We start from the raw sequence: 72089 nt of genomic DNA, 5'->3' as shown, positions 1-72089 counted from the left end.
ATAACATTTGAAATGTAAGTAAAGAAAATATCCAATACATTTTTAAAAATTAAAAACAAAAGCTAAAAACAAAACAACAACAACAAAAAAAGCCCATTGCTTTCTGTGTTTAATGTAGAACATAAATGGAATCCAGGAGGCTAGAAAATGTGCCTTTGCATGGTAAGGGTCAGGGCTACTGGGTAACGGGGTCAGGGTCAGGGATACTGGGTAATGGAGTAAGGGTCAGGGATACTAGTTTACAGGAAAATGAAAGCAGAAAGGTGGAGTGCTGAGGTTTGAGGGGCTTAAGCAAGGAGTAGTGAAAACATGTCGAGGGAGGATATTGGGGGGAAGTGTTGTTGGGGGAAAGGTGGTAATCCAAAAGGAAGATATATGGAAGACTATGTGAAAACTTACTATTTTACAACCCAATTAAAAAATATAATCAGAGAGACATAAAATACATGTGATATGAGAAAGAACAGGGAAATACCTGTGCCTAAAGGTTTGATATGAGATGAGGTAAAAGGGGTTAGAGAAAAGAGGAAGTCATGAATGGATTAGCCAAATTTAGGCTGCATAAAAATTACCTAATGGACTACCCACTGGTTAGTAAGCTAATTTCATATACTTTCAGATGCATAGAATGGGGAGGGGCCCATGAGTGCAGCCATTGACAGATGGTGACTGCTGTGAGGGGGAGAGTCAGCTTTTGGGGGGAGGGATTTGGAGCAGGCTAGCTGTCCTAGAACTTGCTTTGTAGACAATGCTGGTCTTGAGTTCATGGAGATTCCCCCTGCCTCTGCTTCCTATGTGCTGAAATTAAAGTTGTGTTCCACCAGGCCTGGCCCGAGAGTCAGTTTTCTTAAGGTTGTGGTCCAGGGTAGGTTGACTATGCTTCAGTAAATGGCCCCACATCTATATTCATATTGTTAGCACTAGCTACCCTCAATAATTAATTGAAAAGAGTTCTAAAGTTAGAAGGGACATTGAGGTCATCTAGGAGGGCATCTAGGAGGAGCTGGAGGGAATGGATTGGAGGTGAATTTGGTCCAAGTACAGTGTGTACATATGTAAAACTTTTCAAAGAATGAATATTTTAATGTTTTTTTAATGACCCATATTCCATTGAGGTTATCTACTTTTTCTCTCCTAACCCCTCTTTTTTTTTCTGGTACTTTTATTCTTCCTCTTCTTTCTCCTATCCCTCCTCCTCTTCTTCCTGCTTCTTTAAGACAGAGTCTTCCTCAGTAGCTAAGGCTACTTTGAACATGCTATGTGGCCCAAATTGACCTCAAACTTATGATTCTTTTGTCTTAGTTTCCAAGTGCTAACGTTACAAGTGTGTACTATCATACCTAGATTTCAAATAACTCTTAGGGTCTTCAGTTCCCTAGCTTTATAGACAGACATTACTTTCTAATCTTAACTTGAATATGTAATCAATTTTGTTAGCTTCAAAAGAACATTTGCTTGTTAATGACTTTAATAAAACTTTGTTTTCCATTTGTGGTGGTTTGAATATGCTTTGCCAAGGGAGTGGCACTATTTGGAGGAGTAGCCTTTTTGAAGTAGGTGTGGCCTTGTTGGAGAAAGTGTGTCTCTGTGCCGGTGGGCAATGACACCCTCCTCCTAACCACGTGGGAGCCAGTCTTCAGGCTGCCTTTGGAACAAGAGGTGGAACTTTCAGCTCCTCCAACCCCATGTCTGCCTGAACCCTGCCATGCTCCTGCCTTAATGGTAATGCACTGAACCTCTGAACCTGTAAGCCAACCCTAATTAAATGTTGTGCTTTATAAGAGTTGCCTTGGTCATGATGTCTGTACATAGCAGTAAAATTCTAATCAAGACACCATTCCTTCTTAATTTATTTGAAAATTATGCTTTAAATATTATCCATTAAGATACTTTCCTAGATGCTGAGGGGATAGCTCAGTAGTTGGAATGCATGTTATACAGGCATGAGGGGGAGTTCAGATCACCAGAAAACCTTGTGAACACTAGGTTGATGTTTGGGCTTTTTCTTTGTAATTACAGCTCCACAAGTAGAGACAGGAGATCCCCAGAAACACTGGCTAGCAAGCTACCTCTAGGTTTGCTTGGGAGACTCTGCCTCCACATGTTCTAATATCTATATCTATTTCTATATCTAGATCTAGATATATCTATATATAGATATATATAGCCATATACTTGAAAATAATATATGGATACACACATAAGCAACACACACACAAACACACACACATGAAAAACAAATTAAAAGATACTTATTACTTTGGATCCCATGCTCTTGTCCTTGAATTTTATGAATGGGAGAGGAAAAATGTTCACTTAAGATTTGTGAGTGTGGGGGCTGGAGAGGTGGCTCAGTGGTTAAGAGCACTGACTGCTCTTTCACAACCATCTGATGCCCTAATGAGGTCTGATGCCCTCTTCTGGTGTGTTTAAAGACAGCAATAGTGTACTCATATACATAAAATAAATAAATCTTTTAAAATATATTGTGAGTGAGTGAGTGAGTGTGTGTGTGTGTGTGTGTGTGTGTGTGTGTGTTTGCATGCACTTGTTGGTTGTTCTTTGGAAACACAGTCTGGCTGTGTAGCCTAGATTGGCCTTGAGCCTGAGGTCTTCTTGCCTCTTGACTGGTGAGATTACAGGTATGTTCTGCTACAAGCTGAGGCTGACTTTTTGAACAACTGTTGAGTTCACGCCGAACAGCAGGCAGCAGCAAACTGAGCTGTATTTGCTTTCACTTTAGACTAGTTGCTGCTGTGGTGCTAAGCTAAAAAATATTACGCATGGTGCTTTCATCTTCTGTGCGTTATCGGGAAGTCCAACTGGTTGTCAGAGTCAAACCCACCGTGCAGATCAGAGCTAGGTTGCTTTGGTTTTGATGGAGATGAACACAGCTGAGACTTTTGTCAGATGTATGATTAGGTCAATGCAGTCCCATCATTCCCCAACCGTCCCTGCTCGTCCTCATTCTGAGAGTAATCTACATTTTCTCATGCTCAGCTCAAACTCCAGTGGGACTAGTATTTAGCCAGCCTCACACAAGCTCAAAGACTTTAAATACTTTACGAAAGTACTAAGGAAAAGATAAACTTTATTATCTTTTCTATTTTTATTTTTATGCATTATGAAGGAAAATATACATTTCTGACACTTTCACAAATATAAATGTAGATACAAGTCAAGGATTTTATTTGGCTGACTAATTTAAAAAGGAGACACACCTGCATGCAGGTTACTAGGAATCCTGAGATGAAGAAAAGAAGCCATTGATTCTTCAGGTTTACCTTTTTATAGACAAAAATATTTCTCATTCTTTTTAACACAGCCAAAATTATTTATAATGCTCAAAACACAGAAGCCACCAAATTGCTCACCAAGTGATAAACAGGCTGACAAAATGTGGCACATCCCCAAGATAAGACACCATCCTACCTTGAAGGGGGATGTCTATCTATTCTCACTATACTATGAATGAATTTTGAAAATATTTTTTCTTTCAAAAGGGTGAGATACGGAAGGCCATGTGTTCCATGGTCCTGTTATATAAGATTCCCATAGTAGGTAGACCATAAGCTGAGAAAGTGGATCAGAGGTTGACAAGCAAAAGACTGAAAGTGCAGATTAACAACTGTTGAGGAAACCAAGTTTCACTTGAGTTAAGATCGTCATAGCTTTAGTAGCGATGACTGCATAATTTTGAATCCCTTTCATATCTCCAGTTGTTTATGGCTTGCAAAACTGTAGAGAGCTGGAAAAGCATGAAAGGTTGTGAGCCCATAAACTCACATATCCTGGAAGGTTGTGCCAGACGATGCCTAGTTTTTTATTGAAAAGAGCCAATACTTTTTTTTTTAAGTGCTTTGCATTTTATTTTTGTTTTCTACAAAAGAAATGAAATTTGACTAACATTCTGATCGTATCTCTAGGGTTACATAAAACAGAAAAGGTGACTGTGTTCTCCTCCTGCATCTGCTTGCCAAAAACAATCAAAATAGAACAACAGATGGGCTGCGCAGCAGACACTTTAAAGCCAGGGAAATGAAATGGAAGCAAGAGCTGGATTTAAAGACCCTTTGCTTAGTCACCGTCCTTACGGCTTACACTGTGTATTCCACACTGTGGGAAATGTTGAGAGAAATTACTAAGTGGACTAAACTATTATATGTTCTTTTCTTTTTTTAACCTTTTCACCGTTTCAGAATATCAGCAAAAATGTCATGAACCGGAAGCTATGAAGCCTGGTATAAAGAATCACAAATGAGTTCCATGGAGGTCTGAGCAGATACCATATTCTCCTTTACCCAGCATCCTGTCTGTAGTTCCGCTCGACCTCATCTCCCGATATCCTACTCCTGAGAATGGTCCCAGGGTCTCTTCTTGCTCATAAGTCTCCTGATGTTTTTGATTGGGCTAGCTCATCTCCATGCTCACCCCATCTTTTCTCTTTGTTGTCATGAATATTAATCACACCTTTTTCCAGTTTCTTCAAGTCTTCCTTCAGCTTTGACTATCAATCAGCCTGAGATGGTCATCAAAAGATCAAAGAAAAACTTGTAATCTGGTATCTTTGCTCACGCTTTGTTTTATATTAAGCTCAATAATTAAATATCCTCACTATATACCTTGAAATAGAAATAACCTCACACCCGAGAATGGTGCACATGCCTGCAATCCAAGCACTTGAGATGCTGAGGCAGGAGGATTATGAGTTCTATATCAGAGTAGGCTGCATCGTCAGGCCCTGCCCAGACTGTATCTAAGGGGGAGGAGAAGTAGGAAAAGGAGAAGTTGCCATAACTTTAACTTCAGTGAGTAGCCATGTCCTGTAGTTTAATGAATTTTTTTAGATGACTGTAAGAAAGGAATTCTATGTTTTCTATTCAACACCAACAAGGTTCTTTTCAACACTTTCACATGTAATGTGATGGATAGAAGTCTGATTCAGTTGACAAAGTTGCCTTTCTTTGAGGCCTATGTCCATCATTTGCAAGTGGCAGTCTTCTTCTATGTGGATCTGTGTCCTAATACCTTCTACACATAAGGCTACCAGTCATATTATTTTACCAAACTTATTTTAATATTTCTATGCTGGCGACTTTTATGCCAACTTGACATAAGCTAGAGCAATCTGAAAGGAAGAAATGTCAATTGAGATAATGTCTCTATAAGATCTGGCTGCAAAGCATTTACTTAATTAGTAATTGAAAGGGGGAGGACCCTGTTGTGGGTAGTGGCATCCCTGGGCTGGTGTTCCTGGGTTCTATAAGAAGCAGGCTGCGCCATGATAAACAAATCAATAAGGAACACTCATTCATGGCCTATATCATTCATAAAACTCTACCACTACAACCTAAATTTCTCTCAGAGGTCTCACCTACTGATACAAACCTATTAGAAGTTTGAATTCTAATATTAAATTTGGGGGCACACAAACATTCAGTCCATTCAGAATATGACTTGGTGAACTCTGTTGTACATGCCATGATTATTTTCTTCAAATAAAATGAAGTTCATCTCTGACCTTGAGCAGGCTGTCAGAAGGTAATATGTTTCTAAACATTAAGGTTTGTGGTCTTCTTTAGGATCAAAATAACAAACCGGGGCTGGATAGATGGCTCAGTGGTTAAGAGTAGTCATGAAGACTGGGGTTCAGATACCAGCAACCTCATTACAAGCTGGGAGTAGGTTTAAGCATGCCCTTTCCATCATTGGAAGAGTTAGAACCAAGATCATGAGGCCTTGTGGACTGCTACCACAGCTGAAAAGCACAAGTTCCTGGCTCAGTAAGACATTGCCTCAAAGAAATAAGGAAAAGAGTGGGAGAGAACATATAACGTCCATCTCTGGCTTCTGTGTACATTCACACCCATATTCTCATCAGCACAGATATACCATACTTACACACATGTGCACACACAAGAGCACACACACACACACACACACACACACACACACACACACAGATATAACAACATAAAACAAACAAAGCCAAGAACAAGAGAGTGTTTTCCTGTTAGGAAAGTCAGGAAAGATGCTTGGTTTTCAGTCTAGTTCCTCAGTCATCTCCATGTAAATGTCCGGTAGTTCAGAAGGCAGAGTCTCTGCACTTCAAAGTCCAGGACAAGTACAGAGAGCCTTTGGACCTACTGGCAGGCTTTGTGCTTGGTTTGAGTTTCCATCTGAGAAATTTTTACCCCCTCAGGGTGCTGTGAGGCTCTGGTCTAGTCTTCTAGCCCTCTGCACGGAGCCCTCCAGTCTGGGGAGCAATATTTTACCCCTTCATCTGCTTTCCACTCACTCACAGGATAATTCCTTTAGCTCAAGTTTAAACGCATGAAGAGCTCAGAGAGGAAACGAGTACAGTTTGGGACAAAGTGGGAATGCTGGACTTGGCTTTTGAAAACCTTTCTATTTGTTTATTCTGATTATTACCTTTGAAATCAAGACCCAGTGAATACAGAGAACCATTAGTGGGGCTAAACATTCGAGGGACTATGGCGTGCTCAGCCCTAAATGGGACATTCAGATCATACCCCTGTTCACTAGACTCAGATATCATCACGGAAGAGGAAAGATTGTAAGAGCCAGAAGTAGTTGTTGTCTACATTAAAACTATTTTCTGAACAGATAGGAACTCAGATCTGTGACTGTTTGCACAGGACCAACTTGATCATATCCCAGCATAGATGGAGGAGGGGTTCTTAAACTTTCACTTGTAGCTGAGGAGGTGCTGGTTGAGGAGCTGCTGGCAATTGGCTGATTGGCATAGAGAATCAGTTTTCTTTAGGGTTGTGGCCACCAAGAGGTTACCCATACCCCTGTGAGTGCACATACAGGCAGCACTAAGTGGGTTCAGTGGGCTTTAAAAACAAATGTGAAGTGAGGAGCAGAAAAATGGTGAAAGGGGACAGGAAGGAATTGGATGGAGGGAAAGAGAGTAAATGTGATCAAAGCAAATCTACCATGTATGTGATACTCGAAGTTATCGAACAATTAAAAACATCTTAAAACAAAGATCATAACCTACCCGCTGTTTAATTGAATCAGACAGTTTTAAAAATATTTATTTGTGTTTTTCTCAGCCTCAAATTTTAAGAATTTCTGGAATATTAGATACAAACCAGTCCTGTTCCAGGTGAGTGTATTGTAATTGTTTCCTTCCAGTCTGCCATTCACTGGAAGTCTTGGCAATGGCTTCCGTCGATCAGAAGTGCCCAGTGCCAATGGAATATAGTTGTGTGGGGCATCTGTTTACAAATGTTCTTTTGGTATAGTCCAGAGTTAAACAACCAAGGGTCACATAAATGCTCTCTTCTTTCTGTAGAGTTTCTATACTTTTACACTTTAAACATTTACACTTATTATATATTTTTTGTTAGCTTTTGTGAAAGGAGTAAGGTCTGTAAAGAGGCTGTAAACACCCTTTCTATGAAAATCCAGCCCTTCACCATTAAGTCATCTGAGCTTTTTTGACAGATAACTTGGTAATATGGGTGTTAGTCCATTTATGGACTCTTTATTTTTTCCATTGATTTATGTGTCTGTTTTTCCCCTGGATGCTACATTTTTCTCAGTTGCTGTAGCAGTACATTAAGCATTGAAATCAAATAGGTTACAGACTCAACTCTCCTTGGTATTCTTTTAGCTGTTACAGATCTTTCCTCTATTCACTACAAAACTGGCTTTGTGGTATCACCAAAAGAGTCACTAGAATGTTCACTGAGAAAACATTGCATTTATAGATAACACTGAAAAGGTTTGTCATCTGGCCAGAGCTCTCAACTAGGAACTGGATTGACTGACAACTGCGTAACCAGCCCTCACCAGGACATCCCTCCATGGCCTCTTCCAGAGGTTTCCAGTAAGACCAACCATCAAGGGAGCAATGTCTTCTTAAGAAAAACTTTATAGCTTTCTTTTCTCCCTGGCTCAGTTCTTTATTCTCTCAATGTCTTACAGAAACACCTCCCAAATAAACTGTCTACTCAAATGCTTGGCTCATGGATTGCTTCTGGGGGAATTCAAAGGAAGACAGAGGCTATAGCATTGATGCAGTTTCAAATCTGGGGTGTTCAAAATGGGAAACTGGTTGAGCAGCAACATGATTCCACAAGTGGTTCTAAACATGATCTCCCAGGACAAGTAACAATCAAAACAGGTGCATTCAGAGAACCTTGCACTGTAAAAACCTCCTTAGTCTATGCATTTCACCAAATGTGTGCAATCTGAGACACTTCTGATCTCAAATACGTCCTTGGCAAGGAAAAACTTAGCAGGTGGCATCTGACACCAAACCTCATGACCTGGGCTCTAGATCTCTAGAACCAAGTTGGTAGAGGGAGAGATGTAACTCCCATGGGTTGTTCTCTAACTTACACACACACACACACACACACACACACACACACACACACACACTTTAGAAAAGAGATATACTTAACTCTGTATGCTAACCGACAGGCCACAGTGGGACATTTCTATTACATAAATATCCTACTTTCCAAAGCAGGGTCAGTCCTAATCAATAATCAAGGCACATAGAAAATAAATAACTTAGCCTTGCACATTCAAATTTATTTCTTGAGGTGTAAAAAAACACACATCCCTCAAGTTTTCTATTCTTCAGAAGAAGAAAAAAAAAGATGTGAAAATGAAATGCACTTTAGTTCAACAAGCATTAATGTGCATGAAAATATACCCCAGAATAGCTAAACTGCTAAAAGATGTGCTGCTATTTTTAAGCCAAAAGATTTGGAACGTCTCACACAGATTTAAGCTTCTAGGTTGCCATGCTCACTAGAATCAGGTTAAAAATTAAAAATGCAAAGACATGGTGTGGTTGCACTTATGTTTTTCATAATCTTAAAATAAAAAAGGCAGTATGGGGAGTAAAATTATGGAGGAAAGGATAAATGGTAGCCAGAGAACTGGTTCAACACTTTATCTTCATTTTTAATAGCCTTAAAAATCAAGTCACACATGCTGAGTACAGAAAATGTACCAGGCGTCTGCTGGAATTAAAAATTCCTCTGAGACCTCCTAACTTGAGGGGAGAAAATGACGTCATAAAGGAATGATGTAGACACAGTTCTTTGCCCTGCCCCAAACCTTCTTTTCCTTTGCACTACAACAAAGCCCCAGTCAGCTGCAATAACAAGGTGCTGTAATAAGATATGTTTTCTTTGCTGAAATGGAGTTGCTACTCTGCCCCTTCAGAGTCTGCAGCATTGCAAAGCACCCAGAGTGCCTTTTGTCCTGGGAGGGGGGGGGGGCTGCGGAAGGTGAATGCAACATCTTTACTTCTGCAACATGATTTTTCTTCAAGATGCCAAGTCAGAATTAGATAAACAGCTATCACACTTTTGGAAGGAAAGCCAGAAATGATTTAATTAACCTTATCAGACTGCCCGTAAAAATGTAGTATCAGCCCTATAAAAGGTCAGTTGGTGCTGACTTTGCTTTCCCTCGAGGAGCAGGACTAGGGCTGGGGAATCAACAGAAGTGCTTTGTTTTCTATGTCATGTATTCAAGCTATTGAAATTCTGTCTCTGAGGACACCTAATATCATAAGTGAAAATTGTGTTCAGCTTTTTTCATCTATAAAAACATGATGTGAATTTACTGGATGCAGTCAATACCACATGTCCTTCTTCCCCATCACAGCTAAAATCCACAGAAGAGAAGCAAGAGAAGTGATCACTCCACCATGTTTCCATCTCACGTGGTTTTAACCGTAAGATCTGCTCATAGAACACTTACATGGTGTCTTCTTTGGAAGGTCATCAAAGACTTGACACCCTCTAACCCAATAATAAATACTTTTGCGTTTCACTGAATTATACAACCAGACATGCCTTGCTTAAGCACACCTACCATTTTGAAGCTTTGTATTTTCTTGCCTTAGGCAGGCATGATTCTGGAAGTTTCTTCTTCTTCTCCTCCTCCTCCTCCTCCTCCTCCTCCTCCTCCTTCTTCTTCTTCTTCTTCTTCTTCTACCTCCTCCTTCTCCTCCTTCTCTTTTTCTTCTTCTTTCTTCCCTTTCTCCTCCTTTTTTCACCTCCTCTTCCTCCACTTTCTCCTCCTCTTTCTCCTCCTCTTTTTCCTCATTCTCTCCTCCTCCTCTTTTTCTTCTTCTCCCCCATTCTCTCAGTCTTTTGTGTCATTGCTAAGATTTCCCCCAGACTTCTATTTTTTTAATATCTTTTCTTTCAGAAAGCACCAAATTGATATATTTTCAGCTATCTGATAGCTGAATCTTCAGCAACAATCCTGAATATCTACTTCTACTGGATGATCTCAAGTTGAGAAATGTTTTGGCAGCATAGATTGGGCTCAGTTAGGTATATAAAAGTAACACTGCTTCAAATAAAACTCATAAAAAGAACACAAAAATAGAAGAAGTGGGGTGTATATCTAGGAAGAGTTATGAGGAGGCATTTGGGAGGTAGATATGACCAAAAACACTGTATGTATAAAAGTCTCAAATAATTAATAAAAGAATTGAAGACCCAGAAAGAAACCCACACATCTATGAACACTTGATCTTTGACAAAGAAGCTGAAACAATATGGTAGAAAAAAAGAAAGCATCTTCAACAAATGGTGCTGTTCTAACTAGAGGCCTGCATGTAGAAGAATGAAAATTGATCTATAATTATAAACTTGTACAAATCTCAAGTCCAAATGGATCAGGGACCTCCACATAAAACCAAATATAACGAATCTAATAGAAGAGAAAATAAAAAATAGCCTTGAATGCATTGGCACAGGGGAAAATGTCCTGAACAGATTATCAATGATTCAGGCTCTAAGATTAACAATTGACAAATGGGACTTCACAAAACTGAAAAGATACTGTCAATAAGACAAAACTGCAACCTACAGATTAGGGAAAGATCTTCACCAACCATATGTATGACAGAGGGTTAATATCCAAGTATATATTATACATATCTCCAGAAGTTAGACTCCAGAAAACCAAATAACCCAATTTAAAAATGGACTACAGAGTTAAACAGAGAATTCTCAACTGAGGAATCTCAATTGGCTGAGAAACATTTAAAGAAGTGTTTAACATCCTTAGTCACTAGACAAATGTAAATCAAAATGACCCTAGGATTTCACCTTGCAGCAATCAGAATGGCTAGGATCAAAAACTCAGGTGACAGCAGATGCTGGAGAAGATGTGGAGAAAGAGGAACACTGTACAACCACTCTGGAAATCAGTCTGGCGGTTCCTCAGAAAATTGGACATTATTCTACCTGACAGCTGAGCTATACTACTACTGGGCATATACTCAAAAGATGTTCTACCATATCACAAGGACACATGCACCCAAATGTTCATATCAGCCTTATTTATACTAGCCAGAGGCTAAAAACAACCCAGATGAACCTCAACGGAAGAATGGATGCAGAAAATGTGGTTCATTTACACAATGCAATACTACTCAGCTATTAATAATGAGGACATTATGAATTTTGCAGGCAAATGGCTGGAACTAGAAAATATCATCCTGAGGGAGATAACCCAGACCCAAAAGGACAAGCATGGTATGTAGCCACTGATAAGTGGATATTAGTCAGAAAATAAAGAATACCCATGATACACACAACTGATCATTTGAAGCTTAACAAGAAGGAAATCTCAAGTGTGGATGTTTCAATTCCATTTAGAAGAAGAAAGGAGGGAGGAACCTAAGTGTAAGAGGTGAGAGGGACAGAAAAAGGGGGGGCAGGATTAGGTATGAGGGGAAACAGGATAGAAGTCTGGAGGGCTAGGAGAATGAATATAAATATGCAGCAGTGTAGGGTGGGGGTGGCGGTGACCACTAGAAAGTCCCAGACGCCAGGGATGAGAGTAGCTCCCAAGATCCCGTGGGGATAATCTTCACTAAAATGCCCAACAGTGGGGAGATGGAACCTGAAGAGACTCTCCTTCAGTAGATAGATATGGCCCCCAGTTGAGGGATGGGGCCACCTACCTATCTACAAAATTTGACCCAGAATTGTTCCTGTCTAAAGAAAATGCAGGGACAAAAATGGAGCAGATACTAAAGAAAACACCATCCAGAGAGCACACCAACTTTGTATCCATCCTGTGCATAGCCACAGAATCTCAACACTATTGCTGATGCCATGTTGTGTTTGCAGATAGTAACCTGGCATGGCTGTCCTCTGAGAGGCTCTACCAGCACTTGACTGAGACAGGTGCAGATACTTAGAGCCAACCATTGAACTGAGCTTTCAGACCCCTATGGAAGAGTTAGGGGAAGAACTGAAGGAGCTGAAGGGGATTCCAACCCCATAGGAAGAACAACAATATCAACTAACTGGACCCCTCAGAACTCCCAGAGACTAAGCCACCAACCCAGGAGCATACATGGGCTGGTCTGTGGCCTCTGCTATATATGTAGCAGAGAACTGCCTTGTCTGCCGCAGTGGGAGGAGGTGCACTTGGTCCTGTGGAGACTTGATGCCCCAGAAAAGGTTACTAGAGGGGCGAGATGAGATTGGATGGGTGGGTGGGGGAGCACCCTCTTAGATGCAAAGGGGAGGAGGATTGGGGTGGGGGAAGTTGTGGAGGGTGGACCAGGAAGGCAGACAACTTTTGAAATGTAAATAAAGAGAATAGTTAATAAGAAAAATAATTCACAAAGGAAACATTTTTAAATCTCTGACTTTGCGCACAGGTTGCTCCCTCGGAACACCCTCATACTCCACCCACTCCTTGCATTTTAGTGTCTTAGCTTTCAAAGCTTCAGGTGTATTGAGAATCCAGGAAGTCTGTTTTCAGCCAGCATTCCACATGGAATGGAGTGGGAAAGAGCCCATGAGCCCCCACCTAAAAGCAGTCACTCTTTCCCTTTAAATTTTCTCTCCCTTTATCCTTTTGTGTTGTATCACTTTGCAATGATGATTCTCAAACATTAAGACACAAAGAAATCACCTGGAAGAATTATACCAACCAATCAACAAGCAAACAAGCACAGAGTTCTAGGCCCTCACAGAGCTACTGCTGTTTCTCATACATAAAGTCTTAAGTAGTACTGGTGCTATTGGTCTGGTGAACCAGTTAAAATTACTTTATAGTAACTTGGATTTTATTCTATCCCCATTGTGAACTTCTCACATTCAAATGAAAGTTTTCTTTAGTCTCTGTACACCTTGAAGTTCCCAGCAGAGTATATATTTAGCAACCATTATTAAAATTGAATAGTGTGGGGGACCTAAGCATTGCTTTTGATTTGGCACTGACCCCTTGGATTCCACTAGCTATAGATAATAGAACTAAGTAAGATGCTGAAGGTGGAACCAGTTTTTCTAAGCTTTTGCTGTAATTCTTGGTCTGAGGATGTGAGCTTGTAGCATGTGCTTTGAGCTGAATTCAGGGGAAGCGGTTGAGAGGCTCCCTAAAGGAGCAGAATGACAAAGGTTCAACACTTGAGAAATTAAGTAATAAGGTTGCCATGGTAAGATAATAAGAGATCTCAAATCTATAATTGTATTCAGAGAGAGAGGCATGCTAGCCTTCTCCAGGAGCATTCTTGTTCCCTCTTACTCTTAATGCTTCAGAAGCAAGTCTCTGTGAATTCAAGTCGTGATTCTAATTGCTGTTATTATTATACTTAGAATGTTCTTCAGAACCAAAATAGTTTGTAGGAAAGAAAATTAATTCCAGGTCTTTGAAGCGTAGAAATACAGGCACCAGAGTATTCTGGCAAATTCATGTTTTTTGACTGTATGAATGTAAGGTGTTCCCTTTCTACCTGTCTACTTAGGCATCTCTTCAGAATATTTTTCTCAGATGGGTGAGACAGTGTTTTATATATGGAAGCTGTTTCTAGAATTTTTTTCTCAATTCATAAGAAAATAAAAAGAAAGTCAGCTAGACCAACAAAACTCTTGCTCCTAGTTTTGGTGGTTCATGTCACATTTCTCATAAAGAGAACACTGTAGAAATTAAGAAAAGGTTATGGAGATGATCTCACAGAGAGGTATATGTCAAACATGTTTTTCCTTTTTTATTTTAAGGAGGAAATCCAATTCTACCCAGATGGACCATTTGGAAACTCACAGCTCAGCATTGCCACGTTCCTTCAGCAAGAGTAGTGGCACAGATGGTACCTTTCCATCTCCGTGCTGTGCCAGCATAGGCAGGGCATCCAGCTGTCTGCACCACCCCCACAACAGCTCCAAGACAACATGGAGGAAGAGCATACTGCTTGAGTGAAGTTGGAGATCCTTCGGAAAGCTCATTCCCCAAGGCTCAGACATTACTACTTTGCAAACCTTCTTTCTTGAAGGATGCAAGCAGATTGGGATTGCCTGACCATGACTTTTATCGGCTGCTATTGATTAAGCACTCTCAAGTTGCCCCTGTGATGGATAAGCCTGCTGTTGATGTGATTTAGTCCCAGGCTCTCCTGTCTGAGAACAGGAGTTTACAACACAGCTGAGCTATCCCATGTATTTCTGGAGAGGACAGGCTAACTCGAACAACAACTATCACTGGCTCCCAGGTCGACACCTAGTATTTTAATCCATGATCAAATGTTGATTTTCTGTTTCTCCCCATATTCCTAGGTAGACATTGAACACAATGATTTTTAGCATTATTTGAGAAAAGAGGCATCAGTGTCTCTATAACTTCCAAACAAATAGCAGCAAGAAACAGAATGTTTAAAGGGCTATAGACCCAATCAAAGGTCTATAAATATAAACTTACCTATCTATGAGATTGCATAGCCTTCCACTGAGTGGATATATTATTCATAAAGTTAATGTGAACTAGTAATGGGGTTGTTTCTATTTTATTGAAGAAGAAACGGGCTGAAGGAGATGAATGGTTTTTCCAAGTTAGCAAGTGTTGTACTAGGTTTCAGAGTCTCAGCTGAGGCCTAACCTTGTAATCTTAGAACAGGCAAACAGGCCAGAGATGTGTGTGTGTGTGTGTGTGTGTGTGTGTGTGTGTGTGTGTGTGTGTTCATAAGTATATGAATGTTTGGTTCCTGTTGCATTTTTTGCCTGTAATTTGACGTTGGCCAATCAACTCTCTTTCAATGAGCTGTTTCTCAAATGTTCACAGAATATCCCTAAGATCTTGTGTTAAAACACAGGTTGTTGACACCAGTATTCTCTGTAGATCTGAAATTTAGCATCTTTGATTAAGTTCTCAGATGACAAGATGCTACCAGTCTGTGAAACATGCTTGGAGTATGTGCAGTGCTTTGTAAACTCTAAAGCCCACATAAACTTAGAAGCATGTGAGCTGTCAGCCGGTGTTGAAATTCCACTGAATGCTAACAATAGCAAGATGCATTTTGGAAAGAGAAAGCAACACCATGTGGGATATGGGAAAATAAATGCTGTGCTTAGTGGAGACTAGACTTTTTGGTGTCTAATCACCAGAGAGGAGTTTGGTTGCTGAAATGTTCTCTACCCCTACTAGTATGCATAGAATTAACTTTCTGTTAGAACTCATGGATTTTGTGTTCAAACCAAAGCTTGCTGTCCTTTTTCTTTGATAAGACTCTTTCTTCCAAGTGCTGTATGACCGGAAGTGGAAGTGGTCTTACATCAGGTTCCCAATGTCGAGTCTAAGATCTAAAGGAGGGGCTGGCGCAAGCGGTTTCTGTAGAGAGTTTTCTCAGACACCTTAATGGGGAGGAAGGTTAGGGCAGGGACAGAACAAATGTATGGTCTTAGCCATAGCTCTGCCAGACTCCACGGGGGAGCTACAGATTAAAAATAGAACTAAGAATTCTCCTGGCTCTTCTCCTGAAAACAGTCAGTCATTGAGGGTGGCAGTCTGCCTTGGGGCAGGGCAGGGCATCATCTCCAGAGTGAGGTGACTTTTTTAGCACTGGCTACCATGAGGACATTGTCACCTACAGGACGCCTTTATTGTGTCACCGTTTCCATTTTTCACTTAATTTCTTAGTCTATGGAAATAAACAGCCTTATAGCCTCGTCTTCTCCCCCCGCCTGCCAAGATTGTCTTATGCACAGTTTCCAGGTACTATTTATATGCTTGTTAGGTCCTTCGGGACATTTACCTTTCTTTTAAAACTCCATAGCATTCTCATTTAGTGACCAAGTCTGACCTTGTAGATTCTTGGAGAGCCTTGAGTCTCTCACTCCAAAACTACATATCTATACTTTACCTGAGACTATAGAAGGAAAACTACCATGAAAGATTTATTGGTTTTCCTTTGTTTGGCCATCTCTACCCTACTTTATTTAAACCTCACTCCCATTTAAAACCTTTATGGATGTTTTGCTTGGCAAGTCCATTTATTTTTGTCCTGATCAGGGCATATCTTTTATGCCCTGATATCTACTTACCTCACATCTTCTTAAGCTTGGGGAATGCTGAAATACCCACTACCTGGGGCATTTTACAAGCCCAGGTCTCAGGGCTTTATAGAAAGTAGGGAAGAAGCTGCTGAAGACACTGGACCTAATCACTAAAAACTGTTATTTTTATGGGAAAAGAGGGTCTTTGAAGATATGATTGATTACCAAACACTCTTTAGATATAGAGATTATCTGAGATATTTTATGTGAGTTCTAAATGTGAACACATTGTGTGATGAGAAATATCTTCCCAATTTAGAGGCAGAGGGGATCTGATACACAGATTATATGAACAGGTAAGTAGTCTTAGAGTGATGTGGCCACAAGCCATGGGATTCTAACAGCCTTCAAACATCAGAAGAAGCTTAGAGGGAAACTTCCTTTAAGAGTGTGGTTTTGCTAACACCTGGACTTCAGACTTCCAGGCTCTAGAACAAGAAAAGAACGCCTTCATGTGGCCTCAAGGCACCTAGTTAGTCATGCGTCTCATTGTACAAAACTCACACAGTTGTGCTATGTGGCACAGTTGCTCTGGTCCAAAGACTCCATCAAGATGACGCCTATGTCTGCAGCTTACCATGCTACCTCTTACAGGAAGCCTCTCAGATTTCTTCTCCTTCCACCTCTAGGTTCCAGTTTGAACAGAGAGATGAACTTTGTCTCCCCTAAGTCCTTGGACAAAGTGCTCTGTTATTGCCAAAGATGTGTCTATCATACATACTTTTGTATATGATCATTTCTAGATCAGACTCCTTTAAAAATTTTAAGTCCCTGGGGACCTTCTTCATTTCTCAGTCCCCTGGGTTTGCCACAATGCCAGGTATACATGGCCACTGAGAGAATATTTCCTGTCCTGAAGTAGACACTGATGCTGCAGACTGGTGACTAATGTGGATCACAAAGCTTACGGACAAAGGTCTCTATGGGTGAGTCAGGTGAGTGCTATCTTTCCCCTGCCCATCACTGGTCCCAGGTCCTTGGGGAGGAGTCAGGTGAGTGCTGTCTTTCCCCTACCTATCCTGCTTTCTCTTCAGTTCTGCAGTTTCTAGAGGCCAGAGGCCTGGGGTGATCCCTTTGGCTTCTCATCCACAGAACCAGTGTTTATTTCCATGCTGGCTCTTTTTATAGTCTCCCTTTTCAGCTCTCCTTTTCCTGCCTCCCAAACAGCCATGACTCACACCCTCAAGCCCTGCTCTCCGTCTCTCATTATTTTTAGGCATCACATGATCTTCCTCATTATTGCCTCTGGCCTAGACCATGGAAAGCCTGCAGGCTGTTATTTCCTCAGGGCCAAACTTTAGAGTACAAACCAGACCTTTCAATATACTGGGGTCATGTTAGTGCTCTACCCTTCTACCCGAGGAGGTGGTAGCTGCGCAGAGAATTTGACAGTGAAGGACTGAGTTCCAGCTAAAGGGATAATGTTAAAGCATCCCATAGCAGATCTTCCCCTCCAAATAAGCATGTCAATTCATAAATCCTGGAACAAACAAACAAGTCAATATTATATCATTCCCAAAAACGTGACAGTGTTTTAGGCATAAAGAAGGCAAATAATTGTTCTTCCTTCCTTCCTTCATTCATTCCTTCCTTCCTTCCTCCCTCCCTCCCTCCCTCCCTCCCTCTCTCTCTCTCTCTCTCTCTCAAACTCTAAGTAGAGGGATTTGAAAATGGGTCAAAAGTAATACATTTTGTACTGTTTATGCTATTTAGAAGCAGCTGTAATCTTGTAATTATGAAATCTAAGTTTTATGGAAGAGTTACATAATTTATTCACAAAATGATGGAGTTAATCACTGTTACAGTTTGAATCTTAAATGTCCTCCCAATGCCCATGTGTTTGAAAGACTCAGGATGACTCAAGGATGACTCTCTTGAGAGTCAGGGAAAACTTAAAAGGAAGATACTTGTGGCATGTCCTTGAAACAAATATAGGATCCTAGTATCTTCGTTTCTCTGTCACTACTTCCCAGGCATGAGGTGAGTGGCTTTGTTCTAACTTATAAAAATGCAAATTCATTTTCAAGGAGAAAGCCTAAATTTAGAATGCTACCACAGTGGGTTCCCACTAGAAAATGGCTGTCTAGAGAAATATTTCCCTGGGGTCATCTACAAAGATACCCAGTTGTTGCTGCAACTGTGATCCAAAGAAGCCACCCTTCAAGCTGAAAACTAAAATTGACCATTCTATCCTCATAGTACGGGTTTGTAGATGTGTGAAACACAAGACTCCTGGGGTCATGCAGGCTTGCATCAAGATTCCAGAAAACCACTGAGATCAGGAAATATGGGGTAGGGCTGGATTTTCTGCAAGGTGGCTCTGAGAGGCCATTGCGTGAATCATGAATCAGGGAAGCCAAAGCTTGAAGGTAATGGAGATGCCAGGACTATAGAACATCCTCCAAGAAAAGCTGCAGTCATGGGATGGAGCTAGGCCAGGAGAGAGGTTACCTGTTCCGTGAGTGACAAAGTTAGAGGGATAGAGTTGCCCAAGGCTATGAAGTTATCTGACCCCATCATCTGTTCCAGATACTAGACATGGAGCTGCAGGACTTGACATTTGTCCTCCTTTAGTTGAGTGTCTCTTGTTATGTCTGAGTTCCTCCCTTTAGAATGGGAATGTTTCCTTTGTGCCATTTACCATGGGAAGTATGGGACCTGAAAGTTTGATTTTATAGAAATTTATCATTAATAGGTTATCTTGAGTTTCAGAACGGACTTTGGACTTTTAAGTAGTGTTGGGGCTTTTATGGCTTCATCCTCTTTAGAGATGGAATAAATACCTTTGTTGTTGTGAGGTAAACATGAAACATTGGGAATCAAAGGTGGAATCTGATGATTTAGTGGTAATCTGAGTGTCAAGGTGATAGAGGTGAGTCTGTCATAGCTAATTTTGATAATCACCTAGGAAACAAACCTCTGGATATGCCTGTGAGGGTGTTTGCAGAGAGGTGTAAGTGAAATTAAAACACCTAGACTCGTCCCGAATTTGGGTAGTACCCTTCCACGTGATGTGCCTAACTTCATCATTCGCTTGCAGCCATAGCTAGAGACACTCTTACCAACACACCTTTCCAGCCATGACAGGCTGCACCCTCAAGTTTCCCTTCCTTCCTTCTTTCCTTCATCCCATTGTTTCTGTCAGGTATTTCTGCCGTGGTACTGAGGAGTAACACAAATTCAGGCCCTGGTCTAGTCACCAACAGACGTTGCATCAAGAACTTCTTCAATAGGAGTTTGTGCTTTTTCTTGAAGAAAACTGTTGAAGGACTGAGGAGACATTTCAAGAGCAGGTTTAATGGTTGAAGGATATCCTAGGAGTAGTGAGGCCAGTTGTACTGGATAAGGGAGAAATTGAGGAAGCTTGTCCCGAATCTGTGCTCTTCCAGACATATCCAAGGATAAAGATGCAGGCAGAGGAGAGATATTCAGAGGTGGTGCTGAAAAGGCTTAGAGCTTGATATAATGAGGGGGTGGTATTTGGCTTCAGTCCCAAGGCTGAGAAGTTTATATGGGGGCGGTGATGAACACGTCTTTGTGAGTCTTGATGACTTTCAAGTGCCTGTGGGTGATCTGGAAGGATGTGTAGTGGGTAGGCAGAGATGTAGTTTACCCTCAGAAGAGAAACATGACATGCCTAGTTTTAGTATTCTTCTACCCATATGAAGTATCTGAAATATCCCAAGTCTGAGTTTATATATACTATGTTTGAGAAGTTGCCTGAATTTAGTCATTTAAGGACACACCAATGACCAAACAATAAATAAACAAATAGAACCCGAAGATTAAGAAGGAACAGTCAGAGCGAAGACATCTTCACAAGAGACAGAAACTACTTTGAATTTAGGGGTTTATTATATCAAATATCTCAGAGAAGTGAGAGGAGCTGAGGGTTGAACAGTTTTTATTTGTTCATTTTATACTAAAAAACTATAGAAGTTCCAAGGATTTCGTCAAAGGTCAGGAGGAATGGGAGACAGTGCATAGAAGGAACTTAGAAAATGGAGGATCAGCAAGAAGTGGCAACAGAAGTTTAATAGCAAGACCACAGTTAGAAAAAAGAATTTGACTTTACATCACACTTAATTACATTTTTGTTTGTTTGTTTGTTTATTTTTTCAGTACTAGGAGTCAAACCAAAGCCCCAAGCACGACTCCGTACTGAGCAACACACTCAGCCCAGGTCCCACTTTTAGAGGGGAGTGCCTGAATTTAGTTGCCAGGTCGAGCTCAACAGTAGAGCTACCTCTTGGTCTTTCAGTCAGACTTGAGCTGCGAGTGGGTAGGTCATCCTCAGCCGTTGTTAACTTACTGCAAGCTAGCAGAACCTTGCTGGGTGTTGTGTGCTTGAGCTTCTCTTTCTGTCTTGGGGCTTCTCCAATGCCATAGGCAGGGAAAGGTGCTTGGTAAGCTTTGGAAAGCTTGGTAAGCTTGGGCATATCAGCTTGCAGTGTAGAGGAATTGGTATTCTTTCTTTTTTTCTTTTTGATTGGTTATTTCATTTATTTACAAATTTGAAATGAGTATTCTTGGACAACATTTTGTGCAAAGAAATGTGAGCTGAGGAATAAATTTGCAAATGGCTTATTAGTCACAGGGATCTGAGTTCCATTGTCTAGAATGGTGACTAAGTATGGACCCTTCTCTTGTACTTTATTGTTTTTCTGTCTTTACGTAACTCATTTCCTCCTGGAATTCCCTTCAAGGTAAACTACCCAACTCCATATCTAAGTGTCAGGCTCTGCTTTGATTAATTCCAAATTAAAATGAAAACACCTAGGCAACCTTATGTCTCAAGTGGTTTCAAGCATAACATGCTACTTTCCCCACACATATTCTGCTGCGTCATACTGTGCGTCCTATGACCTGGCTCTTCAGTAGTACTTTATTAGACCAAAGGTGCTACTCAACAGAGCTCAGCTAGTGTGAACATGGTCTGCTCACTACCCTGTGCTGTAGCTTGCTGTGGATATAGGATGAAGCTAGTGAGATTTATTTTCTTCTTAGAAAATGTGGCTAGAAAATGTCTTGAGACTGAGAGCAGAGCCCAAGGAGTTGACATGAAGAGTCGGGTTAGAGAAAGCAGTGGGTTCCCTGTAACAAGCATCCGAGGGAGCAAACATAACATTACAAACCAGGAACGGGGCTACCATATAGCCCATAATAAGCATGGGAAAGAACAGAGCCATTTGTTGTCATAAGCCTCTAATTCCAAGTCCTCCTTGTCTGAGGACTCTATGGTGTTATCCTATCCTATAGTCACCAGAGCCTCAGTAATCAGTGGTCCAAGCGTGGTCAGAGAAAGATTATGGGAAGGAAGCATGTTAGATGCTACTTTTCACTCCTTACCTTCTACTCTTCTCCACCTCACTCTCGGTCAGCAATGCCAGCTTTGGTAAACATTATCCCCACCTTCCTGTCTCCAACTTCTGGTGAGTTCTGTATGTGGGAGCCATCCAAAAGGCCAGAGATCATTAGTTGCATGGAGAAACTAGCATTTATTCTGTCTTCTCTACCCTGATTTTGCTGCATGTCTCTACTCAACGCTGTGACTCCAGTGGTCCCCTCCATGAATATGACTCTTTCCAGTTTCTAGTTCATAGAACTTTACTTGCTGCTCAGGGACTAGGGATAAGAATGGGCTCTCATGGTGGCTACTTAAGGGAACATCTCCACCCCCAACTCTTTAACCTGGCACACAACTTCACTAGTGCTAAACACTCTTCATATTATGACAAGGGGATCGTTGGGAGAGAGGTTTTGAAACTAGAGGAATAGGAAACGGAAACACTTTGTAGCTGATGATTTCAGACTGTGATGTTGTTTCACCCCATAAAGTATTTTCCACTTTGAAATGGAACAGTACGAGGTGCTGTCCTTGCAGAATATTTCAGGAGTTTTTGTTTGTGTGGATGAGCCACCATGGCACGGAAAGAAAAGGAAAAGGTGGCAGAGGGTATTTGTATTTGAGATGCCAAAGCCTGATGATGTTTGGGGGTGTGCTTTGTTATCACTGCTATAATCATTTTTATAACTATGACATTTTAATCAAATTTATGATTGAAGCATAACATACGGAAGGAATGGTGGGAAGATCCCATATTGGAAGGCTCAGCAAGCTGTCATTCACTGATACTAGCAGGGTTCTAGAAATTGCTGTCCAGCTTGCTTTAGTCACTGACCATCCACGTGAAATGGAAACTACCAACTTGACGTCTAATAGCACGGATTTGTTTCCTCTGTTTTTGAAATTCATATACATGGGTCAAACAATATTTGTATTTGTCTCCTGCAGCACGCTAGTGACAATTATGCATGCGGCTTCAGCATGCTCTCACAGTTTACTCGTTCTCACTGCTGTTTGTTTTCCATGTTTAAAGAACTGTAAGTTGTTTCTCCGTTCTGTTGCTGATGAGCATTGGCATTGTGCTTTAGCGATTAGGGACACTGTATTTCCTTGTGCATATAATGCATGTGTGCCTGGGCATATGAATGCTTGGGTGAGGCCAGAGAAGGGTATCAGGTGTTCTGTTCTATTGCTCTTTAGCTTATTCCCTTGAGACAGGGTCTCTCACTGAACTCGAAACTAAATTTTAGCTAGGTGGCTATCCAGCAAGATCCCAGGATCTGCCTTTTTACAACCTCTGATGCTGGTGTTACAGGGATAAAAAGTCTTGCACGGCTTTCATATGGGTATTAGGGATTTGAACTAAGATTTTTGTGTTTGCTCAGCAAATGTTCTTACCCACTGAACCACCTCCCCAGGTTCTGCTATGAACATATTTTCCTATGTTTATCCTCATACCCATCTCTTAGTGAATCAAAGTACGTATTTTAAGTTGGTAGATATCTACAAATGATATTGTTGGAACATAGTGTACACATGTGTTTAGCTTTATAAGATCTTGCTAGTTTACTAAAGTGATTATGCCACTTTATACTGCTTCTGCTGAACACCAGAGTTTCAATATGGCCCTACTCTTTCAGAAAAATATAACCTATGTTACTCTTGAGTTTTCCATTTTTCTCCCAAGTCTCTGGAGAACAAGGATAAGATCTGTGTAGTTCCACTTCCAGGAGGCACATAGATTTTTAATTTCAATAGTCCATCATTTTCCTGAAGTTCTCTGGGATTTTGGAACAAAGGGGACTAGACAGAACTATTGATCTAGACTTCAAGTTTTCTGACTAAGGACAGGAATTTTAAGATGTTTTCATAAGAAGGGCTAGTGTCTTGCTCTGGGGCTGTTGGTGGGGTAATAGGAGGAACAAGAATATTATGTGTACTTGAAGGGGAAAGTATAAAGTTGTAAGACTCGGAAAGAGTGGAGGGTGAGATATATTTGCTAGAAGATGATGCATATGTGATTTGAAAGCTATTTATTTTGGAAAAATGCTATAATAATAGAGACTCCAGATGAGTGTGGTACAGGATTATTGTTGAGGTTACCTTGATGATGAGAGGAGAAGAAGAAAATCAGGACAGAAGAGAATGGACAAAGGAACAGTTTATTTTGGGAAGACAAACTAGAAATAGCCTAGTTAATAACAATAAGCTGAATTGAAAAGCAGTCCTTGTTTTCAATCCTTTTCTATGTTTAAAAGTCCTATTACATATGTCTCTCTTATCTAACTCTATCACACTTAAGAAGAAATTCTCACAGTGCTGAGGATGAACCCAGGACCCTATGCATGCTTATGTAAGCTCTCTACCACTGAGTTTCCCTCACCCTCAGCCTTCTTTCTTGTGCCTTTTCAAGTAGGTCTGTTTTAGCTGTGTTGTATGCTGGACACACCTTCAAAGTATCATTTCCTATTCCTTTTTCTTTTTCAGGCAAAACATATGACTCAAGTCAAGCAGTCCAACTCTTCTAACCTTTCAAATTGTGCCTGCCATCTTTCCTTTGAATTATGAACATAAACTGATCCTAGGAAAGTAATGCTTAATCAAGAATGTGCTTTTCCGATAAGCAAATAAATGCCCTGTTTGTAAACAGCTTCCTATCCCATCTACCTGTGAGAGGCAATGAGTCCATCATCACTTTTGATTTCTTGACTATGCTTGCTTTGACTTTGCCTTTTTGTCCATGTGTATTCACTGTGCCTGGTCACCTGAGTTCTCTTCTAGCACGGTCATTTTAGCTCAGCCTCTGTCTACCTCTTCCTTGTCTTCCGCCTTGCATACATTCTCCAGCTTCTTGGACGTTCAGAATCCAGGCACACACAACCGAATGCTTTTCCTTCCTTTTAAATTATTTTTTTTATTTTTATTTACTTTTTTGTGATCATACATATCTCAATCCACCAACAACACTGGTCCTCCAGATTGTCCTAGAGTAGAGGATATAATCTAGTCTTGGCAGGAGGCAGGGTTATTGTTATGAGTATAGGCCAGCCTGGACTATATAGTGAGCTTTTGTGTAGCCTTGGTAACAGATGGAGAGCCTGTCTTAAAACAAATACTTCCAAAATAATAACAAAATGTTCTTCCCTTCCTCTTCCCTGCCTTTTGCCTTTTGTATTTTCCGTTTTATCAGTCGAGCTCTTTCAAATACAATCTCAGTTAAGACCCTGTCAGTGGAACAAGCAATTGAGGACCTATTGGGGCATGAATGGTTCCTCTAGGGTTGAACCATGAAGCAATCTTAAGGCTAGATGTTAGGCTGTGATAGGAGACCTTGCTGACTGGATTGTTCCTTTGTGTTTTTCTTACAGTCAATGCTCCTTATCAGTACTTTGTTTTATCTGATTGTTATACCAGCCATAGCTCTGGCAATAAGTTTCAAAAAGACCATTTCAGCCTTACAGAAGGAGGACTTGACCCTTCGCACCTTGACTTTACCTGTCGTGTTGGTCCTGTTTGTATAGAACCCCTTTGGGATTTCAAGTACATAAGCCAGTAAGAGGATGTCAATGCTACCCCATGCCAATCCATGGTCAAAGGAAGTGCCCTTTCATGTCTTTACCTAGGAAAATTGTCATTACCCATGTTCCACCTGCTTCTCTGCTGTCCCTCAGTCCCAAAGGCCCAGGGACCTAATGACATTGGCTCCCTTTGTCATGCCTTTTTGGCATCAATTCCTAAGGAGTCTTTACACTCTCCCATCTCTCTCTCCTGTCTTTGAACTCACACCCTCAGATGCAAGTGTGAGTTTATTGAGTCTTTATATTCTGAGGGACCATGCTGCACTATCCTCTTACTATGGAAAAGCATTTCTAAGGCACTCCAAAATTGCTTTTTGGTTTGCAGTCATTGTTCAGGAATTAAATGAGGCTAGGACAGTTGGTTGAAGTATATACACCCAAGAACTGCTATTGTCTGAGTGTTGAGCAGCCAGACTACCTGCACCTAAAGTGCTTTAATTTCAGAGAATATAAATTCAAGGAGGCCATGATCATGGAAAACAAGGAGATTTTTGGTCGGGAGTATAAAATCTGCAACTCATTGGAGGATGTATTTGGCCTAGTTTGGAGTTTTGCCTTTAATAACAAATGGGTGCATTAGTTTGAGGTCTCCAGAGCTTTCTATCTCCACAGACTGTGACAACATAAAACCACACACCATTGGCATTCACTTCATCCTTTCTAAACTGGCAATTGTCACGGTTCCTTTAAGACGCAAGCCCGTGCCATGGAAGACAGCAGTCACCTCCTACACCCCACGCCTCCAGACACTCAAGAAAACATCTTGTATATACTTAAGCTGTCTCTGACACACATAATTTCATCTTCAGCCTTGACTAATCAGTCTTGTTTACCCTGTTAGCAAAGAGAACAGTATATTTTTGAACAGAAAAGCCTGGTAAGAAAAGCAAAATTTAGACTCCCACAAGAAAATAAAATCTAGTGTAAATCTTCACAAAATAGCAACAAATAAAAAATGAGGAAGAGAAGCACAGAAGTTTCAGACAAGGGGTATTTATCAAATGCTGGCTGAGGAGCCAATCCCATTTTGTATGTTAAAATGCTTTCTTCCAAGCTCTGGGTATTTAGGGTTTGTGGAGAGTGGCTACAATCCTCTTGCTTTGGAGAAGTGGGATTAGTTTTGACATCTCAGGATTAAGGTTAGTTTCATCAATAGGTTACCACATTCTGTTATCACGCCTCAGCAATACTACATCTGATCTGCCAACCTTCCTGTGCTGCTGTGGAGAATTTCCACAGGGGTCTGTTCTAAGACAGAGACAACTCACTCTTAACCTTTACTTTCCTCCGAGAAAAACAGAAAGAGCTCTATGTATCTCTGAGAATTTCAGACTGATTGCCAAGGCAGCCTTTCAGTTGAGCAGCACAGCATCCATAACCTTTGTAAGTGACCCGGAAGTTTTCCCAAGAGGTTGAATCTGTTTCCTCATCTCTTGGCTATGAATTGGTGTGAGAGTTCCATTGGTCAATATGAGGTGGTAGAAGTGAGGAGCCTTGGTCTCAAGAGGACATTAACAAACTCAAAATGGCTTGTTGTAGAAGGAAAGGTCGAATGGAGCCAGAGGAAGGTTTAGCAGTAGAAGGCGCACTGGTTCCCAGTAGACCCACAGTTGACCACAATCACGGACTAGCCAAGATTAAAACTTTCTTCCAGGTTTAACTCAAACGCCAGAGAACGGAGAGCTAAATGAATAATTTAGGATTTTAAGGTACTTTGGTTTGGAAAATCTGTTATATAGCAACCACTAAGGATTCTAAGCCTCTACTGTATTCCTCAGATCATGTTGCCTGGTTTCCAGCATCATTAAAAGTATTAGCATACTATTAGCATAGTATTCCAAATATGCTAGGCTATTTGGAAACAATTGTATAGGGTAACAGCATTTTGTTTCTAACAGTAGCATAATAAATTGCTCCAAGTTGTCAGAGCAACACCTGGCTTCAATGACATTTGGGTGAAAGTCAGAGACTGACTGTACAGGTAAAACTGTAGCACATTTTCACCAGTTAGGAAAGTGGAAATCTAGGAGTAGATCTTAGATATGACACCAATTTATCTATATCTAAATGAGAGCACGTGAGAACATTGGATGCCCATATAAATGATAAGTAGGTTCCCTGATTAGATTTGACCAGGAAGATCAATCTTTACCCCTCAGTGTGCCTGATTGTGTTCTTGTCCCTGTGTCTACCGGGTGGTGCATATCTTTATAAAGCACTTTAATGGATATTATACCTTTAGATCTACCCCATAAAACAGAAGGCAAGAGATTCTTGTAGGTATATTGCTTGTATACATGAGAGCAGGGCCCAGAAAAGGCACAAGCTGCTTAGTATTTCATTTACAACTTACTTCTTGGAAGTTAGAAACACAGTGCCTTCTGCAAAATCTTATATTGGTTTGTGGGAAGATATAGTGATGTGTGCTGCTGAAGACAGATAAGGCTGGAATTCCCTCAAGAACATAATGCACTTCAGCAGTCTTCTAACTGGACTCATGGTGCCTTACTCTCCATTGAGAAAAACCAGGGGTTAAGTGCTAAGGGCACATTTCACTGAAGAAGGAGGGACTCAAAGAATATGATTCAGGTGAAAGGCAGCACATTTCTCCATGGCAGTGTTCAGAGGAGATGCTTGGGAGATGGCAGAAATCTCCAGAAGTCCTCTTAGCTGGGATGCCCTTAGACTGGGATGCTCAGACTGAGGCTTGAGGCATCAGTTTATTTAAGTAGAGAAAGATACAAAGAAAAGGCAGCTATTAAAGACAGGGATCAAGCTCATGTGACCTACCACATGAATAACCAGAGACTGATTCAGCTGAGGGATTCTGGGAGGCAGCACAAAACCCGTCAAGGGAGGTGGAGCTCTCTATTTATCCATCCTCACTCATCTTTTCCTGGTCTCCCTCTGAAGGCATGGGATTGTTCATGAATATAAATACATTTCCGAAAATTTTATTCCTTTCCTCTTATATTCACCATATTTGCAATGGGACCTGGATTATAATAAAGCTTAGTTTTTTTTTGTTTTTTTGTTTTTTTTTGTTTGTTTGGTTTTTTTTCCAGAGTCAACTGACTTGGATTCTTAGGGGCTCAGAGACTGAATGGTCAGGCAGAGAGCCTGCCTGGGTTGACCCAGACCCTCTGTAGAGATGGTATAGTTGTCAAGCTTGGTCTTCCTGTGGGACCCCTAAGAGTGGGAGCGGGAGCTCTCTTTGACTCTATTGCCTGTCTTTGGGACTCCTTCCTCTTACTGGGTTGCCTCTTCTAGCTTAAACACAAGAGGGGGTGCTTAGTGTTGGTTTGACAACTTGATATGTCATGGCTGGTTGATATCTGTGGGAGGCCTGCACTTTTCTGAAGAGAAAGAGAGGAGTAATGGGGGCAGGGAAGGAGGAGGGACTGGGAGATGAGGGAGGAGAAACTGAAGTTGAAATGTAAAACAGATAGATTAATTAACAAATTAAAAAGGAAGCATACTGCTGTTTTACAGCAAGTGAATGAAAGGTAAGTTCCCCAGGGCCTTCCGGGACCCATCATTCACCCTTTCTAGCTTCTCGAGGAGTCTCTTGGAATTTTCTGGCTTGCTGAAGGTATAACCCTGGAATGTATTTGCAAGCACTTCTGGAGTAATGTACATCTTGTTTGAATCATAACTTATCATTTACTATTGGAGATATCTTGTTCAGATAAAGTTAATGTTTTCATTAGTGACAGGGGTCTAGCAATACCAAGTCTGCAGTTGTAATAGTTATGTGTCACCATAGGCAAAACACTAGACACAGAGCCCATCCTGGGCCTAAAGGTAACAGAATGTGCTTTATCTTCTTCTCTTTATTATCAGCACAAGCATCAACTTGCTAACCAGTCAGTGCTACAACGCTAGGGAAAGCTAGTTAAAGCATATTTGAGAAATAAAAGGAGAGAAATAAAAATGGGGCAGAAAAAGAGAAGCGGGTAACTACGAAGAGAGTGATTGACATTAGGCACTCTGGGAGACAAAAATGCTCATAGAATATGTATTTTAGAGAGAGAGGGAGGGAGGGAGGAAGGGAGGGAGGAGAGAGAGAGAGAGAGAGAGAGAGAGAGAGAGAGAGAGAGAGAGAGAGAGAGAGAACAGGGGTCTGAAGAGATGACCCAGTGGTTAATAGCATTGGGTGTTCTTCCAGAGAATTTGGAATCTATTTCCCACTTCCCTATTAGGGCTCACAACCACCAGTAATTCTAGATCCAGGGGATCCAATATGCTCATCTGCCCAATGTGGGCACCAGTCAAACACATGATATGTAGACATTCATGCAGACAAAACACACATCCACATAAAATAAATAATTTTAAGGAGGGATGACAAAAGAAAATGTGCTGGAGCTCCAGAAGAAAGCCTTCTACTAAGAGGACAAAGGTGGCGGGGGAACCTCTGATTTTGTGTAGGATGGTTCTTTTCCACCTGCATGGAGGGAGAAGAAGTGTTCTGTCCCTAATGCATTTCTTGGGTAGTTATATCATCTAGAGAAGATTCATCCCTGGGACATCCATTCCTCATTAGCCAGAAGTAGCTGACTGCGTGAGAGCCATGCTTGGACAAATGCATTTGTCAAAGCAAATATGCTGCCCAGAGCATTATGTGGCAGTCTCAAAGCAAACTGCCGGCACTTCACTTTCTGTGAAAACCCACTCACTTCGGCTGAGAACAGATGGAGCTTGGAACATTCTGCTCAGCCTGAATATTGACCCCCTCTGTCAGTTCTGACATATGCGGTACATAATCACCTCTCCTGTCTTTTAGCACCCTTTGTGCAGCCATGATTTTAAGAAATAGATGTGCTCTTGGTGTTCCTTTGGAAGGGAGTAAAATCCTGCAAGAGCTTTCTGACAAGGACAAGCTTATCATTGCTTCTTCACTGTTCTCATCAAACCTTCGGAGAGACTCATGAGTAAAGTTGTCCGACCACCACCATCAACCAGGATACATGTGCTTGCATTGATGCTATGAGTCATGCAGGAAAGTAGTGATGGAGGAAAAGATGATAAGAGATAATGGAGAGATGGGAGAGAGGTGCAGGTAGTGGCAGCCTTTGTGCTGACAGGTCAGTGGTGATGGGGGTGATTTTGATGTGTATATAACACACACACACACACACACTCACACACACACACACACATATACACACACACACACACACACACATATATATATACACACACACACACACACACACACACTCACACTGTATAAAGATGATGATGAAGGTGGAGAGGATAGATATGCCAGTCAAAATAATGATACAGGAAGTAGAAAAGGTAACAGTACTGTTAGGTGAGGTGGTGCTGAGATAGAATTTATGATGTATGAAGGCGCCGCAGTGGCAAATGAGTGGTTATAAGAGAATTCAGGACAGCTTCTCTCATAAGAACTCGTCTACAAATGTTCAAAACAGGATGAGCCATAAAAGGCCAAAGGAAATAAAGATATATGCTAGGTGTTCACTAACTGAAGAATGGGTAAATGAATGCAGTATATCCCCATAATAAAATATTATTTGGCCAAACAAAGAAATAGAATACTGAGACATGCTACCATACAGATGAACAATGAAAACGTCATACAAAGTGAAAGAAGCCAGTCACAAGAACTCACTTTACCCATCCTTCTATGAAATGTTTGGAGAAGACAAATAGAAACAGCTGGCAAATTACTAAAGTAGTCGTTGTTTCAAGTTGGAAAAAGTAACTACTTATAAATGTGGGATTTGGGGGAGAGAGAAAGATGTTCTAAGATCAGATTCTACACCATTGTGAATGTATAAAATGATTACCTTGCATAATTAAATGTCTTCCCTGGACCCATAACAAAACCCTGGGCTTCATGCGTGCTATGTAGGTAGGTGTTCTACCATTACGCTGACTTTTAGGTAAGTGGGTGGATGAAGACAGGTGTGGGTAGTTGTGTAATGATGAAGAGCTGAATTTTAGTTGATGGCAATGCTGCGGAAGGGGAGGGAAACACTAGTTAACAATGCTTGGAATACCTACATTTACACAGAGCCAAGACTACAGTACCTAACATTCTTTTTCCCCCTTTGAAAAATTTTTTTCTATGCATGCTAGAAAACTATGTATCACGCAGTTAACACCGAATTCACACACAGGTATTTCTAGAATGGGTTATAAGAACCAAGCCAAGGTGTCCATTGCCACTGGGACTGTGTTGAAATGGAACACCTTTGGTTTTCTACCCAGTCTATACAACTTAGGAACAACTGAACAGAGTATGCAGACTTTGTTTTCTGGTGTGAGTGTAACATCAGACAGAAGTCAGTGGCTGGGATCTATAATTTTTAATAATTTTAAACTAGCTACAAAATGTCAAATCACTTCACAAACCAACAGAGGAGACAGGAGGGATTTAATATACATGCTGTAATGATATTTATCTCACAGTTTATCTATATTTCATTCATTTATATAATTTTTTAAAGGTTTCTTTATCAGCTACTAAACATCTCAGCAATTTGGTGTGCATAGCTCTAGAGTAAGCAACAAAGAATTGTACCGGTGACAAACCACAGGGAAATGGTGATCAAGAGCTGGACTTAGAAGATCTTCACGTTTTCCACAGAGCAAGAGTATTGTCTCCAAAACACGGCTTTCCAAAGCATTCGACAAACCCTATATTACATCCATTTCACATAGTTTCAGCCAAACATATATTTTGCTAGAAATGATAAATGGTGTGTTAAGTCCATTTTGTGTGTGTGAGAGAGAAAAAAGAAAAAGGGATGTTATGATCAGTAAGTCTGTATGTTGACAGAAAGGTGACACAGCTGCAGGTTTTGCTGGTATGACTTAATCTTGACAGTGTCCCAATACTGAGCATGCGTAGTTGTTGCTTTGTTATTGTTGCTGTTGTGTGTGTTTTCTTGTCAGTATGCTACTGTCATGGAAAGTTTTTGTTTAAGTAGGAATCTAAAAGGCTAGTTAGTTCTCATGCATAAATGCATAAATCACATCACTTTTAGTGCAATGCCTGTTATGTAATTTCACATTGTCTAATTATGAAGTCATAAAGACAAAGAATAGCCATGAGGAACCAAAGACAGCACATTTGGAGAGATTCAGAGCCTGACACCCTAAGAAAGGACAGTGGCAGTAGCTCTGTGGAATGTCACAGTTTTACAAGAACAATACTGTGTATTGAGAAAATCAACAGCACATTGAGCATTCCTAAATTGTTGTCATTCAGCAAACGCCACTGAGAAAAGAAAAAAAAAATGAGACCCAAGACATCTTAAGTTGGGAATTAGAGCCACCAGATGACCACTATGTACAACCTTTGGAAAGAAAGAGAGCCAGAGAAAACAAAAGACACATGGTATCATTAGGAAGCTGACAGACTACACAAGACATTTACAATGGGGTGACTGACTCTGTGTGTGCGTGTATGTGTGTGTGTGTGTGTACGAGTGTATGTGTGTGTATGTGTGTGTGTGTGCAAGACCTACTAGGTAATACCATGAGAGAAGCATGAAGGAGCTCTCTTGTCCAACAACATTCGGAGAGAGCACAGCAAAGGGCAAATTTAACCACTTCCCAGCATCTTTGTTGCACGTTGGTTGGCTTCATCAATTCTGGTTTTGTTGGAATCAGCCTAAAAAAGAGGAGAAAAGAGAGGTCTTAGATGAGTCCTTAGATTACCAAAAGTCATATTCATCCTTAGGGTCCATTCAAGTTCTTCTGTGAAACCACACATTCAGATTTATCACTCCCCCCCCACGCCCCAGGACCATTGGCCTTAAGTATACAGGGTCACAAAAACTTGAGTTGAAGTCTCCATGGTTTTATTCACTGGACAGCATCTGCTGTTTGAGGATAGGATTCTATAATTTATCTTTCTATGCTGGAAAGGTACTCAAAGGCTAGACCGTTAAGCCCTAGGAAATGAACTGCTCCTATGACCATGGAGAAAGGTAAGGCAAGCAAGTAGAGGCTATTGCTCTTTCCTGTCACAAGAGGGAATGTCATTTGTAAGTCTATAGCCTGGGCAGAGGAGAAAGCCACCAGGTGGTCCAGGGAAGCAGAGTCTGTTTTCTAATGCTCTGCTCCTACTCACTGATCATAAGCTATGCATTTACTTTTCCACTTTAAAAATCTCCTGGGTAGGGTATTCTATATTCAATTTGAATTTATAATTTCCTAGTACACTACAGTCATGTTCAAACAGAGAACTGGAAAGTTTAACATATTTCTGGATTATTTACAACCAAATTATCTGGCTATGGTTCTCAACCATCTGTTTGGTTTGTCAAGAGTTGGCATCAATATGAGTATTTACTTTAAAAGAGAGAACATTGCTTTGTCCTGATTATTCAGACGGATAGACACATATTTTTGACCCCCAGTCTCCTCATTTGGAAAATGGATAATACCTCCAATTTTACTTGGTTCAAAGATCCTTCTACTGTAACTACAAATTGTGTAAGAAATAATCATACTTTGTTGAAAAGAAAAAAGCTAGCTCAGGCCAATTAGACATGCTCCTATAGACTGAACTGTGCCATTTCTAGACTGAGCTCAGAGAAACTGAAATGAGAAAATAATCCATTTTAAAACAAATATCATTTCTGAAGGCGACTGTCTGGCTTATTAATGCACTGTCTGGCCTTTACCAGGTAACTTGGGGAATATTTCAGTAGAGCAGAGGCTATTCTTGGGCTAGTCTCAAAGGACTGGGTGGAACTGGGACACCTTTGTTCAGTGGATGCCTGATCCTTCCTCTCATGTTTTCTGAAGCACATTCAAATTCCAGACCCATAATACATGGCACAACAGTACCGCATACTTTTTATGTGGTATATAAAAGAAATAACACCTTTTAGAAAACAAAACAAAACCTGACAGAATCTCCCTTCAGATATGTCCCTTGGAAAATGCCTCTGTCTGCATTCATCCTGTTTTCCCTTAATGGGAGCTACCCCATTCTAGGATTCCTGTTTGATTTTAGAGAATCCTAAGATTGTTGACATTTCCAAGATATGCTTCATAATTTCCCTTTGTGGAAAGGCCAGTGTCCATCACAGAGCTCAGACATTGTTAGAAGGGGGTACTCACTACATTGAGCTCTTAGCTTCTGGCAGGTGCTGCACTGGCTCAGATCAGATATCTAAAACCGTGTGTATGTCTTAGCCAGCATGTTCAGATTCCAGAGTTAAGCTCATCCCCCATTTTCCAGTTCATAGAATTGGTGAACTGCAAATCCCCTTTTAGAAGGCGGAGCCTTATTTTTCCCTGCTCTCCACTGACAGAAGGCCTAGAGGACCACCTGGCTGTATCTCAACACACTTTCTTCCACCAAACTTTACTTTGAATGTGTTCATTATTTCGTGATCCCTGGTTTGTATGAAGCTTTGGATGGAAACTTACTTCATTTTCTAGAAGAACAATTTGCTTGTAACATTGAAAGATTGTACATATAAACACACATTATCAAAAACACAAATCAATGTCCTAAAAATCCACAAGATTATATAAAAACTCTTATTGTTTTGAACTCCCCAGGATTCACTATCAACTCAAATGATGAAGAGAGAAGATCATAGAGGGGCCAGGAGAGAAGAAAATTCTCTTTGTTTTGCCCACTGTCTGGTTTTAACCCTATACATACTGAGACTTCTGTTATAATTATCAAAGACTAGAACTTCCTTGAGAAAGAGGAAATACTGTAGTTCAGTAACATGCTCAGCTAGACTAAAACGGGCTGTTTAAATTGTGCTTAGATTGTGATTTTATGTATGGGAATTCTATTTCAAATATTTGCCAAGCTATATTAATTACTGAAAGGCAGTTCTACCTCTTCCATTCTGCCTCGGTGACTCAGCAGTCTAGGGTTGGTGTAAAACCAGAGCAGTGGTTTCCCATCAACTTGTCTGGCATTTCCTTAGCCTTCTATCTCTGTGCACACCTTTGTTGGTAATGAACAGCTAAATACTGAAAGTTCTCACCGTTCTAGAGAACTACACCAGCAGAGGCATCAGAAGGTGGCTTCTGCTGCCTTTACAGGAGGGATAAATAGTTCTTTTCCAAGCCAGTTACTCAAAGCTTTGACCCTTTATTTTATTTAGTAGGAAAATCTCTTCTCTGGAACCCTGCTTGGCTTTGTTGAGTTATCTGCTTGCTTCTGAGTCAATTTTGTCCAGTGATTGAAAGCACACACTTTCTGTTTTCTCAGTTTGTTTCCCTGCTGGAAAACAGCTGAGCAATTATTTTTATGTTCACTGTTCCTTTGGAGCTATAATGGCTTAGGTCAGATTGACTTGGTTCCAACACTTTTTGAACCTTTCAGCATAGTTCTAAAATCCATTGGCTCTCACAGCATTAAAAGCTTTATGATAGCAAAAGCTGCTTAACCATGACAAGCATGTTGTAACCTGCAAACATAAGCAAAACACAAGCAATTTTTCTAGCCAGCTCTGACATATGTGTAGATCAATACTGATCAGGCAAAATGTTATGTGGTCACATATTGCTTATCTGGAGAACATATGACACCATACTGTCTATTTGTCTCTCCACTGTACTGAAGAATGCTTGAGGATCAAGAAACTATTGCTTAGCTTTGTGATTTAAAAGATCTAAAAATTAACTCACTCTGTTCTTGGCAACAGAAAAAATATGAAGAGGCTCAAGATCTCAGATTAAGAACTCGAGTGTCTCCCAGAGACTAAGCACACAGCAAAAGAGTAGCCAGACACATATTACACGCATAAATAAAATCCTTATTCAAACCTTAATACCTCCATCTCTCCCATCTGGCATTTGGACAGGTAAAAGGATTATAATTAATTTTCAACATGCTCTTGGTGATGAGTATGTAAGGAAAGAATTAGTGTCTGATGTGTATAGTGAACTGTTTCATAGTTTTTGTGCCCTGATATGAATTTCTTGACAGTGAGAATATAATCTGTGTCATTTTCATGTGTTCTAAGTGACTAGCATATGCCCGGCATGGGAGAGATAAAGAAATATCAACTTCACGCAATCGTATGCTCTGGGGAAAAAGTTATAACTCACTGGTGGAATACTTTTCTAGCAAACCCACAACCTTGTGCTCAATACCCAGCACCCATAATACATCGAAACCCAAGCTACATTCTAATCTTCATTCCATGAGATCTTGAAGCTCATGCTTTTGTCTTGAAATATTAAGGGCAGAATATGCAGGAACTAGTTTTCCTGGATGGAGCATCTCCTTCCTAGTGGCACTCCGTGGTCAGCAGCCGAGAGCTGTAGACTCACCTTCTCCATGATCCTGTCAATCTGGCGATTCTGGGTGTCGATCTCGTTGCCCATGTCTAGGGCCATATGACGGAGGTTTCCGATGATGCCGCTCACCTGCTCCAGGTTCTCATCCATTTCATTTTCCCGGGCATCGTTTGTTACCCTGGGAGCCAAAGAACAGTTTTGGAAGACAGGGTGAGAAGAAAGCTGTTACTAAGGAGCAGAGCACGAGGGAGGTATGCACATGTGTAGGAGCAGTCCTAATTAGTATTCAGTATTCCGACACATCTTAACATCTGCCAGTTTCAAGGGTGATTTTAAAATTAATGTTCTGAGCTCAAAGTGTAGTTTAAATTTGTGTATTATACAAATACTGTACTTGGGAGACTTGATTCTCTCTGTATCTTTTTCCAATAGGTTTGGCTATGAAGCCAAGGCCGGCTGAGGTCTTGATTCACCCTCCTCATCTTGCTCAGTATTAGTTTCACAAGTTTGCACTTCTGCATCCGTTTTGAATTTATAGTTTATATTAAATAACACCGATTTATAATTTCTAAAATTATATTATTTCCTTCTTATTTAGTTATTTTACTTATTCAGTTATTTTATTTAGTGTGTGTGTGTGTGTGTGTGTGTGTGTGTGTGTGTGTGTGTGTTCATGTGTGAATCCTGGTTTCTACCATGGTATTCATGTGAAGATCAGAGGTCAGCCAGAGATAAGTTGTTGCTCTCTACCATGTCTACCAGGGTGTCTTGCTCATTGCTATACATGTCATGGATGGGCTTTCAGGATTACTCCTACTCACTTCCCATGTCATCACATCTGGCATTAACATGGTTTTTGGGCATATGAATTCACCTGAGCGATGAGTGTTTTACCACTGAGACGTTTCTGAGCCACTCCATACCCTAATTTACCCTTGGGAATATAAAATCATCTATTTTGAGGAACTCTAGGCAAGAGGACTGAGGCTGAATTATATAGAGACTATGATTTATTTTTGCTGTGATTTGCTTTGTTTTCTGAAACATAGACTTCCAAGATTCAACTTGTGGATGAGCCAAAAAAAAAAAAAAAAAAAAAAAAAAAAAAAAAAAAAAAAAATGTCGGGTAGTAAGGCTCAATGATCATTACTCTCCTGCCTTGGGATCTGCAGCAGTGTAGACAGCAGTTAAAAACTGTCTGCCTCTTGATTTTGAGAACTCCTAGAAGATTTAAATAAACTGCTTTCCCCCAGGTGATTCTTATACACACACATGTTGACGTCACCAGTTTGGTAGGGGCATTGAAATACATGCTGTTGGAGCAGAAATATATATATCTGGTGGTTTCAGTTGAATGAGTAGGAATGGGAGGGCAGGAGCTGGCTCACAAAGCACTTTACCACGTTTCCAAAGGCCAACTTGAAGGTTAAGAAGGCACTCTATTGCAAACAGCAGGCATCTTACTGCAAATAGAAAGCACTTATTACAGAATTTTCCTAGTAGTTACAGTAATGAGCTAAAAACTGAAGGTTTTAGCTTCTCTTCCCATGGCAACTCCCAAAGTACACGGGCATAGCAAATTATAACTTTCTACTTCTGTTCGTTTTGTTTTGCTTGCAAGCTTGTCTCCTTACATAGCTCAAGCAGGCTTTGAGTGCTGGGATTAGAATCTTGTACCACTATGCCTGGCTCTACACACACACACACACACACACACACACACACACACACACACACACACACACGTATGTATGTATCAGCCTAAGCCAGAGCAAATGTAAAGATTAAGAGAGAACTCCTAGCATATACATTCCATATTTGAATGTTCATCAACAATGAACAAGTCCCTGTAGCTCAAACATTTCCATCCCTGAAGCACAGTGGAATCACATGAGCTTTACAAATCATAGATACTTGTATTGGCTGGTTTTGTGTCAACTTGACGCAGGCTGGCGTTATAACAGAGAAAGGAGCTTCAGTTGAGGAAATGCCTCCATGAGATCAAACTGAAAGGCATTTTCTAAACTAGTGATCAAGAGGGGAAGGGCCCAGCCCATTGTGGGTGGAGCCATCCCTGGGCTGGTAGACCTGGGTTCTATAAGAAAGCAGGCTGAGCAAGCCAGGGGAAGGAAGTAAGCTGGTAAGTAACATCCCTCCATGGCCTCTGCATCAGCTCCTGCTTCCTGACCTGCTTGAGTTCCAGTCCTGACTTCCTTTGGTGATGAACAGCAATGTGGAAGTGTGAGCTGAATAAACCCTTTCCTCCCCAACTTGCTTCTTGGCCATGATGTTTGTGCAGGAATAGAAACCCTGACTAGGACAAATTGGTACCAGCAGAGTGGGTTATTACTGTGACAACCTGACCACATTTTGGGGAGGACTGTGGAAGGACTTTGGAACTTTTGAGCTAGAAGAGCCACTGGGATGTTAAGAGCTCTATGGAATATTTTGTTGGAGCTTGGAAGATAATGTTGAGAACAGTGCAGAAGATGGAGGCCTGGCTTGTAAAATTTCAGAGGGAAAAATTTAAAGACTCTTGTCAGAGCTGTTGCTGTTTTGATTGTAAAGATTCTGTGGTTTTGGTTACTTGGGGCTGAAGAATGAGCTGTGATTAACAAGATACCAGAACTTGTAAATCAAAACCTTTGCATTACTGGGAATTGATACTGGTCTGCTGGAGCTAAGAAATTAGTGGTGATTAAGAAAAGACTTGTATCATTAAGGTGAAATCTTCTGGGAACTGTTTTCTGAAAGCACAAAGACGCTGTGTTCCAGAGATAAGGTTGTATCACGTGCTGGACTTGGTAATGTGTAAGAGTTACCCAAGTGGTACTGGTTTTGAAGGAATGAAGGGATCATGGAGAGCAGCTGAGGCTCAGCACTGTGAGAGGCCATGGAAGGCCATTGGTGAAGGTGCAGCCTCAGTTGCAATTAGTGCCCCAGGACTGACAGTAGTGTTTTAGAGATGCCAGTACCATGAGATGACCACCAAGAACAGCAGCGGCAGTGGAGAACAGGCAGCTGGAGCCTAGAAGACAAGGTGTGTGCTACAAAGGGCAGAGCTGGAGAAGTGACCCAAGCCCTTCAAGGAGCCCAGAAGTTTGTAAGTAGATTCCCAGACATTGGATGATTAGAGATTAATTTGCTTTTGATTGTGACTGTGCCCACATATTTTTCCCTCTTAAAGGAAGAAGTGGAGCCCACAGTTTAGAAACTTTAAATTGTAGAAGGCTTTGATTTTTGAAAGAGACTGTATATTTTAAAGGGATTGCAATTTTAATATGTAAGAATTTGTAAAGACTGTGGGACTCTTAAAGTTATTCCGATCTTGGGAATGAATAAGTAAGGGTTGAGGTTTAATAGTGTTGTGTTTGTGTGTCTAGTTAACAAGGGGTCAATCATACTGGCTGGTTTTGTGTTAGCATGACACAGGCTGGAGTTACAACAGAGAAAGGAGCTTCAGTTGAGGAAATGCTTCTATGAGATTCAGCTGTAAGGCATTTTCTCAACTAGTGATCAAGGAGGGTTAAGGGGGGGCAGCCCATTGTGGGTGGTGCCATCCCTAGACTGGTAGACCTGGGTTCTATATGAAAGCAAGTTGAGCAAGCCATGGGGAAGCAAGCCAGTAAGCAACATCCCTCTATGGCCTCTGCATCAGCTCCTGCTTCCTGACCTGCTTGGGTTCCAGTCCTGACTTCCTCTGGTGATAAACAGCAATGTGAAAGTATAAGCTGAATAAACCCTTTCCTCCCCAACTTGCTTCTTGGTCATGTTTGTGTAGGAATAGAAACCCTGACTAAGACAATGTTCATGTCTAGTGTCAAGGGATTTGGATTCAATTGCTTGGACTGAGGATTGGCACTGGTCCCTCTGTTTTGCCTTCTTTCCTTTCTTCCTGCTTCCCTCCTTTTTTTCTTTTTTGTATCTCCCACAGGCAATGCTTAAACTACCACTGGCTTACAAATTATTGAGTTTCCTCAGAAGCAGGTGAGGACAAAATTAGAATTGTCCTTTGTAAGGCTTATCTAGGCCATCTATGACTTTTTAATCACATTTTGATCACAGCATTACTGATTGGCCAACAGCTAGAATAACTTAGGTGTATATAGTTATGAAGACAAATATTTTCACCTGTGCTGAGTTCTGGTTTAACTGTCCTTATCTGTGATTCTCAACTTTCCTCAAGCCACAATCTTTGAACACAGGTGTTCATGTATTAGTAAATGATTATGTTGCTACCTCATAAACACAATTTTATTACTGTTTTCAATGGTACTGTAATTATTTCTGGAGACGGAGGTTTGCTAAAGCAGTAATGACCCACAGGTTGAGAACTGCTAGTCTATATGTAGCCGTCTAAATTGTCTAGATTGATCTGGTTTACACTTCCTTTGGTAAACTTAAGCTGTTCTGTTTAAAACAAATTGGTGATTGTAGGAAATGAATTGGGGGCATGTCCAAAAATAGAATGACTTTAATCTGTCCTTTTTTGTAGAAAACATTTGGCTGTTTTTCTGCTTAGTGGTTTCCTCATTGATTGATTTATATAACTTGAGCTTTTAAAAATAGACATTTAAAATTTTTTTTGCTTCCAGATCTCAAACGAAGTGGTTATTGTGTATCACATTTTTTTCTCCCTTTCCCACTCCAATCATGTCCTTGACTCCCCTGCTGTGCCTTGAGAAGCTGACCTTTATTACATTACTACTGGCTTCTTGTGTGCTCTGACTTCCTGTGTGCTTTGGATAGTGACCTGAGAGAGACCATGGTCATGAACAGAGGGTTTAGGGCATTTGCTTCCCTTTCTCATTCCAGCCCACTCTAGCTCTGGCTGTATTTCCACCATAGAACCCTTTTGTTCTTGCGCCTATCTCCCGAGGAATGAGTGGTAACAGCTTTCTGCCACTGCTAGACTATAAAGGCTACATTACTCTTGCTGGTTAACAGGCCTCTGCAACAGTGCCTCTAATTCATTTTGCACCAGCTCTGGTTCTGGAAGTGTTCATGGGACTTGCTGTGCCTAAAGACACCCTGGCAAACAGTACATATGTCATAGTTTGGAAGGAAATTGTGTCTTGGATTTTGCCTGCTTGGCACCCTAACATTACCATCAAGAAACCTGAGCTGTTTGCTGAAAGACCTCATGAAGGTGGAAGTGCCTATACTAATAGCCCAGCCAACATCTGGACAAGAGAATGAAACTATCATAATCTAGTTGTAGCCCAATGAGGAAGCCCAGAAACTCCTTGCTGAAGAAAACAAAATAGTTCAGTGCTGGATATCCATCAACAGAGAACTGCAAAAATCTTACCTGCGGATGAAGCCACCACTGATGGCCATCTGCTCCCGTTCATCCACCACACGGGCAGGCTGGCTGGCCACTACTCCATCCTGATTATTGCCCCAGGCTTTTTTGTAAGCATCACTGGATTTAAGCCTATGCAAAAAATGGGGTGAGTGACAAAGCCCAGGGTGGAGTGGCAAGCTCACAGAAATGATCACTTCTTTAAGCAAAAAACTGAACCAAGCAAATGAGTTTTAAGTTGAGGCATTAGAGAAATACCGATATATCATAATCTGGACCCAAACAGTTGGCCAACACCACACCTCAGCTATTTAGCATTTTCTTTTCAATTGAGCAAATTGCAATGGTCAAGACTAATCTTTGTTTTGTTTTGTGCTTTAATTGGATTTAAGTTAAGGCTTAAGATAGCTGGAGAACATTTGGTTCTAATTCAGTGACATGATTATATTTTGAGACACAAAACACAGAAAAACATACTGGCAGACAGACACAAAACAAGGTTGCCAAGTAGAGGGTGTACATCACACCACAGTAACACAGAATCATGAAGAAAAACATACTTGACCAACTTTTAAACACACCATCATGCAATGATCTGTGCTTAATACCTTTTCCCCAGTGCATGTGTGTGTTACATTTTAATGTTTCTTGAAAGACACAAAGGATTGGTGGTTGACCAAGGGTGATGGTCTTTGGGTTGCCTCTAGAGTGGTTTGAAATTAATAATATATCGGTACTTCCAAACAGTCACCATACATCCAGGGTTGATGTACAAACCTTTGTCAACAGAGACAAAAAGTAAAAGAAGCATAGTGAAATGAATGCAGGAAAATAGAGAGAACAAGCCATCTATCACCAAAGAAGAACCCCACCCACACACCACCCTGTGTCTTCTTCATGCACCAGCTACAGGCATGAGTAGAAAGTGAAGCATTCTCATTTAAGCCAAACTACTCCAGAAGTTGACCATTCTCGAAATAGGCACTAGCAGGACAGTAATAGCCTTCGTGAGGATTTGAAACGCAGTTCAGTAGCTTCTTGGTTGGGTCAAAGGGTAGGGTAGTGTGTAAACAGGTTCCTACTTTAAACTATTCTGGGTTATGACAAGGGAGAGTGGTTTGGAACTAGTGTGGTCTCCATGGGCTACATTTCACTGACCTGCCTTGGAACAAAACTTAAAATCCAGGCATACCTGTTGTGCCCAATAGAAACATATAGAGCATACTGGTGGGTGTGTTGTCGTTTAAGGCAATCAAAGATGTTTCTAGGTTCTTTGCATAGTAGAAACCACATTCTATTGAGTCCAAGAACAACATATATCCCATTTCAGTATTCTAAGGCAAGAGTATATTCTTTTCCTCCACTTCTTTTTCTCACAATAGGGTCAAAGCCTTCTCTTAAACTGGCTTTAAACCTTGCAGACTGAGGACCAAGAAACCATGGTGACAAACTGGGAAATGCACCAATGGGATTTCAGCCGCTTCCACAATTTACCATCAGCCCTTTGAGAAGTCACAACTTACTGTACCATAGGGCCATGGGCCCACTCTTTGAATAGTACAAGGTCATCAAACAATTTTTCATAGTTCAGAGTTTGTCTCTCCATCCCTCCTCCCCATTCCCTCTCTTTTTGGTTACAAGAAGCTGTTTGGACTTTGTGATGTTTTCTGCTATGTAAAATGTCTGGCATTCCATCTTTGGCAAGGTCAAAGGGAAGGAAAATATGCGTTTCCAAAGAGAAGGCAAACCACTGCACCCACAACGCTGCACAGACTCACATCACGGCCGTACATCTACCATGGTCCTTCGAAACATGCCGAGACAGGGCAAAGCCCCCAGAGAGTCCAGGGTACCACCAGCCACTGCGTTGTGACACATGGTTTTTAAAGCATTATTTACACACATTAGGGAACACTTCACTCAAGCTTTGAAGCTCAATTAGGGTCTCTTTTAAATTAAGGAATTAGGGACCACATACATATGGATTTAGTAGGGGTCATGTTTCCTCAGAACCTGAGGATCTACCTCAAAGAGCCCTACGTCCACCCTTTCATCACACACAATTGATAAAGGGTTGAGGGGGTGTATCTAGTAGAATTCACTCCAAATGTTTGATAAATTGGCTCTAAAAAAGGCAAATCTTGACTAACTGGAATGTTTAAAATAAAATACTTGGGATAATTCTATACCTTTGGTAGTTATTAGGAGGCTCTGGGGAAAACTTTGCTTGAAAAATCATTGGTAAATATCTTTTTCAAATTCTTGAGCTAATTTTCAGTTTTTGGGGGATGGGCATAATTAAAACTCATGACTTTCCACAGTCATGTCTTATGATGATGCATCTGATGACCTTTTAAATCAACTCTCAGTTGTGACTTATGAATTTATTCATATCTAGAGACTATGTAGAATAGGGACTGTATGAGATACTAAAATGTCATGGGCAACAAAGCATTTCAGATCTGAGCTGACTGCTTCCTATTACCCTTAACCCTGTTTTGGCTAAAACCAGAAAGGAGGCTAACATGTCTGTCAATGACGGTTCCAGCTAGCTAGATTCCAGTTAGTCAGACTTTACTTCACAGCATTCTTTTAAATAAGAAAGAAAAAAAAACAAGCTTTATATTTACTGGTAAGATGAGCCCCTCCCCCTCCTAAACAGGAAGTGGGATATTTTAAATCAGCCTCAAAGTTTAAAGGGTGTGAATGGTCATATAATCTCAAAAATTATATCAATTTCTCATCTAAAATCTATGATCAGGAGAGCTTTTGGGTAAAAGGTTTCTTTTTAAGAGGGAAAGGGGGAGGGGTGAGGGAGATCGGTAACGAGTTTAATTTTCCAAATGCATGTTGGGCAATCCACTCATGCATTTCCCCCGACTGCTAGCCAAATGAGACTATCTTCTAGAACCCCTGAGTTTTGGGTTCTTTCTGTTGCAAAACTTTATAACCACATGTCACATTTCTGCTACATTCCAAAAAAGCGTTGCGAACCTTGAGGACAGTTAAATGTTTTGTGATGTCGTGCATGCAAAATCTACACATTTCAACATTTCAGCCAGTGTACCGGCAGATCTTCCGAGAAGTTATAGGGCTTGGGTCAAATTGGGGACAGGCACTTAGTGCCTCCAACTGGACAGGATGCCTGCACTGGGTGAGGCTGTAGCCTCTCATGACCAAATGCAGGAGTTGGTGGGCAGACAAGAGGGAATTTGCCATGCTCTCTGATTTGCAGACACTTACTTGGACTAAATTAGCCCATTTTACTTACGAGAAAAAAAAAATCAAACCTAGATATGTGTATTTTGAATTCCCGACATTTACCCAAAAATCTTTTCTAAATCTACAAATTAGTTCTTGAGATTGAGGAAAAGAATCTGCCCTGAGTACCTCTGTCTCAAAGTACACTTTCTGGAAAATGTTGAAATGTTCATCAATAAAAATTGCTGACAGTGAGGCTTTCACTGGAGTATGCCTGATTTTTAATGCATCAACAGTAACTCTCACTAATATTATCTATGCTATGAGATGAATGCATTGGAGACGGTATTGATCTGTTCTGCATGCCACATGCTCATCCTGCCTATGAGCCTGCAGGAATGAGCTAGTCAAGGCTTGGAACTGAGCCTTGGGAAAACCAAAGCTTCAGGCAGGCAGGCAGCACCTACTTGTTACAGGGACACACACAAAGCCCGCAGAATTTTCCTAGGTCCGTCAAATTCTTTTCTGCTTCTTTCATGTCCTTATTGATTTGGTCCATCCCTTCCTCAATGCGTTCCAGTTGTTCTGATTAAACACAAGTATTTTATCCCCACAGAATGAAGCAGATGGAAAAGGACAAAGAAAAAAAAGACAAAACTTCAGACATTCACTTTGACATTAAAAAAGAAAATACCAAAAAGGTCAAAACAAAAAAAAAAAAAAAAAAAAAAAACAAAAGAAAGGAAGAAAACTGGACGCCACAGATTAGAGCTGGTACCCAGTACCTACTTGTTACAAGGACATATGAAAAGGCCACAGCATTTGCCTAAATCTTTTAAATTTTTCTCGGCCTCCTTCATGTCTTGGTTGATATGGTTCATGCCTTCTTCGACACGATCGAGTTGTTCTGGTTAGGACAAAGGGATGATAGTGTGGAATGAATTTTTTGGGGGTTTCCAACAGAACATGAGAAATGACTATGTGAAACAGAATTAGAGAGAAAGAGAGAGGGAGAGAGGAGAAGAGGGAGAAGGAGAGAACGAGAGAGAGAGAGAGAGAGAGAGAGAGAGAGAGAGAGAGAGAGAGAGAGAGAGAGAGAGAGAGAGAAGAGATTACAATGCATTGTCCAGGAGGATGCATTGCTGTAGTCGGCTGCTGCTGCCCTAAGTAGACATGGGTGAAAGGAAATGTACAAGAATGATGCTTGAAATAGTTTGCAGTTCAGACAGGATGAGATGGGATCAGAGGGTCTGTCTGATTTTGCATATCCTGGGAAACAGCACAGTGTATTGATTCAGATACCAGTGAAACCCAAGAGAAAGAAAAACCAGGTGTTAACTTATGTCTAATGGGGTTCCCATTCAATGTGTCTAGACAGAGTATCTGCTTTGATATCAAATATCTGTATCTTTTGGTTTTGAAGTATCCCTAACCAGATAAAATTGAATGTCCTGTTGTCTTTGGGGCAACAAGAGAACAGTAGGCAGGAATAGGCATAGTTATGAGTTTCTGCCCTTCCCTCAGCAGTGGATGTATTGCCAAAGGTGGTCTGTTTTCAGTTTTCTTTATCTAATTCATAGAAGCTGGAAAAAGAAAGTAACATCAGCACAGAAATACTGTAGGCACCAAAACATTTCTAATCATTTTTTACCTTAGAAGTGATTTGTTAAAAAAAAAGCTGGGGAAGACATTTTATTCGTCTACCATGGTCCCCAGGGTCTATGATGAGGGACCCGCTCACTACCAACCTGGTCAGAGAAGAGGGAGAATGTGTGTCTCTTTGAAAGGGGCATTGAGCAATGGTTGCCTCTGAAAGGGATCTCTCCTCTGAAACACAGCTTGATACTCATAAAAATTCAGTTCTAGGTTGCCAGGTTACATAAACCAAATTGATTAATTTCTCACAAATGTCATCAGTTTGGGGAAACTGCAAGTTTAATGTCAAGTAGTTTTTAAGACCATTAAAGGGGAAATGCGATATGATGTCTTGGCTGTTTAATGTCCAGTTACAACCCTTCTCTTCTTTTGATCTGTATTTTCGTGCATGCTTTCGCAATTGTGCTTCTAGAACTACAGGCATGCCTAGGATAAAACTGATCCAAAAACCATTCCACATTGTGTGCTATGGAAATTGTTACCAGAAAACCTAAAGGAGGCTCACAAATGGGCCCAAGTGTGGACAACATGAATTCAAATAATAAGAGATTATTTTTGCTCCCTTTAGTGAGTCAAAAGAAGAAGCTGTCCCTGACCAGGTCTCTGCTGCTTCTGCTATGGTTTTCTGAATAAAAACTGTGAATAAAACTCCAGTGTGTATCCAGCTCTGAGGGCACAGCAGTGCACCATTGTCAAGAGCATGAGACAGGGATGTCCTGAAAGTCTTCACATGCAAAGAGATTTTTCTCCCATCCTGCTTCCTCCCCTCCTTATCTCTTTGCCTTCTTCCCATCCCATATGTTTATTTGTATTTTGACACAGGATCTTCCCCTCTAGCCCAGAATCCTAAGTAGTGGATCTTAAGCACAACCAAGCCAAGTTCAATTGTTTGCTTGTTTTTGTTTGTTTGTCTTAGCTAGTTTCCTTTTAGGAGTGCAATAAATCCATTTGTGAATCAAATTTAACCCCTGGGAGGATTAGGGTATAAGATAAAGGACACTGTTTCCCTAAACCTTTTACAATTTTTTTTGGCCTCCTGCATGTCTTGGTTGACATGGTTCTCGCCTTCATCAACATGTCATCGAATGAACCGTGTTGCATACAGATATAAATGAGGATGCTAGTTCAAACGATGCTGTGTTAGAATGGATTTAATTAACAAGTACTTAGGCTCAAAGAGCAACTTCATTGCAGGATACAAATAATGGTTTCCGTGCACATGATTGTGAAGGGATGAGTCCAGATGTTTGTACCTCCTGACATATTTCTCCTAAGTTAGAGAACAATGGATAGGTCTTTGCTTCTGCAAAAATAATGACTCTTGGACAAGATTTCCAAGTCTTATCCCTTGTGCCTCTAGAGAATATATATAATATATAATGTATGTATGAGAATGGACTGCTAGGTGTTGTTGGACCTGTGAGTTAGATAATTGAAGGATAAAAATGCACACATCCATATTGACACTTCTGAGAGCTGCATTGTACTGTTCGTTTCCTCCTTTGTTGGCAAACTGTATGACTGCAAGAGGAAAGTCTGATGCTGAATTTGATAAAAAATAGAAGACACCCCTCTAAACAAACAATCAAAAACAAACAACCCCACATAGAACTATTTTGTCCAGGTTTTTAAACAGTGACATTAATTTTACTGTGCTGAGTTGAGCTTGTGGGCATATGAGACCCATTAAGACTGGGTAGCCTTGGAATAATTACTATGAAACACTTCACAGGAGGTTCATGAGAGGATCCAACATCTTTACTTTATTCCCACGAACAGCTGCATCTGTGAGGGTTTCACAGCATAGTGCATGGTGTTTACTAGCTCTTTTCTCCCTAAGCTTGTGTGTTTGTTCTTGGAAGTTGAGAAAAGAACTTTTGGGGGTGGGTGGGTCAAGAGAGCCTTCTAGTCCCCTGATAGAAAATAGTACATCTTGTTAGTGGAAACTGAAACTTCTCCTCTTCCTCCAGATAGATGAGTAAATGCTTGTGATAGATTCACCAGCAGCAGATAGAATGGGAATTTGTTTAGACATCTTTTCTACCAGTATCATCTATATAAAGGATCTTAAATTAAGGTCCTGACTACTCAGCCTGGTCCTAAAGCAAAACACAGTAATGTTTTACGTAGTATGCAAGCCTTCCTACTAATAGTCAAAAGATACTGTCTATATGGTTTCCACTTGGCTTAGCACTGGAGAACATAATGAAATTTATTCAAACAAAATGATATAGTCGCATGTCTATAGTGGTTGAGCCATTCCTACCTGGAGTTGGTGAGTGGACATTAGAAAAGGGGTGGGTATTTTTTTTTGAAACACCTCTTTATAGTGTCATTAACTTTAAGGTAAGTGTTAGCTGGCTCTCAAGATAGGCCTTAATTTTGTCTTTTTTTTTTTTTTTTTTTTTTTTTTTTTTTTTTCCTGCCAGCCGTGGTCAGAGATTTTACTATTTAATTTAGTTTCAGAGAATCTAGACTGAGTCAAGGCAAACCAAAAAAAAAAAAAAAAAAAAAAAAAAAAGTTCAGAAACATAAATAAGAGAAACACAGGTGAAAGGTTAGATTATTCATTATAACACAGATTTTTTTGGGGGGACTTTCCAAGGAGATAGTATTTTTTAGGGGAACAATAATCCTAGGGCTCTGTATGTCTTCCGAGTTGTCTGGGATTCCTTGTTGTCTCCTGATACCTGGGCATAAAACAAGAATCCTATAAGGAACTTCTCAGTGCAACTGTTCAGTTGGACAACCTGTAGAGTTCTGGCCTGTCTCCACAGTGGGTACAATGGTTCTCTAGGAGGGTGGTTGTTGCTCCTGGTTCCTTGAACAGCTGCGAGGTACAAATGGTCAATACTTGGGATGTCAGGTGGAGACAAAATTAATACAGCATAAGCTGAAGAGAAATCAAAAAGCAGTTACTGATCTAAACAAGTAAACATTGCACAAACAGAAGCAAAGGCTTTTAGACGTAGGGAGATAGCGATTGACATATGCATCTGTCCTTTGCACTTAAGTTCTTTGTTTAGTAAAAATTGAATGTGTACCCCTTAGACAAGTCCAATATCTCCACTTTTGGAGATTTACAATCACAGGGATTTCATTTTTTGTGTAGATATGAGCTGTTTATTACATCTGCAGTAACATTAGCTCTTTGGGGAAATATGGTTATTGGAGGAATCCAGAATGTTGCTGTTGAAAACATTCAGTAGTGTGTGTGTGTGTGTGTGTGTGTGTGTGTGTGTGTCTGTCCTTTGTTTCTTAGATAGCAATCTATAGATGGTTTTTGGAATAATGCTTTAAAATTATGAATGTTTGTACACATATTGTGGGGGCAGATTCCAGGACATTTTACCTCTAGGTACTTTCATCAAAGTACAAAGATATTTGCAGCTCAGGTGAGTGAGCTGTTTATTTCTTACCCCTCTTCCTCTGTTCACCTGAGATGCCAGGAACTGAACCCAGGACTGCATTCTTGTTCAATGTGTCCTCTACAATGGAGCTACATCATCAGCCTTTCTTTCTTTGGCTCTGTGTGTCTGTCTATTGTTTTCCGTGTCTTTATGCCAGTACTTTATAGAAGAGGGGAAAATGACCTCAAGTCCTTCTTCTACTGAGCAGCTTCTTTCCACACACTGCTGATGACCAGCTGAAAGGGAGGGTAAGGGGGTAACTGCTACACAAGTGTTTGTTTTTAATTTTGTTTGAGGAATTGTCACTCTTCTACAGGGGGACCCTCTGTTTCACAACTTTTAAGGCAATGACTTGCTCCACACCCCACCTTTAAGAGGTAAGTTCTTGCTACACAGATCAAACCAGCCTGTAACTATGGTAGATGTATGGGGTAAGTTCTCAAGACTGACCATGTCATAATACTTTTAGGACAGAACTCATATGTACTCTTAATTTTAGAGATTTCAGCAAAGTTTAATGTGAACATTGGAAGAAAGGTAATGGGGTTGGTGTGCAACTGTCCTTTGTTCCCTTTATTTTTATAATTACTTGGTATAGCTTGGAAAGAAGATTAATACAAATAGATACTATAAAAATGAATGCCTCTTTAGAAATCATAGCACTGAGGACCTTTCAGAGAAGTGGGGTGGGGTTTTGCATTTGTAAATTGTATGGCACTCACAGTGAGGTCATGGTTTCTCAGGATGCTACTAATCAGTATCTGTGCATAGTGGGGCTGCTTGACCTGGGGCATTTCTGCCCAACATGGCTTTTCTTCTGTACTTGGGGTTAGGGATCTTAGCTCCTGGGCTCTCATTAACCTAGCTGAGATCTTCTCAGAACAGTACAGAAGTCTGGGACTCCTTCTACTGTCTACTTCCTTTCTTTCCTGCTCCTTTTCTAGGTGTTAAACCCATAACACAGTCTGAAGGGTCTTCTTGTCAAACCCAACAATCACAGGCTTTTACTATCTACATAAATCTACATAACGTGTCATTTCCCAATAAATCTCTAATACTTCTGATTTGTGTCTCAGAACATGTCAAGCGCTATGGTTTTCTTTCTTCTTACTCCAATCCTAATGCTCCAGAAATCATCAAACATATAGGTTATGCATGAAGTTGATGGCAGAACATCTCTTCATGGCCACATTATTGGTGATTTACTTGATCATTCTACAAACAAATATTTAATTATTCCTAGTCTTATATAGCTTCAAGTAAATCACAATCATTTCTTTACATAATCATAAATGTTTAACTTCAGTGCAAAAATTCTAGGACTTGAATGTTTTGGTTAAAGATAGGAACACTTCAAAACTTAAGATATGATTATCAAATTGTTCCTTATGACATGTGTATCAGCCCAAGGCACCCATGTGAAAATTAAGAGCTTGTTTCACAATACACCATTGTACTGATTGTTGTTGTCAGTTTTTTTTTAACTTATCAAGTGGGTTTTTATATCAAATTTTCAATCCACAAACTCTCTACACAAATACGCTTACAATCAATCAACAAAGATACAAATAGCCCTGCTATATGAGACCCATAGAAACCCTTAGAAATAATGATAACAACCTCATCAAGCTATCAATGTGCCTAGAGAAACATACATATCTGCCTCCATCATTGTTCATCCTGGAATCCCTTCTTCCTCTCCTCCTCTTCCATTTTCCTAGACTTTTCTCCATCTATCTCTCCACTGTTCAATTATATATCACCTTAATAACAACCCACATATCACCCTTTCTTATTACTTTAAAAATATTTTCTCCTCAATTATAAGCTATTACCACTTGAAAATATTCTAAATGACTATGTTTTCTCAAAGTTAATTAGCTCAGGGAGGCTATAAAACTAAATTAGTCTTCAGCTATATCAGAAATCTGAGAGTGGCCAAATAGGAAGCCTAACATGGTATCCAGAGCAGAGAAAATTTGTAGAGGCAAATATCCACTAGCAGTCCCCTGTTAGCCACATGTGAGAGTAAGTCTTCAGTCTTTTGGCCAGGGATCAACTAACAGACCTCTGAAATGCAGAAATCTTGAAGGGCTGACAATTTTGGCTCTATAAAGATTATTAGTTGACTATTCTGCCTAATGTATCCCTTTCTGGACAGTATTAGTCTGTAGAAGAAATAGGCAGTGGCTGCCCAGTAGCTGCCTAGCAACAAAGTTAGCTCATCTGAAGGTAGAGATGCTAATTTCTTTATTACATACACCAAAGGAGAACTGTAAGGAGAAGATATAAATATAAATAACATTAAACGTCATAATTTATAGATTTCTGACGTTTTTGAAAACCATCTAACTACACAAAGCATTTCTGAACTGTTAAGCCTTGACTACTTCTGTACATTTTTAATTGAAATATCTCAAAATAGGCTTTTAATTGACTCAGAAACATGAGTTTGTTCTCTGGCCCTTAACTAATATTGTTTAATCAACTGAAAACAGTGTATAATAGCAGTTATAGAGTTATGCGACTGGGTCAAAGCCTTGCATTCCAAATGTATTTTATAGGCACAATAGTTATATGAAAGTAACAATACTAATCTTACTTTTAAATCAATAAGAGATTATAGCACTGAAAACCTTAAATCTGTATCAAATAAATTCTTTTTTTTTTGTTTTTTTTTAAACGACTTTATTTTACAAAACAAAGATAAATGTACAGATTTTAAACATTTTTTTGCTTAAAATTATACTTTTTTGTCAGTACTGTTTTTTCAGACATTAAAATAATTTTTCACATAAAACCATGTGAATATATTTTTTTTAGTCAGTACTTGATTTTTTTCAAGGGCCCGACAGTACGCATTGAAAACCCAATAGTTACAATAAGCGTAAACTTTCAGGGATCATTTCTATAGTTCGTCAGTTTTTAAAATTTGTATCTTACTGAAGAAACCAACTTGCTAAAACTGGCTTGCCATTATCACTAATGGTTGAGACAACGTTTTACACATCTATTTGCAAACTAAAGCTTTATGTCTCCTGCTCATTATTCTGTTAATTGTTTTCCTTTGATGATATGCATAGGTTCTCCCATATTTTAGAAAAAGTAAATTATGCCAAGTTATCAGCATGGAAATTTTCCTCTCAATTTGAAATTTATGCTTGGAGTTTACTGTGTTTTTCCTGGAACGGGTTTTAACATTCTTATATTTCCCACTAGAGAAAAAAACTTACAGCCCTAATTTTTTACTACTGCTTTTACGAAGTATGAAAATGTTCAAGTATCTAGTTATTATAAGAATCTAAAATGAAAACAAGAGAAGAATTTGTGGCCACTATTATATATATTATCACCAAATCAATAGATATTTTGAGTCATAGGAAACTATGATATTGTTTTATGGTTTCCATCTCAGCATGTAGACACAATGTACTAACCTTCCAACTCTCCAAGGTGTTTTTGTTGTTGTTCACAATCTTTCCAAAAATGCCTCTAAAATAGCTCAAATATTCTAACTGGCTAAAATGTTGACTTTCCAGACCCTACATAAAAATAATTTTTAGTTATTTAGGAGGTCTCTGTAATGACAGGAGAACTGAAAGTTCCGGAGCTAGATTTGGAGGGGCAATGCAGATCCTCACACACCATATCCCATAACCTGGATATTAATTGGAAGAAAACCAATTTTATTGTGAAACTTTGGTAAGAAGAGTACTAAACATTCTCAATTGTATCTAAATTATTGTTCTTTAAAAATGCACATTTTGCTTTTAAAACCTGTTATACATAGCAGAGGTAGCAGTATCATTAATTCAGTCATGAAGAAGGCCTTGGCATCTCCATATTCAGTATTTCCAATAAAGAAAGAAAGTTAGCAAATGAGGTTTCTAGAACCCTTATGTTTATGTATACATGTAACACATGCAGAATGTCCATCCAAGGGTACACAAAAAGAAATTAAAAACTTCAACTTAATTCAGATGAAGAATTATTTTTACTGAAGAAATCTGAACTTACCGCCTTGCTCATCCAACATAACCAAAGTCCTGATGCCAGCATCTTTACTCTACATTCCAATAATGGTAGCAAAGTTGAGAAGGAGTTAGAGAGAGAAAAGAGAAAGAGAAATCAGTGAGGGGACAATTATCCCTAGAAATGGAAAATGAAGAAGAACCAAAGGGAGACAAAAGGGAAGACACCTGACAAGAACATTAAGGGGATGGGTAGGGACTGGGTCACGGGTGACTTTTTTTAGTGACTCTTGGGGCTCATGAAGAGGCATGAAGCACATCCTCTATAGGGTGGGCCTACATCCTTCAATACAGTAACTGAGCATTGGAATGTATGTACTTAACATCGTACAGTCTTTATACCTGGAAAGTAAAAATACTGCACTTTTCATTACTATAAGCAACATTTTTAGAATCTTCTAGAATAAATTTCCCCCCTGTCAAGTTTGACCAAAAAGTACCTATATAGTGGCTAGGGAAGGACTGACTCATAGAAAATAAATAAGGATGTTGGCGTCCTGGTACTTAGGTTCATCACAGAACAGTCTGAGAAGCACAGCTCAAAAGGAACCTGACTCTCTGTGGAAAGAAGCTATTCAAGATTTGGAAGATGGAGTGAGATCAGAACACATTTTGCTTTGAAATCCACAGTTGTGTACAATGATTCAGTGAGAGGAAAATCGGTCCTCTCCAGGGTCACTGCAGTTCCTTTGTGCATCAATCTTTAGAAATACTCTCCATCTGTCCTCTTTTTAATCCATGAAAACTAAGACTACCTAGGTCATTAGGAGGTGGGGAGCAGAGTGGGTAGTGGGAAAAGTTAAAGATACTCTCCTACTCAGTTTGAAAGTTCTCATGTCTAGGAATCTAACCTGCTCTGTTGTATGCCTCACGGAAGACACATACCAACCTGAGAGATGATAGACCACAAAAGATATCTTGAAGTCTTTCTTTAAGTACATACTGAGTGGATATCCATCTCTCTTAGTCTGCACTTTTAGGAATTTTTTGCCCCTTTCTGTATTTGCTAGCCAATACTTAAGAGAGTCTGTAACAAGATGTTTATTTAGGCATATGGATGCAACTGTGGAGAAACATGTTAGAGAATATTTTCTCCTCAGAGAAGAGATCCTATACCATTCTGCAGGGCAAAGAAGATGAAGAAAAGCTGGTGACTTTTGTCAGCCCGGTTCTCAGTCTATTTATCTGTCATAGCATTCTACAAGGTTATTTGTATGATGCCACATATGTATAATTTTCCAATTTTTCTAATTATGTGCTGCATGTCTCAACACTAGAATGACTCATCAACAATTAGTTGGAAGGAGCAAGAGTGTTTGACACTGTCCCAGTTGGGAGAACATAAGCAGAATGTGATGGCCTTGGAGTAGAAATAAACTTGGGTTGTGCTCAAAGGTCAGGTGGCTCTTTTGTGGTCTCACCATTTCTCACACTAAAGATAGGAACACATCGTAAGAGAGTGTGGTGGGTTAGTTCATGAATCTCTTTTACTCCTTTCCCCTTTCATCTATTAATACTTCATTTATGTCTTTTTTCATTCACTTATTCAATAAATATGTAGTGGACATCTACTCTGTCCCAGGTATTAAGAATAAGGTATAGAAAAATGTATGGCTTGTCAGTGGCATTTTTCAGTGTGAGAAATGACTTGGTCAGCTGGTGGAAGTAACATGTTGGATTCAGTAAATTATTCTTTTTTTAAAGGCTTACTATTTATTTTATGTATGTGAGTACACTGTTGCTGTCTTCAGACAAAAGAGGACATCAGATCTCATTACAGATGGTTATGAGCCACCATGTGGTTGCTGGGAATTGAACTCAGGACCTTTGGAAGAGCAGTCAGTGCTCTTAACCACTGAGTCATCTCTCCAGCCCTCAGTACATAATTCTTAAGTTCTAGATCTCTATCTGAAGTCATACTTCTCTAATCTCAACTGCTCTGTGTCTTGGCTCACCTTCTGGTTACATGGGGTGCAGTAAGATTTCTCTCACTACCCACTATCACGATAAGATAAGATGAGCTCTAGAAAGTATAGCCATCTCAAAGCTTGTTCAGTTTATAGGTGGTCAGGTGGGATACAAGAAGGAACTGTTGAATGTGACACCAACGTCATATGTTGGATTTGATTAGGATAGAATAGGGCATGTTTAGAATGAGCTACCGTGCTCGCTTAGGTAATTTTGCTTGAGGCGGAACTCATAAAGAAAAAGAAAATTATGGTAGTATGAAACTGAAGAGCTATGTGTGGGAACCCACACCCAGCAATAAGGCATCCTGCTAATGAGCATCATGTTTACCATTTCCTGCTATGTGTCTGAAGCATGGTATTTAGTCACTGAATGTACCAACATCATCTGGATTAAAGACAGAATATCAAAGTAATAGTCAAATGCGGCTGTTAGTGTTAAATCAGCTAACACGTATTTGGTTATAATAGTGATAAAAATAGTGATAAAAAAAAACATGATAGGCTCCCAAGGGAGGTGTGAACTTAAATTCAATTCCATTATTTTGCTGGTGGCATCATCAAATAACTGGGTGTTTTATAGGATATCCAGAAGACGGAGGAGCCGGGATAGGGAAACGTTGCAAAGGGAGCAGAACATAACTCTTCTGTTGTGCGTGTGTTTTATTTGCATGCTTGAGAACAAGAGCAGTGGTTCAAGGTTTACCTGAGCTCAATGCTTCCTTTGTGTTTGAGTTTGGTGCAGCCAACAACCTGTCTAAACAAAGCTGGGAATGTCTCTTTTCATTTCTTTCTTTTGTACAATTTAATCTTTCATTATTTTTAAAATGCATCGATGAATTTATTTATTTTGCCAATGAACCACACCTGTGTTTATTAAATATTTTCTGCTGTCCTTTTGAAATGGTTTTACCAGACTCCAAGGCATCTGTCCTAAAACCTGGTCACCCCGTACTCTCTTGACCTCTGAAGGACCTCGCACATGCTTAAACTAAAAACCAAATGAAACCAAACCCTACCAACTTGATTTCATAAAATTCTTTCTACAACTGTATTTTTTTAAATGATTCTTTCCTTTTTATTGCCAAAGCATTTTGAAAGAGAAGCTGATAAGAGAAGGACCAATGATGTAAGATGTTCACGAACTATTTCAGGAAGGCTGTGCAGTGCCTTTAAGTCTGCCTGCCTAAAGCAGTATGACCTTTCCTGGCTCAAGTTTCATGGTAAAAGATGTTGGTATGTAGATTTCATTTCTGCATTTAGCCAAGTTAACATTTTTGTTTTCAAGTATTTCCTCCTGGAGGTCATCTCAATGAGTCTCTTTCTAGATTTAATTCTTTTTTCCCCCTTTTCTTTCTTTCTTTCTTTCTTTCTTTCTTTCTTTCTTTCTTTCTTTCTTTCTTTCTTTCTTTCTTTCTTTCTTTCTTTCTTTCTTTTTCATGCTCCCAAGGTAGGCATGACCTTGAATTTGGACATCTATTTACATGTTGGTTTCCCTGCAACAAATCAATTTGTATCTTCTCTCCTATCTCAGTGTCAGGTGTCACAAAGATATTTGTTGAAATGTACCCTTCAAAATTAGGTGCCCAACTCCAGGCTGAGAACTAAATGCTGCCAAGTCTTAATCTTTGTACCAGTCTATGATATTTAGATTTTCTGAAACTTCTCCATTGACCTCTGAGGAACTTTACATCATCCTTGAAATACAGATGGTGACTTCTATTAAAAGCCAGCCCTCCAACCTCCCCTGCTGACATACTCTAAAGTTTATTAGTGATAGTGTGAAGTTGTGCTTCCATGGGAAGTGGACTATTTGCCTTAGGGAGAGTTCCCAATTCTAGTATCTTTCCTGACTTTGAAACTGAATTTTTTTAAAAAAATCAGTTCAATTCAAATTATTTAGCACCAATGGACTTTGCAGTGGTGAGATCTTGGTATTTCAAAGCTCAAATTTTCCAAGTGATTTCTGCCCTTGATGAATATTTAATACTGATTTTCTTTTAAGAGACGTTCCTTTTTGATTGAAAATCAGAACATCATCTGAATAGCCAATCCCAAGACATAAGGAATGTTTTACTATAAATATACAGTGACCCAGGAGAAAATAAGAGCGAACCCGTCTACTCTAATGATATGTTACTCAAAAATTTCTAAGGATAAAATGTCTAACAGCCTCCTCGTATTTATTAGATGTGGGAGACGGAAGCCATCTCTTTCATCCCTTCTTCAATATGCAACTTCATGCTTGACGGAGTAACAATTTACAAGAAACAAAAACATGTAATTTGAGCACCCTACTTCACTCAGTAGAGCTTCCATTCTCATAATAAACTTGAGCAGAGGTATTTTTGCAACATAGCTGACACTATTTTCATTTTAAGAAGACATGTAAGAGAGAAAGGTCCATGTTCCCAAGACGGTGAAGCACAACGGGCCAGGCTAAAGGGGGTGCATTTCTGAGGCATTTTTATCCCACTGTTCACAGTCTAGGGCCAGGCTAAAGGGGGTGCATTTGTGAGGCATTCTTATCCCACTGTTCACAGTCTAGGCAATGTTGCAACATTGCACAACTGAGCAAGTTGGGGACAGCTTGAGAAGTGTACCTCCTATACATGTAGTCATGTACACAAAGGAAAAGCGACTTTGGAGGCTCCTGGCTGTAGGCCATGAAGTATATTATGATCAGAACAGTGCAGCATACAAGAAAGTAACTGTGTATACTAATGCAGCAGTCAGATAGCAAGCTCCCATCTAATCTCAGAGCTCATGTAAGAATGTGCCAAGCTCTGGCTCCTTTTGTTGTTTTCTTGCAGCACATTAGAAAATAACACACTAAGACCAATGGCCAATCCTCTTGGATTGAGGCTACTTGCCTCCTCCTTGGCATTTACACATTTTTGCATGAGCAATGTCCCAAGAAAAGGGCCAAAGAGATGTGTGGCTGGCTATACATCCCAAACATAAAGAGATGTTTCTCTTCATTTAGAGTAGAAAGTTGCTCTTCCATGCTGCTGAGCCCCTGGGGGGGGGGGGGCAATTTGTGCTGCATTTTAAGCGCAGTTTGTCGCTTTTGGAATAGCAGACTTTTCTTCCCAGAGAAGGAAAACACGTAACATCTCCTCATTCTTCCTGTGGTCATCCACCATTAGCCTCCTTACACCCTTAGGTGAGACACTGCAGTCTCCAAAATAAAGGAAGACCACATTTGCAGCCATGGTGTAATCCTCTAATCCTTTGTAAAATGTATCTATTTTTCCCCTCCCTTTCATGTCATTGCATAAGCAATCCACAGTAGCATGGGGTGGGTGAATAGACTCATTTAATCATTCTGCCAGAGAAAGCCCAAGATCTCTAGAAAAGATAATCACACATGAATTTATACATTGATAAGCAGTCACATTCAAACTGCCGCTAAAGTGGCATCTTGCTGAATAAAAACCATTAGGCTTGTTTTATTAGGTTAAGATAAATATAGGCCAACCCATTCTTTCTATACTCCATCTCTCCCAATGGGCAAGTTCAATTAATCCATTTATTCTTCCTGGTTGACTGCTGTTCTTCCAAATTGGAATGAGTAGGTTTTATTGCAAATGCTCTTTTGATTCCATTATTGCTTTCTGCCCTATTTTATCCATTTAAAAATAGTTTGGGATTCATTGAGCCATGAATTACAAATGCTTTACAAATAGATGTGCAATTCAGAGTCAGTAATATAAAAGAACTTTTATGTTTACTTAATTGGACTAGATTTTCCTCTTTGTTAAGATTTTTCCTACTACTTAATAAATTTTAGTGCCCAGCACCAAATACAACAATTTCAAAAGATGATATGCCTGCATAAACACATCATTTTTAAAGTTATAAATGTAGTTGGAGCCGGAAAAGAATTTCAGATTAGCTGAAATTTGTTGCAACAAAATCATGACAAATGAACATTTTATATAGGTGATTCTTCTCCCAAGTTAAGCGCTGTTCTGTCTGCTTCTTGGGACTACCCCTTTCTTGTGCCTATTGTGAGCAGTAGGTTGGAAGTGGTAGGTTTCTCTACACTCTAGCCTCTAGAGGTAGCCTGGGATGGACAATGGTGAATACACCTTGATAATTAGCTGACAGCTTATGACATTTCCAGTATTTCCCGGCTCTCTGGTGGGCTGTGTTAGCATTGGAAGCAAGAGGGGTGCGGCTTCCATCGAAGAGATAGGGGCTAGGAATGAAGATGTCAATACAGGGCGCTAGCTTATGGGAATAGAGGCCGCTTCTTACCTCCTCGACCAGCTGCAGCATACGGCGGGTGCTTTCCAGGGACTAAGAGGGAAAAACAAAACATTGTCAAGGGCAAGAACAGAATGCTAGGAAAATCAGAAATACTTTATTTTGGGAAACCACAGAGGTCCCTGTCACATAAGACTTCAGCTTTGTCACCGTAACACAAAATGTCTTTCCAGTTTCAGGCTCATTCCTATCAGGCGTCTTTACATGACCGGATTTCCCAAAGCGATCACAGGGAAGCTTATTGTCATAAAACCCAAACCACATGAGGTTGATTTTGATATCAAAGACAAAGAAACCTAGAAAAATCATTTTGCAGGCTCTGGATGCATGGAAAACAGTCTCATACACTCTGAAGGCTAGTGAATTTTAAAACATACACACAATTCTTCTTGAGATTGTAACTAGTTTACTTTAAAGCACCTAGAAACACAACTGGAAGTTGTTATGGATACAAATTAAGCTGTTGCCTTAGGGGTGAAAGAAAATCAAGCAGGCTTAAAACAGCTGCAATTATCTTCCCTTGGAGAGGAGAAAAAGGCAGGGAGAAAGCTCTGGGCTTAGCAGGTGCTCCTCCAGGCACAGCACTGACACATTGTTTTCTGTTCCTCTTTAACATAGTTCCAGTCCAACAACCAGTGTGATTCTCAAAGCCATGCTTTTATGGAGAAGAAATCTTATATGGGACATGATCCTAATGAAACATGAAGGATGTGAATTTCTGCTGGAAAGGAATCAAGCGATCTCTCTCTCTCTCTGTCTCTCCTCTCTCTCTCTGTCTCTCCTCTCTCTCTCTGTCTCTCTCTCCGTCTCTCTCTCTCTCTCTCTCTCTCTCTCTCTCTCTCTCTCTCTCTCTCTCTCTCTCTCTGAGTAAAGTGGCCATCAGCAGTGGTGTGCTGGCAAATGTTTAACAGCTGAGTCTTTGGAAAACAATAGAAACACATGTATTTATATTCCTGCTCGTTGCTGTACTGATTATGTAACACTGACACACATAACAGCCTGCTTAGCCACAGCTCCTGCGTAGCAGGTTGATCCTCACAGAAAGCTCCTGTAGATTTTTGGTGGAGTCTGTCTATGGCTCATCATCTGATGAACTAGTGAGATTCCAACATGGTCATTGGAACTGGATAACGTCACTTATGCTCATGAATATGAAGAAAATAAAGCAGTGCAGACTAGTGGACCTACATTCATTAGTAAAGAAGACAATGTTTTTGTTGAGAAAAAAAAAAACAGGTTCCATATAATAAAGGACTTCCACAAAATTTTTATATTTAAAAATGCCTTTATGATTTGAGAGTTTCATACAATACATTCTTATTATATTTCCCTCCTCCATCCTTCCCCCAATTCCTCCAGATCTTTCCACCCCCAACTTTGTGTGTATTATTTTCTTAGTGTAATAGCTCTAGACAAGCACACTTTAAAGGTTCTATATACATTATTAATACGTTCCCTTCAGTCATAACTCTAGGCAATCAACAACGCAATAAAGCACACCATGCATGATTGGTAGCATTTCACAGTTCTGTGTTCTAAATAAGTCTGGGTGCTAAACAATTGCTTTCTATTTGATTTCTGAGTGTAGTGGGTTCTCTCTCTGTGTCTCTGTTTCTGTCTCCCTCTCTCTCCCTCTCCCTCCCGCCCTCCCTCCTTCCTTCCCTCCTTCCTTCCCTCCTCCCTCCTTCCTTCCCTCCCTCCCTCTGAGAAGAATGGCTATGTGATGTCTCTCTGGTTGAGATTTACAGAAACATTGCTCTGTGGGCTTTCCATTCCTTACATGCACTGATTGTAAATGACTCGGGAACATAAATAGCAGGAAAACAATGTGCTAAACTCACTAGGAAGCAATGAGTTTTGAGTACATAGTACCATTGCTTACATATAATCTTTCTAATTTTCAGATTATGTACTTCAGTTTCAATAATAGCCAGTCTTAACAACAATCTGGGAATGTTCCTAAAATCGTTAACCTTCAGAATTGAATTAACTACAGCGCACTGCAAGACATCAAAATACAAAGCTTCTCCTAAAGGACCCTGCCCTCTTAAATGTCTACGAGTCAAGAGTCGGGGCCAATCAACTCTTTCTAACCTGCAGACACCTTAGACAGAGAAAAAAAAAAGTTCTTTTTTTCACTTTTTAAAAAACTTGAGACATTAGAAGTCTTTTTTTCCGGAAACCGAATCCTTTACCTCATCAGCCAGCTGGTCAGCCCTTCGCTGCATCTCCTCCAGCTCATTGCGCATGTCTGCGTCTTCAGCCATGGTAGCGGTGAGGGGTTGCTGGGCGCCTGGGCCAGCAAGTCAGTGGTGCTTAAAGAACCTGGGAAGAAGGAAAATACAGGAGCTTACATGAATGTCTGCCGCCCGGAAGGTATACACGCTACATTGTCCCCATGGTTCAGATATCCTCTAAACTGCTAGCCAAATTCAGACAAGAACCATTAGAATATGCCAATTCTCCAAGAACTGCCAGGAATGCATATGTTTTTCAACCCCATTACTGAAACAGACACATATTTACATATGATTTTCTGACAGTCATGCATTGTAACTCAGGTTGGCTTTGGGCTACCCATCTTTCTGCTCCAGTCTCCTAGGAGTTCTAGAATTACAGGTTTACAAAGACACACATGGCTTCATCTGAAGTATTTTTAAAGACAAGCTATTCAAGGCTTGGGAATGATAAGGTAGATAAAACAGACCATTGCTAATATATATATAATACATATAAATATATATAAATATAATATTATATATATTTACTAGGTTTGTTGAAATATAATAGTTAATATGCTAACAACTTTACATATTTAATTTTTTTAGTTTGACAAATTTTTGGCACATGTAATACACTCAGGAACCCCACTACTCTAACAAAGAAAATGAACCAATCCATTAACCCTCACATCTCAATATTCTCCTTATTATTATTATTCTACCTATTGTTCTCCATACCTTCCTATGTCCAAGAGTCTGCTGATCTCCTTTTTGTCACCATAGCTGGCATTTCTTGGAATGATGCATTAATGAAACGACAGCATGTACTATGATTTGTGTGGCTTTTGTACTTGGTAAAATTCTTTGGAGATTTACCTACATAGTAGCACAATGACTAGACCATTACTATGTGTGGCTAGCAGTGCACCATATTTAGAAGCATCTAGAATTGTCATTAGGAGTTGTCATGATTGTGTGCAGGCAAACAAGTCTTATTTCAAAGTGGAATGAGTCGGGGGCCTTAAAATGTGACTTTGAGGCTACCCTTGACATTCCACACAAAGCAAATGCAGGTCAGAGGACCTTGATTCTCCCAGAGCATCCTTCTGTCCTCCTTTCTCCATTCTCAAATACTTACTTAGAGCATCGCGAATAAAATGATGAACAAGAAAAGTGAATTCACCGCTTTTATAGGATGACAGTCTAATTGGGAAGAAGACAGTGAAGGAACTCTGAGTGCCAGAAATCAATCAGAGCACCTATGGGAACACAGTCAGCTTTTGTTAGGGAGTCATGTCCCGAGAAGGGACCAAGGGGAGAGTCAAAGATTTGATGATGATACCCCAACATCTTTGGGCAGTACACCTGGTGGAGGTCCAGGTTTGTGTCCATGTATGAGATAGTCAAGCACACAGTGGAACTTGTCTTTCCTCCTGCAGAGTTGAAGCTTGTCTTTGGAAGAATGGGTGCTTTCCTAGGAATTACATATCTAGTCTTCACAAGGACATGACCATGTGGCTAGAGATGGTCCCTAAATGGAGATGATTGTATGTCCCTATTAGATCAAGGGCATTCAGAAGCTGGTATTGAACTCCTATCTTCTCCTGCCAACGAAAGCAGAAAAGACACCTGAGCCACACCATAGCAGAGGGTCCTCTGACTACTTGAAAAAAGGAAAGCTGGCTGCTGACTAGAAACAGGCATGAGTCCATAGTTAAGAACACACATCCCATGAACTACGTGCCTGGATGTACATGACACTGTCATATCACTTCCTCAGATGGAATTCCTCTGGGGAGTGGGAGCAGAGCATATGATTTGCTTCCTGCATTGACCAGCTCTGTGAAGAAAATCTTCCAGTTGAAGGACTTTAAAAAGGAAGAAAATGTGAACTAGAAATGGGGTTGCTATGGGCAAGATCATTTTTCTCCCTGAGCAGAAAGTTCATGTCTGAGATTTTATGGCACAGGTGTGTCAAGGATAGAAAATCCCAGTGAGCTTTGTTTGCTAAGGATGCTGGGTCTTAATATTCAGAGAGTCTGATTGGCTAAAATAGTCTCATTCCTTTGTGAAGAGTAGAACAATCTAAGTTCTGTTACCCATCCTTTCTTTAGTAATGGCTGACATCAGGCATACTGCCAAGCAGCTGAGCGCCTGTGGAGGCAAAAACCAGGGAAACCAGTGGAGTGCAGAGGTGCTGGTCTCCAAGCAGCAACTCTCTCAGGATTGCCACAAGGAAACAAGCAAAGGCCTGCCTGACCCTGGCTTCCTTTGTGAAGAGCTGCTTGCTTGTGCTTTCTTGGGACATTTCCTCCTCCTGCCAGCCACTGGGCTTTGCTTTTAGTTGGGCAGTTTATTAGAAAGCAGTTCCCATGTGCTTTTAACCCTACAATGAACTGCTATTTCCCAGTGTTCTGGACTTAGTTGTGGGGGAGGTTTTGCTCTCTCTCTCTCTCTCTCTCTCTCTCTCTCTCTCTCTCTCTCTCTGTGTGTGTGTGTGTGTGTATGTGTGTTGCACACACACACACTCCTGTCTACAGTGTTTCCTTGGTGATCTCTCAAAGTTGCTATTCTCAGCAGGAGAACAGCTGTATGCTCTTGGCTCCAGGCTGACAGCAACCTGCCAGGGGCTGGTTGATGGACAGGTGGCAGGCTGGCAGAGAAGCCATGTGGTAGATGCTCTTGTATTACTGATTTTCATGCTCCCTACCCCCAATCCCACCCCAGGAGTTCCCATACCTTTGTCTCACTCTCAAATGCGTGTTTATCTGTGTCTTGGATGGTTGGATGGTGAGTGACAGATCTCAGACATGCAGCAATTCACAGCAGGGAGAGAGAGAGAGAGAGAGAGAGAGAGAGAGAGAGAGAGAGAGAGAGACAGACAGAGAGACAGAGAGACAGAGTCAGACAGAGAGAGGGACAGAGAGACAGAGACAGAGAGAGAGACAGAGACAGAGACAGAGACAGAGACAGAGACAGAGAGACAGAGACAGAGACAGACAGACAGAGACAGAGACAGAGACGGACAGAGAGAGGGACAGAGAGAGGGACAGAGAGAGGGACAGAGAGAGAGACAGAGAGAGACAGAGACACAGACAGAGAGAGAGAGAGAGAGAGAGAGAGAGAGAGAGAGAGAGAGAGAAAGAGAGTACAGTGGCAACTTTCCTGCTGAGAATCTCTAGAACAGCTACTTGCTGGGATATTTGTGGCTACCATTTGATTGTCCTTAAGAATTCAAAACCCATGCATGACTGCATTCTAGGAGACAGACAGAGTGGTAACCAGCAGTCATTGTAGTCTCTGAGAGGATGTTAATAATGAAATGAATTTACTCAGGTGGCATGGAACAAGCGTTACTCCTGCACATGCCTAAGCAGGTGGTGTTCCCCAGAGGAGCAAAGCTCATATTAGTCTGGGAGGACACAAGAAAACAGCCTCTCAAAGGGAATTCCCTGGAGCTCTGATAAGACACTCTCCTAGTCTTTAAAGACCCTTGCTGAGAATCTCAAATCACCAGTGCAGAATCTGATCCTTAGTAGGTATTCACTTCCTGTTAATTGACTTTGGAATGAACAAATGTGTTCCCTTTAATGTTCCCAAATCAGCAATTTTCAGCTTAAAGTTTAAGATCATTCTTCTGTAACTCCTGCAAAAGTCAGCACCACCAGAAAGCTTTTTAATGAGGTTGAGTCATTAAAACTGCAGAGGTTCTGATTTGCTGGGCTTGAGGCCGAGTCCCATATTATATGTCTCTACAAACATCCAGGTGTTGTTCTGCAGATCACATTTGGCCTACTTCTTGCCATAGTGTCAGGAAATGTCACTAGGTAGGGTGAGGAAATGGCTTTGTAGTTAGCCAAATAGGACACTAATCTGAATCAACTGTAGCTGGGTTCTGTAGTCACACAGCTCTTCCCTCAAAGAAAAACAGAGACAGTTGAATCTAGGTCTAAAGTTGAGTGACTATAGCCCAGGAACATGGGTTTAGGTTCTGGAGAGATCCACAGTTGCAATTGAAAAGCAATGTCATGAAGTTTTTAATAGCAACAGATCAAAGAAAGTTATAAATTAAGGCATTTCTCGGTTCCATTCGTAGAAACATCAGAGATGAGGTTACATTCAGGGAGAGGAATGTCACCTCAGGAATCAGATGTTATCTCATAACATCTTTAACCCCCGATTGGTAGAGAATAGAGTTTCCTTACATTAATATATCCCAAAGGTTTTCACATATTTAAGTCTGACAGGGAGACTTTTTAGGGGGATGAAGACAGATGAGAAATTAAGATTCCAACCTCTTTGTAGTCCTTGACATTGTATTAGTTTATCAACCTGGAGCTTCTCTCCAAGAATTCCCACTCTTTCGTATCCCTGTGGACCAAAACCAGCATTGCTCATTGCTTTCACGCTGGACTTAGGCAGGCCCTCGATCTCATCCCCACTTTTCAGTGGTTGAAAATGTTTGAGATGAAGAAAATTAGGACACTCAAATTTTAAGATCTATAATTAAGTTTAATTTGAGCATATGCTTGTCTATTTGTGAACCCATGGTCAATGGCTTCTTCCTGGTCATAAGGGCTCGCAAAGCTGAATGTATTTGCTAGCTGCTTCTGCAAGAAATACATTTGTGGATCTGAACAAAGAAACACATATGCGAACAAAACCAGAAGTCCTTGAACATTTCTTGTCAGCCTTCCATATCTGGAGAGCGCTATATATTTACTACAGATGAATACTGAGTAGGTTTTAATTTCCTATTCAACTCTGCCTGCAAAATCCATTTTTATGAAGCTTCCCGTGGTGTTTCTTGGACATACTCTAAACATACTCTGAAATATAAAATGAGGCATGGAGTAAAACTACACATTATGAAAGTGAGTCTGTCTTGGATTGACTACACCTACAGAGTTTTAGGAATGCAAATCGGACTTAAGCCTTGCAGTTAATTGTAAGGTGATGTGATATCCTCACAGCCTCCTAAAGACTCTACTTCACATGGTCAGCTGCGGACGAGGGTGCCCATATAAGCAGTACCAGGCTGCTTATATCAGAAATAGAGTGCCTACCACTGCTCTGGTGCATAGACCAAAGCTAGCAAATTGCTGTCTATATTCTTCATTGCCAAGGGTAATTGGCAAAGCTCTCTGTCACTGCACACAAGAATTCATGAGAAGGATGGTAGGGTGCTACAATTTTGTATTTGGAATGGTCTCCCAAAGGCCTGTGTGTTTAGCTTTCAGCCTGGCACAATTGAGATGTGGTGGGACATTTAATAAGTAGGTCCTAGAGGAAGGAGGTTAGGTCATTGGGAATATGCATGCAAGAGAATACTAGGACCCTGGTTTGTTTCTCTCTCTCTCTCTCTCTCTCTCTCTCTCTCTCTCTCTCTCTCTCTCTCTCTCTCTCTCCCCCCTTTCCCTCTCTTCATTCCTAGCTTTCACGAAGTAAGCAGTTTCCTCCTCTGTGTGCTCCTAACATGGTTGGGTGTTGCTTCACCATGTTCCCAAACAATTGGAGCTATCAACTGTGGGCTGAAATCTACAAAACTGAAGGTCAAAACAAAGCTTCCTTTTCTCTAAGTTGTTATCAGAGTGGTGGTACACTAGCTAAGACGTAAGTGAACTGCACGGAGATGGTCCAGCTGTTAAAGGACTTATTTAAGTGGGGTACCACAATTGATTTCTACCTCTGAGTCTATTCTTAGAGATGCTGGGCCAGAGAGGAAGAAGTGAGTGTAGACCTAGGAGTCTGTGGCTTGGTTTGCCAAGTGGACAGAGGTGTGGATATCATGCGATGAACACTGTGCCAAGGGGCAAGAGCCTCTTGCAGATGGAGTAAGGAGCTAGCAATTGGTTTCTTCCTCTGTTTTCTCTTTTAATTAATAAGACAAATCAACAAATTTTTATTAATAAATGCCTACTATCTGCATATCACAGAGAGCCAAAACATACATTTTGATGTCTTCCACTGCTAGCCATTTGAATGAAGCACCTCTTATTTGCAAGGAAGGCATGTTTTTAAAATCAGTAATTTACTGACAGACATCAGAATACAGAATGACATGGGGACTTCAATCAAATCACAATGACTAACACTCACAGAGGTTACTCCTTTACTTGTACTCTACTGAAATATTGCACAAACCTATGGTGGTACATGTAAGACCAGCATACTAGCTTAGAAGGAAAGACTGTCCCTCAGCTGAGATACAGGACAACTGAATGTATGGATCATTTTCAGTAAGAATACTTTCAAAGCATTTTTATTCTCAGCGCAAGCTGTATAGACATTTTTTCTATTACTTAAAACCCACATAATATTTTGTTTTATGTTTCTTTAGTTCCACTGACATATTGGGAAATGTGTTTTGGTAAGTCCAATTTTTACACCCTCTAGCCTTCCAGCGTCATTTGCTTTGAGAGAACTGCAAACCCTATGGGAAAGCAATCCTGGTGTCCAGAGTTGTATTCTGCCTTCTCTGAGGGGCCAAACTAGCTAGTTTCCACGGGAAAAGCTTTTTTTTTGGAAAGCTATTGCAAGATGGTTATTAGATGGACCAGACACTCCATCTCTCCAAACAGCAGTCTGTGCCATCTCAGGACTGTCACTAAGAGAGAGGACAGAGTACCGTGTGTGGGCCCTAATGCTGGATGGAGACCAAGGGTGCCTTGATGATTGTCCTGTTGCTCAGGTGGAGATGGTTAAATAGGGTTTAGGTTTTAATTCTAAAGGAAAAACTAGAGTCAAGAGTATATTTAACAAAATGCAGGTGGCAAGTCTCTGTTTACATGTCAATGCTGGCTACTTTTAACTGTAAGGTCACCTTTCCCCAACAGCCTCACAGAACAAAGCCAAGCTAATTACACACATTACATAATTACACAATGTAAGGTGTGCAATTACACATTACATTGCATGTGTAATGTCCACTTGAGTTGGTATAGTGGTGTACACCTTTAGCTCCCAAACTCAGGAGGCAAAGGCCAGGTAGATCTTTATGAGTTCCAGGACAGCCTGGTCTACATAGTGAGTTCCAGGCCATCTGAGGCTACAAAGTGAGACCTTGTCAAATAATAAATAAATAAATGAACAAACAAATAAATAAATAAACAAAATGAATTTCTTAAGGGTGTCATAACTAAAATAGTTAATTTTTAACGTGTGGCTTGATTTGTGTCTCTGTGAATAGATTTTGAATATTCTTGTAAATGAAATTCATCTTCCTCTTTTTTTTTTCATAGTGGGTTCCACTTGCATGAATCCATTTCTTAGATAAAACAAAAGACTGTAGCTCAGATACGATGAGCATGTGGCTCATAAATAAATTATTAATCATTGTGCATCACTTTATTTATACAATCTGGCTAAAGTCTGGCTAAAGGATAGGTCACAACTGCTCACAACAGGACATTTGGTGGCATGGTATGAGGGCTCCTGGCCCAAAACCTTCTCAGATGCTTGTTAAACTGCACATTTCCATTTATATTTATTAGTGAAAGAGATCTGTGGAGGTGGGTCTAGAATCTGCATTTTCAGCAACAATAATATATTCCTTCCCACACCAGCCAGTGGCAGCATCTATGCGTAGCTGAGGGTCACTGCATCCAGTGGAACATTCTGGTAGCCCTTAGATAAAATTATCTAGGAAGTGTGTTGTGAGGAACCAGCCTGACTCCATCTTAGGCTTAAAAGCCTTCTTATAGCAAAGACAAAGTAGGTTCGTTCCTGTTTATGGTTAAAGCTCTGTATCTCAAGGATATGTCCCATTTGTAGCCTTAATTACAAATGGTTCTTACCTAGGCAGTACCTCCTGCCTGTTTTAGGAATGGCAACCAAGTTCTTGTTTCAAGCAGTTAATAAGCATCTTGCAACCTTAGCTTTGTTTTAGAAGAGTTATTAAGACGGCCTTGCTAGGGTGATGACCTATTGTTATGCCTAACTTGTTATGTTTAAGTTCTGCTCCTGTTGACCAACCAAATCCCCACCAAATCCCTCTTGAAATCCTCTACCCCTGAGCTATAAGAACCCTCATCTTCCTCACATGCAATGCTGACCTCTCAAACAGCATCTTAGGGGAGAAGACAACAGACACAAACACACACAAACACACACAAACACACAAACCCACTTGTTTTAACTAATGGCTTGTTTTAATTAATTTGGCCATGGTGATTTGGGCCTGTGGTCTTTCTCCTCTCATCTATGTAACTAACAGTGGCTATCCATCATTTTGCTACACAATGATTTAAGGTGATGGTGTCCTGATTTTTCAATATTTGTTTCAATATGATGATGAGTGTTCATGCTTTGGTACTGTGCTCCTTTGGAACCGGGCTGAAGAACCATCTCATTTGTCAACTTTAAACAACTCACAAAATGCCTCCTCTCTCTCAGAATCTCTTAGGCACTGACTGTCTTCAGAAACCTATTTCCTTTTCAAGTTTGACTCATTCGTTTCCCAGACTGTCCTACCAAACACCATCCCTGAATCAAATACCCTCTGAACACCTGATTTAAACACAGCTCTGATCTCCTTTTTTTTTTTCAGAAGAGAAGTCTGCCTCTTCCATGAGCTGTGACTGGGGCATAGTTGATGGGCTGCTTTGGCCTGAGTTTGTTCTGTAAGAGTGCTTGGATGGGTGGCCTTACATTTAAATGCAACCAGCATTGGCATCCCTTAATTGCAAGAGGGCCGTCAGCCACAACTGGTACTGATTATGACTAACTATCTCCTTTTCAAAAACGCCAGTGTTTCTTTTGTTCTATTTTGCAAATGTGGCTAAGTGAGTATTTAGTGTGATAGTTTGTATTCCGCCGTGAGTCCCAACTGTTTGCTCGGGAGCCAAAGCCTGGCAGACTAATTGACTAGGAGACGGGGCAGACAGAACAGAACCCTGTCTCACTTATCCTGATCATAGTTGAAGCAAACCAGAGCCTATTCACAGAGCTACTGTTTGCGCATTGAGTATTACATGGGTACAACCGTATCTAGCATGCAGCTGTAGGCAAATCACTGCCTCTTAGAGATGGTTCTGAGGGCTCTAGCAAGAAACATTTTGGTCCAGGTCTCTGTCCTCTGTCTTGCCTGTGAAGGGCCAACAAAAATGCCCTTTTACTAAATATTAGGCTGGTTCTTATGACAAGGGCTAGAGCGTTGCTACAAAAAGAAATTTTAAAAATTAAAAACAGAAGTCTTGCTAAGCTTTAAACGAAAGGATTCTGCTCAAGAGTGACTAATAAACCACATGCAGAATTGAACAGAAAAGACCTCCCCCCATTGTCTTTCAAACTGAATAATTTCTGTTGTCACATGACAGAGTCAACAGCTAGAAGTTGTGTGGATTCAGGCTCACTAACAGCTTCTGACTCCAGCTATGGAAGTTGGCTGGTACAGTGCTCCGTTCCTCTGATGGGTATTTGTGGCCACCTACCTCCTTAGAAGCATCTTCACTATCCACACCTGTGACCCGTTTTGTAAAATCC

General features: G+C 40.4%; 1 protein-coding gene across 6 annotated transcripts; it reads right to left on the bottom strand.

Moving 5' to 3' along the window:
• Nucleotides 1-32862: 32862 nt before the first annotated feature.
• SNAP25 (synaptosome associated protein 25) lies at nt 32863-62651 on the bottom strand (the record flags this gene model as incomplete). Of its 6 annotated transcripts, none has more annotated exons than XM_080931794.1 (7): nt 32863-32931; nt 36576-36720; nt 41854-41979; nt 45838-45955; nt 54132-54180; nt 60376-60417; nt 62580-62651. In XM_080931794.1, 7 exons carry the CDS (start codon nt 62649-62651, stop codon nt 32863-32865), a joined length of 621 nt encoding a protein of 206 aa, XP_080787920.1. The 6 variants fall into 6 exon arrangements, with proteins under 6 accessions (XP_080787920.1, XP_080787919.1, XP_080787921.1 ...); XM_080931793.1 differs by lacking the exon at nt 45838-45955 and adding an exon at nt 45516-45633; XM_080931795.1 differs by lacking the exon at nt 45838-45955 and adding an exon at nt 45516-45633 and having other exon boundaries at nt 41854-41967.
• Between the last annotated feature and the right edge of the window lie 9438 nt (nt 62652-72089).

This window comes from Micromys minutus, assembly GCF_963924665.1.
Source record: "Micromys minutus genome assembly, chromosome: 17".
In the NCBI taxonomy this organism is placed as follows: Eukaryota; Metazoa; Chordata; class Mammalia; order Rodentia; family Muridae; genus Micromys; species Micromys minutus.
Note: the sequence above shows the minus strand (reverse complement) of the source record. Positions and strands in the feature narration are given on the sequence as shown.